Here is a 72,089-nt window from a genome sequence, read left to right on the forward strand (position 1 = left end):
CACCAAGTATGGCCTTTTCCAGCATGTAAAAATGGGATTCGGACTCTGCAATGCCCCCGCGACCTATTCCCGGGTAATGAACCTGGTTCTTAGGGGTCTCAATTGGGAGACCATGTTGGCCTTCCTTGATAACGTCATGGTTTTCGGTAGCTCCTTCACTAATCATCTGTCGAATCTTCGAGATGCTTTGGCCAGATTTGGCTTGCATGGTTTGAAGCTGAAGGCCAAAAGATGTGTCCTTTTCCAGCGTGAGATTGAGTTTCTGGGTCGCAGAGTGAGTAGCAATGAAATCGCCATGACCGATACTGATATTAAGGTTGTTTTAGATAGGCCAGTACCAAAGTGTTCGAAGGATGTGGAACGATTCACCGGTTTGGCAAACTATCACCGGGTTTTTATCAAAAATTATTCTGATATAGCGGCGCCATTGTACCGGGTAACGGGAAAGAGTCTCTTCCGGTGGGAAGATGAACAGAAAGAATGCTTTCGATGCCTTGAAAAAGGCATTGACATCTCCCCCAGTACTGGGGCTCCCAAACCAGAATGATGAGTTCATCCTGGATACTGACGCGTCGGACGTCGCCATAGGAGCTAAATTGATTCAGTTGCAGCATGGAGAGGAACGGGTGATAGCTTACGGTAGTTAGGCCCTGACCAAAGAGCATAGACGGTATTGTACTACCAGAAAGGAGCTGTTGGCGGTAGTACGTTTCACACGTCAATTCCGACATTATTTGTTAGGCAGGCCTTTTATAATCAGGACTGACCACTCAAGTTTGACTAGGTTGTTGCGTTTCAAGGAACCACAGGGACAACTGGCGAGGTGGATGGAAGAGCTGTCCCAGTTTAATATGGTGCTGCAACACAGAGCAAGCCGGAAGCATGCGAATGCGGATGCTCTCTCTCGTATTCCGGAAAGGGAGGGGTCTGCTGAGGGTTTATGTGTGATCCGGTCTGGCGATTTGCCTTGTGGTGGATGCAAGCACTGCCAGAGAACAGATCTGTGGGACGCGTTCATTGAAGACGTGGATGATGCAATTCCATTGGCCCTGCCTACAGTGCAAGAAGTTGTCAGTGACCTTGCAACGGTCACCGATGAAATCACTGAAGGGGACAACGGTGAGACTTGCGGCGTCGGTGATGGTGAATGCGTTTGTGATGCAGTTCCGTTGACCCTGCCAACAGTGCAAGAAGTTGTCTGTAACCTTGCAACGGTCACCGATGAAATCACTGAAGGGGACAACGGTGAGACTTGCGGCGTCGGTGGTGGTGAAGGCGCTTGTGATGCAGTTCCGTTGGCCCTGCCAACAGTACGCGAATTCGTCCGTGACATTGGTATGTGCACCGACGCGAGCACTGAAATAGGCAACGGTGAAACCGGCGGCGTCTTAGACGGTAAAGCAACAACAAAGGAAGACAACAGTGAGAGGCCGGATCCTGAGTTCCAAGGGGAATGTCCGTCTTTAGAAAACCTGTTTCTCAATGCATGTAGAGTCGACGTGTTAATGGCGGATGGCGATTTCCGGGTATGCGCGTGTGCTCCCGAACCTGAAGTTGGGGTGCAGATCGCACCAATTGTTTTAGAGCCCAGTAGCTGGGGCTTCACTTGTGCTGATTTGATCGAGGCACAAGGCCATGACCTAGATCTAAGTTTTGCTCTGCAGTGGCTCACCAAGGGGGTGGAGCCTGGAGATTCAAGCCCAGAGGCTAAGTACTATTGGCTGAATAAGGAGCAATTGGTGTTAATAGAGTCCATAATCTACCAAAATAACCCTGTTACAGACGAGAAGCAGTTGGTGATGCCATAGTCCATAAGGGAGGATCCCATCCGGTTGCATCACAACATTTCGTCATCGGGTCACCAGGGTATTAAAAGAACTAAGGGAAAAGTCAAGGAGAAGTTCACCTGGTATGGTATAAACGGAGACGTGGCCGGATATGTGTCTTCATGCGAGATCTGTAATCGAAACAAAAAATCAGCCCGTAAGGGGAAAGGTCCCTTGATTGAGTACCAGGCTGGAGCTCCAATGGAGAGGGATCAGATGGATTTCTTGGGCCCGTTGCCCAAAACCCGTCAGGGCAATGAGTACATACTCATGATGGTCGACCAATTTACGAAGTGGGTCGAGTGTATTCCCCTTCCCACACAAACCGCAGAGGAGACGGCTCGTGCCGCAGTGAATCATTTTTCTCCAAATCTGGTTTCCCTCTTCAGGTTTTTTCGGATCAGGGACGGAATTTTGACTCCAAGCTATTCACAGAGCTATGTAGCTTGCTTGAAATTCATAAGGCTCGTACAACTCCGTATCCTCCTTCGGCCAATGGCCAAGTAGAGCGTTACAAACGAACGCTGATGGATGCTGTCCGGTGCTACATAGGTAAACACCAAAATCATTGGGATCAAAATCTGCAACAGATAGCAGGGGCACTTCGAGCCTCTGTTAACCGCAGTACTGGTTTCACTGTAAACCGACTGATGTTAGGTCGGGAAGTGAATACTCCCGCCAGTCTAATGTTTCCCCGAAAGGGGGAGCGTTTGGAAGAAGATAACTATGCTCACCAGTTGGTGAATGATCTCAAGACAGCGCACGAGTGCGCCCGTAACAAATTGAAAGCTGCAACAAGGCTCGTACAACTCCGTACCCTCCTTCGGCCAATGGCCAAGTAGAGCGTTACAAACGAACGCTGATGGATGCTGTCCGGTGCTACATAGGTAAACACCAAAATCATTGGGATCAAAATCTGCAACAGATAGCAGGGGCACTTTGAGCCTCTGTTAACCGCAGTACTGGTTTCACTGTAAACCGACTGATGTTAGGTCCGGAAGTGAATACTCCCGCCAGTCTAATGTTTCCCCGAAAGGGGGAGCGTTTGGAAGAAGATAACTATGCTCACCAGTTGGTGAATGATCTCAAGACAGCGCACGAGTGCGCCCGTAACAAATTGAAAGCTGCAACAAGGCTCGTACAACTCCGTACCCTCCTTCGGCCAATGGCCAAGTAGAGCGTTACAAACGAACGCTGATGGATGCTGTCCGGTGCTACATAGGTAAACACCAAAATCATTGGGATCAAAATCTGCAACAGATAGCAGGGGCACTTCGAGCCTCTGTTAACCGCAGTACTGGTTTCACTGTAAACCGACTGATGTTAGGTCGGGAAGTGAATACTCCCGCCAGTCTAATGTTTCCCCGAAAGGGGGAGCGTTTGGAAGAAGATAACTATGCTCACCAGTTGGTGAATGATCTCAAGACAGCGCACGAGTGCGCCCGTAACAAATTGAAAGCTGCAACAAAGCGCATGAAGCGCAATTACGACTTGCGTTTGCTTGAGCGCAATTTTGAGGTCGGAGATGCGGTGTATGTCCATGACACCGCCACCCTCAAAGGTAAGTGCAAAAAGCTCTGCCCTCCTTGGAAAGGACCCGGGCTGGTGGTAAGAAAACTGTCCAACCTGCTTTTTCAAATCAAATTGAAAAATGCAGTTCTTATCTTAAACCATGACCGCCTTAAACCATGCCAGGACAAGACTTTGCCAGCATGGCTGACAACAGAGAGAGATAGACCTGAATCGGACCGCGGCGAAATAGCTGATGATCAGTTATACTGTTTGTGTAGAAAGCCTTGGCATTTCGGTTTATAATTTAATGCGATCATTGTGACGAGTGGTACCATGGGTCCTGTGTGAATATTACAGCCACTGACGCCTTGGACATTCAGAAATACCGCTGTGCCAAATGCTAGAATGCTAGCAACAACCTGTGAATCATATAATGTGTTTTTGTGTGTAAGCGTTAACACTAATGTAGAGACAGAGTTTTGCTAGCCAGTTTTTTTTAATAACCTAGAAATGATAACCACTGCCCGTCTTCACTACCTGCATTAAAATTATGTAGACGACAAATGTTAGAACTGCTCTACTACTGCAGTGTATATTTAATTAATAATGTTTAACAGCCTGTAACACGACATTAGCGATTTTAGTGTTTATCATTTAAATCTGTAAATGTTACTGGAATGAAATTAAATGTATATGCATTAAGCCCTGTTTTTCCAGAATCTAGCTAACATTATTTATTTTCTATGATCTAACATCTTGACTTGTGCTTTAATTCCACTCTTATCATTCTAGAATGGATTCCGATCAGATTACGATTGAGGAGCTTGTGTCCGATTCCTGCTTGAACCTTGATCTTGAGGACAGAGGACAGTCTCCTAGCTGGATGGATCAGATGGAGGAACGTAACCGGGTATGGTCCGATGTCGCCCAACGGATCACCGCTGAGCGTTCCGGTAGAGTGTTGCCGACGGCCTACATGCCTGTCGAGGTAAGAGTTCTAGTTCCCGATCAAAAGTCGGAAGAAACTTACCAATTGAAACCTGAAAAATCTATCAGTTTAGCTATTAGCACGTCCCCGGTCGCCGGCCATAGTAGGGCTAACCTTCAACCACCCGCTCGAAACTCCAGGGGTCGTGGTTGTGGTGGGCCCGGCTATGGTAGGCGTAGACCGGAGCGAGCTTTTTACCCACGTCGTTGGGCTCGATCGCAAGGGTGGAAAAATGGGAGTATAGGGGGAGGTGATAGGTCCGTACCCAATGTACAAAGACCGTATGCAACCGTCTCGCACTATAATCACCAGGAAATGCCCCATGGAAACATTGGAGGTCCCTTAATGCCTCATGATCAATGGAAACATCCAGGGGGTCAAACCAATCAACGCCAAATTGATATAATGGGAGGACCATTGAAAAGGTCTCTGGGTCACTGGGAACCTTCAAAAGGGGGCAAGTGGGGGTCCAGCTAAGAGGCCCAGGGGGGACTCTGTCTGTCCAGTCCGAGGCTGCGACGAACCTCTTAGTTCACGACACGTATTTAGGTCGAACATTCCGCAGGTTATGGACATGAGGGTCCCCTTGAGCTTATCACTCACACGTAGAAGGTTAGCTTTTCTTATGGCCCTTGGGGCAAGAGTGGTACGGGAAGGAACATCTCTAGGGGACTTATCTATATTTTCTCTACACATGGGTTATGTCCCTCAAGGGGGTGGTGAGCATTCATCCCAGGTAGAGGCTGTTCAGGCCATATCTAGGTTAACGGGGGAGGAGGTAGGTTCTTTCCGCAACCTATTACACTGGAGTGTGTTGGGCCGACTGTGGGCACTTCTCACAACCAGTGAACATGATTTCTTCGTAGATACTTACCCTCTAACCTCTGATGAACAAAAGTCTAGGTGGCCTGAGGCTACTGATAGCCATTGCCATTTGGATAGGTTGTGTGCACAAGTGGGGATGACTCTGGATGAAAACATCTGGAGCCATCTTAGGGACCGCTCTCCTATGATAGAAGTTGAGGTCAATCTGGGAGCACTGGTCACTAATTTCTGTGATCCCCATACCTATCCCAATGATGCTCTATTGCAAACTTTGTCTAAACTCAGGTGTTTTCCCACCATTGGACTACACCCCAAGGGGGCTGAAAAGTACAGAGACTCTGAAATAAAAGAGTTTATTAGGCTATTGGGTACACCGGAAGTAGGGGGATTTGGGGAGGTAGGACTCGACCACTCTGTACATTATTCAGAGTGGTTGGGGCAAGCAGTCCTCTTACAACGGGTTTTAGGTTACCTAGAAGAACGTCATGTTCTAGTGCTCCACTGTAGAGGGTCAACCCAAGATATGGATGGCAGGGAGGTAAACAAGCGCCTCCTATCCATATTGCATGGGGTGGTAAATCGGGATCGGCGGATTTATCTTCACTGTTTCCGGGGGGATATGGAGGTTTTTCGGGCGTTTACGGATGCATTTCCGAATACCTACGTGGGATACACCCACAAAACGGGGGATTTGACACCGGGGTCATTACTTGCTCTCCGTACTATTCCCACAGAGCGCTTGCTAATAGAAACGGATGCCCCATATTTTACTGGACCCAACATTGGTCCCATTTCATCCCCAACTGTGGTGGGACTAGCAGCCAGGAATGTGGGTATGGTTAGAGGGGAAAGTGTAAATGATGTATTGACTGCCACAGTGGCGAATTTCCAGAGGCTGTACCGCCTTAATTGGGTGGGTGCAGTGTCTTAGACTATGAGGGGTTGCAGTGTCTTAGACTATGAGTTCTGTCTTTTTATTGATTCACGTAAAAATATTACGTCATGTTTCTTGTTTAGATGGTGTTATTATTGTTTAAAAAGTTTAAATTTGGTAAGAGACCATGAACTCTGTCTTTTTATTGATTCACGTAAAGTTATTACGTATGTTTCTTGTCTTACATGATGTTATTATTGCTTAAATTAAGGTACTATGAATTTTGTTTATTATTATTATTATCGGGTTATGTAAAATTATTACAAGTGAGTTTTGTAAAATTATTATGTTATGTTTCTGGTTTTAGATGCACGCCACTTCGTGTCGCACCAAATTCTTGTCTTTTTGGGGTCTCTCCCAGTATTTTTTTATTTTTGATTCTTGTCTTTTTGGGGTCTCTCCCAGTAATTTTTTATTTTTGATTCTTGTCTTTTTTGGGGTCTCTCCCAGTAATTTTTTTATTCTTGTCTTGTTTTTGGGGTCTCTCCCAGTAATTTTTTATTTTTGATGCTTGTCTTGTTTTTGGGGTCTCTCCCAGTAATGTTTTATTTTTTATTAAACGGGCTAGGCTGTGCCCATTATTTCCATACTTTCATCTTCCTTTATTTCTAGTTTCCGATAGGAGCAATTATGTACTTCCGTTTTAACGGGTAAAGTGATCAATTTCAGCGTCCCAATTTTCTTTGGCCATATCCATATACCATAATATAACATATAACATGTAAATTAGCATCAGTTTTATCTGAGCAAATTATAGCATTGTTGAGAAAAACACATGGAAGTTAGCATTAAATGACATGTTTAACTTAATATATTATCATATCAAATAGACGTTCAAAATCATAAAAGAAGAATTAGAATAATCATAATAATTTATCAATCAGTTTTGTTGTTGAAGTTGTTGACATAGAATTCTCCCTCTAGTTTCAGAAAAATAGTCTCTTGAGCTGTCATATATCCTGTGGTATTGTATTTATAACTCAAGGGAGAGTAACATCTTCCATTTTCGCAAAATGCACTTTTTGCATATGTAATGCCATAACTCAAGGAAAACTAACATTTTCCTCTAAATCGGAAAAATGCATCGGTGTAGCAATTAGCATGTCCCGGTTGCTTTTGTTTATTGACGTACAAGCAACTAACCTTTTTCTATTATGCCTGTTGTAACCAGTATCTATTCCCGAACGAAAGGTGGTCGTTATTATTAGATTTTATTTTCAGTACTTGGATTATTTCTTGTGGTCGGTGGTTATAGTGCTTCACATCACACCGCTGGATGTTTGTGTTGTTTCTATTAAGTGCGCAGTCACTTGACAGTTGCCATAACTTTTTGTTGTTTCCATTTAAGTGTGAAGTCACTTGATAGATGCGTTTCTTGTTACTTTCCTTTTGTAGTATTTGTTTTTTTGGTTGGTGGTGACAGGGCTTCACACCGTACCACCTGGTGTGGCAGTTGTTAACCCCAAATGCAAAAGTCACTGGACATAATCTGTATACTCTTAGGTGTTTTGCATATTTCCTTTATTTACATTTTCTTTTATGTACACTATGCACTATTTGGCATTTAAAATGGTCCCTATGGAGACACTTCTCACAACCAGTGAACATGATTTCTTCATAGATACCTACCCTCTAACCTTATTTTATTTGGCCCAACGACTGGTGCTGGCCAATTAAATGATTCTGTTGAATGAACAACATTTAACTTTGTAACAAATTCGCATTTCATAAAACAGAAAAAGAAGAACAAAGGTGAATAATTAAAATTAATTATTAATTAATTAAAATTAATTTATATATAATTTAATAAACACAGATACGCCCCTGGTCACCGGCCATTCATATATGTCAAAAGTATTTGTTCCAAAGCCTTAAGCAAATGACATAACAAACACATAAAGAACAAAACATTAACAAAATTATAATTTTGAGGTTTTCAAATAATGTAATATCTCAAACTTACTGACAAACATTTCAACCAAAATTGGTTCGATGACATCGCTTGAATTGTATGGGTTGGAAACAATCTGTTTACATATAGCCATTGTATTTTTTAAAATATAATATAACCAATAAAAAAACTCCTGTCCTTTTCTTGTTCCCAGCAATTTCCCTAAGATGTACATTTGCCTTAGCCATTTTTTTATTTTTAAATTTAAATTTAATAGTGATTGAGTGCATTTTGCAGCATAATCACTTCATTGACATCTTGAGGGAAAGTTCCCAAACAACTATGTTGAATACACCCACCAAACAGGGGATTCGTCTCTATTTTAGAGGTCAACTGGGGAGTTGGAGGGCAAGTTATGTTCCCACCATTGGTGTATTAGCTCTATTTTTAGATGGTCGCTTTAGCGACCGTCTAAAGTGCTTAGTGAAAAATTCAGGTCGGTACGGCCTAGGTATGATTAGCCCAATTCCCGCTTACTACGCGCGAAGAAAGAGTTGTATAATTTATGCAAGAGGTTTGAGTTCTCCAATTATATTCATTCACAAATGGAAATATTATATTAATATCGTGTTAAATGCAATAGTTTCGAATGGTGTTTTATAGAAAAGAATAAAAAAAACAATGATCGTATTGTACTTGTCGCGGAGGAGATTGTTTATGAATAATTAAAATAGTCCACTTTCTGCTGCGTCTGCGTGACGTAGTATTTTCGCTCATCTGATTCATAAATCTGAGGCTGGCGATAAACAAATGGGAGTCCGGTGAGAATAACGCACTAGTATAAGGTTACGCTTGTTTATATTCACAGGTCTCAATTAATAATACGTTGACCACGAGTTCAACAATTATTACAGGGATACGATAGACACATACAAAACACGCCACATGATCCACACCACACCATCAGCACACGATACAGGGCACATTAAGGTCTCATTGGCCAACGTGCACTGAACTATTCAAACAAAAATATTTAAAAAAAATTAATTATTATTATTTGGCGAACACCCGGGCAACTGGGGTAAATTTGACCTACTTTGGCCCAAAATCAATCTTTTTCCCCTGAAAGGTCACAGGGGCAGGTCCAGCTAAAATGACTCCGTGAAGGGGCGTGGGACCTGTAAATAAACTCACAACAACAACAACAACGTTCTCAACAGATAGCGGCGATCTTTTGTATTTACGGGTGCTAGCAACGCAATAGTAGAAGGTTAGTATAGAAGGTTTAGCTTGTTTATATTCACAGTTCTTAAAACATAGACAGTTAGATATGAGTTCATCAATTACTACAGGCATACTATAGGCAACCTCGAAAATGCTTTATAATCGCTAAAACCGAAAACAACTAAATATATTATATTAAATATATTTATAACAATAAATGTCTTTTAAAAATGTAGTCGGCGTATACGCTGACTTTGAAATAAAGTTAGCAATTTACTTTTCTAAATAATTAAATACAATTAAACAAAGTTAAACTATTGTGTTGTGTTTTTCACTTGTAAGCTGCATATTCACCGCATGAAATGTGTGTTAGCATTGTCAAACCACACATTAGTGTGAGTAAATAAAAAATATACTACGGGAGAGCACTTCATATGTGTCCTCATATGCCTTGATATGAGTATCTTTCTTCACTATCGAAATATATCATATGTTTATATTTGATTTAAACGCAGTTTTCTTTCGACACATTTAAATCACACGTCAATAGCGCCGTCATGCGAAAATGGGTCTTATGCGTTTCGGCAAGCGTTTGTTAAACCCAACATGTGCTCTTGCGCAGTCAGGCCATTGGCGATGCTGTTCGCTTTAAAATCACTCAATATGTTATGTTTCCCCTTACCAGAAGGAGGGATGGCTGAGTGGGCTATTTATATGATGGGCGCATATGGAATAAGACCCATTTTTGCATGACGAGGGTCATTACAAATGTCATTGTGAATTGAAAATGCCACATTTAAGAACAATGCTTTTTGATACAAAATTGAATTCAAAATAGCAAAGTTGTTAATAATGGCAGCCTATCCACACATTGAGGAATGATTTCCAGACGTGCTGACCAAGTACGGCAAACATTGTGGTATGATAATTAAACGATTTTCTCTTATCGTGACACTATACAATTTCGCTAATGATTGTTTTCTCATCTTGGAGGCGAAAGTGAAATTCTGCGAGATGGATTGTAACGCGTAATTGTAACAGGGCCACAATTTGTGTCGTTTGAGCATACAGAGAGTAGTCCGGAATTCCTTACACTGAACAGTGCTACATCCTTTGAATTGAGCACATACACAGTGATGTAGCAAAAATTCAGAGGTTGTATCTCGAATCAGCTTATTAAATATTCGAAAATATTCATGCGGGTCTGTTGGCGTTATGTAAAAGTCACTAAGATGAAAACTGAACCAGCTTCGCCTTAAAGCGCATTAGTGCTCTATACTTATGTTTATGTAAGCGTTGTTGACACCGTGTGAACTGCTCGGGTAACAAGTAAAGCATAAACAGCAATGTTTATATACTTTTATTCCTCCATATACAAGATACGAAGATTATTGTATATTTTGAATTTGTATATGGTGTCAAAAATCAAAAATTTGTACACGGAACTTTCATTATGAATTTATATTTTTGGTGAGATAGTCATTTGATATTAGAAAAAATATTCCTTTAATATGATGGTGACTGCAAATTTTCTTTATATTAAGTTCTCATTACCATTTTCATCATACTTTCTATGCTTTCAGAACTTCCAAAAAGCATGCTGTTTTTATTTTGTCTTAGTTATTTCTATGAAATAATAAGGATGCTAAAAAGTGCACACAAAACTCGACCCATGCGCTATGACACACACTTTATAAAGTTGAATGGCGTGTGTTCATTTCAAACTTGCGATTGATTTTGAAAAATGAATTGCGTGTTAAATTATGCAATAGCGAACATCTTCAGTGCCTTCAGCGCTTTGATTAATGTTCCTCACAGGGTTGCAAAGATTGGACTCTTCTGCTCGTCGGCTGCACGTGCGCGGTGGCCCGGAGCGTCGTCCGTCGTTTTCGACACGTGCACAGTGGCATTTGTCTTTTTGACCCGTCAACCCCCTATTCTTTTTTTTAAGGAAAGACATCTTCTTACGCGACAGCCATTTCAAACAACTTTCAGGCAGTCCTATTGCAACGGGTTTTAGGGTACTTAGAAGAACGTCAAACTTTTTGACTCGTCCACCCACTTATCCTACATAATAAGCCTGCTATCTTGGTACCCATCAACCAAAATACGTAGTATAACACCCGGTTTTACCCGTATTTTCCCGGTTAGCTATTCGTGGGTTTTACTACAACAACAACAATCACTAGCCTTCCACACTCACAGGCCAACATATACAATACAATATACAATATAATACAATATACAATGGAATACAATATAACATATACAGACTCAGAATTATAGACACGGGCTAACACATATACTCTCAAATCCACCTATATTTTTAACTTCAAGTAAAAACATTACTCTCATCGCCATACCAGGATATTTAGGTATCCACTACGGTACAGAGGAAAATATGTAAACGATGTGTTGGCCGACATAATGCTGAATTTCCAGCGGTTTTTCGGTCATTTCTCTTAATGCCTGATGAATCACCTTTCTTTGGGCTAATTCGGCTCACATTAATTAATAATTGATAGGTGTTATTTGATAATGGGTCTTATGTCATCTATTTAACTTTTGAAGTTCTTTTAACTGTACCATTTCACAGTCATTATAGTAAACCACCTGTGTGCAGAGAAAGAGAGTCTAAACCTAAGTAACTAATGTACAGGACGATTTAAATAAACACTCTAATATAAGTCATATAACAGAAAATAAATCTTTCAAATTCACAGCATTAGTTGGATTATTGCATCACGGCTTGATTATACTGTTGTTCCATCGGCTCCGGGTGTTTTCCTGAAAAAGACTTTCCCGAGCAGTGGTTCCACGGTGTCTAGTGATTGTTTAACTTCCCAGCTCAATTTGTCTCAATTAGAGGAATCTTTCTCATATATTCTTTATTAAATTGTTTTGTTCATTAATTTAGTGGTTTCTAAGGTCCAGGGTAAATTGCAATCATGGCTGTACTGTTGCATTCCTTTATTTTCTATTGTACTATGCTGAACAGGTTTGATGGATTTGGTGGTGGCAGTTCACCAAATTCAAAAGCATAACTAGAGAAACACTTCAATGGTCGTACGGATAAAAACAATATAAATGTATATATTAGAATGTTCAATCACATTTAATTAGTATGTGCCCCCATCCACAGCGTACGGATGAAAAGCATCACTAAAAATCTTATTATTCAATCAATCAAACATTTCTATTATAACAGAATCACTAAGGAATGTGTCGAGTTTACTAAATCATTTTAAAAGAATAAATAATTAAATCCATTGTAAATGTACAATGAAGCTTGTTTCAAGTGTTGCACTGATAGCCAATTTCTTAATCATAATTAACGAATTTCATTACATTTAAAGTGTAAAGCTTCAGATTTTTATGCATTATTAACTGAAGGGAGGGAAATTGTTCCTTATAAGGAGTTACTGCATCGTTTGTAGGAGCGTTTTGGGGTCAGATCGGGATCGATACTATCATAGGAAGAAAAGTCGTCTTCAAAACCACCAAGTCCAAACTGAAAGTTGACCATGGTTCATTCACCTTGGTACTGGTAATGGCTTCGTCTAACCAACTATGTCCACATGTCCGGTTTGACAGCCCTGTGGTCCTCAATGTCCCTGAATATCTAGTTGCCGTGACTACGGTGCTCAAAACACTGCCCTTTTGGTCACCAATTTATTCCACTTTCAATAATTTATGATCCTTGCTCAACTTTGATGTCCTGTGTAAATTTCCACAGCCTTGTAATTTGATATTAGCTGATGGCTTTTGTTTTCCGTTTCCTTAGTGACGGGTCACTTGCTCATGTCTCCTCTCTCATATGTGGTATGAAATAGCTTGGCCTTCAACCTTTCTAGAGCGCCACAAATTAATCATTGTCCTACACAACTAATTGTTGATATTATATAAAATAATTGAATTGAACAATACTCCGCAAAAATAAAATAGAAATCAGCCTACAATCAAACTACACGGAAACAATTAAGATAATGTGGACTTTGCTAGAGGTTTTTGGATTCATACTTTATCCATTTATTGTAATAGTATTAAAAGCTGCCCCAGCCGGTGTGTTTGTTTAATCTTTGGTGTTTTGTTGAGCGCAGTGTGTCAGTTTAATTACCTCCCTTAATAGAGTTCAACATCTATAACGTTTAACAGATAAATGCATCAATCTCTTGCACGACGGTTACATTACATTCACCTCTGTGTTGGGCTCAGAACGGACTATTGTTATGAAAGCGTCTCATTCATGTCATGATCATACCTAGCGTTCATCATTGAGGTTACAGTATACTAAACAATCTCTTGCACGACGGTTACATTGCATTCACTGCATTAAAGAAAACCATCTCATACCATGATATCTTATATCAGTCTTAATTCATTATTATAAAATTGATCTGGTTTTTTGTTGTTAAGAAACCAACATACATACACACGTCGAAGCAATTCCTAACGCCACTCAATAAAAATTATGTTCAATTATTTACATATGTAAAGTGCGTGGAATGATTCCATCTGCGTAAATGGGCAATAAAATAGTCCCATAGAGTTGCATTAAAACTCGCAAGTATTTGCACAATTTATCGTACATTTAAAAGTCATATTTCTTAATTTAATGCATGCGATCTTAAATATCCAATCAAATATACATTGAATGCGTTTGTTCGGTTTTAGCTATTTTATAGACAAAATGGCGTGCTGAGCCTTTCGCAGAGTTGTATGTGAGAGCAAGGAACGACAACTCTGCGTGGAGATTGATAAATGCATCAGACGATTCAATAGTGTAAATAATGAATAATAGTACGAGTAAATAGATAACTAATAATAATAATAATATGAATATAATTACCTAAGGAAAAAAACCGAAAAGGTATGTGGTTGTTGGATTTATTTCCTAACCCAAGATTGTGGGCAGAGGATATGCAGTTGTTGGACTTCCTTCCTTACCTAAGATTGTTGGAAAATTGCAGTCACTTAATGCTAACAGCAGTATGGTTACTTGATTTTTGTGATCCTCTTTACTACTCTGAGGATGTTTTAATGCAAACTTTATCTGATCTCCGGTGATACCCCATTTTTGTTTAAAATAGAAATTCTTAATATGAACAGTGTTCTGTGAAAAGAGGGTTTAATACATGGGAGTAGCGCGTTGTCCCAGATTTGTTTGTGCAATCCGTACTTTGTTTCTTATAATGTTGTATATAGAGTGCTTTGCTCACTCAGGGATGGGTTCTTTTATTTCCCATGAATCTATGGGAAAATGCTTTCTTCAATTTCTTATTTTTATGTAACTGTGCCTGAGGACCACTGTTACATGTACAGCATAAATTAATATTTACATGGCTGCCATTGGCTGGATGAGTTTTTTCCCAGACCATTCTTCGGTTTTTTATTAACTGTTTAGCAATAGAGTATGCCATGTATTATAATACTCATTATGGGATGGATTTCTGGAAGTATACCCCATATTAAGACGAAACTATGCTTATGAAAAAAAGAAACAATAATAATGAATAATATACAATATACAATTCTACCATATAGAAACTTGAAAGCACCAGATGCAAATATTATAATATATGGATAATGTAATCCGAATACACATACTGTTACTACAGATAGATTAATAAAAATAAAATATATATATATAAGTTATAAAAGTTGTCCTTTAGAAAAAAACACGGTTTTAGTGCACTTGTATTTCTAATTGTCGGACGAAAGCCGACTAGCATTTTCTATGCATACTTGTAATTGGTGGAATTCCTTTTTATTTTTTATGCCACCGTGCTTGACGACCACGGTTGCAGCACTTTTCAAGTGCCCAGATTTTCTTGTAATTGTCGGACTTAAAGCCGACCCGTATTTTTATGATATGTTTAACTGTCGTGATGAAACTTTGGATAGCTTCAAAATATGGTTACCAACCGCTAGAATGCAGTGGTTCTTGATTACCCCGTAAGGTTAAGGCACCCCTGTGCCTACGGGAAGGGGTCTTTTGATCCGTTTGAGTCTGTCTCTTCTGCCTTGGGTGCGACCATATGGCTCCTAGGATGGGTGGCGGCCCAAAAAGAGAAAAGTGGAAGGAGTGTTGTGCCGGGCACCAGTCGCTTGCGATGAGGGAACTGGCCGCAGCAAGCATGATTGGTGGAAGTTAGCCGAGGCACGAGAAAAGAGTTCCCGAAGATCGTTGCGCGGGACGAGAATCTCGCTCTTTTCTTGCTGGACTTCTGACGAGAAAGGTTGTGTCCGACTGCGCTAAGAATTCTAAGAAGAACTTCACGTTTCAACGTAACGTTAGTGTTATAGTTTTAAGTGTTTTCCTGACTACCAGTACTAGTACCCCCGAGCAAAAGTTAACCTAGATAAACACTTTAGTATTTTGCAAAAAACGTTTAAGCTATCCGTTACTCACTAAAATACGCTATACACCAATCGACTGTACATGGATTCGTTGTTCTTCGGCATGCGTTAAATATTTTTATTGTAAAAGAAGCCAGAAAAGGCTTATCAGTTCCCTATTTGAGTGACCCGCACTGAACACCATCCTTTGACATGCCGTTTGAAAACACGGCGCGAAAATTAATAATTGTGTTTATACTCATCCTAAGCCCTAAAATTATAAGTTAGCATGTGAAAACAATATAACAATACATCTAGTGTAAGTTTACACATGTCTGTACTCACGATCTCGCTGTAAATCACATAAATAACATAGAAAATCGCGGCACTTAATGTAGCGACGCTTTGTTTACAAAAGAACGGTTACAATGCAGTAAACTGTTACTAGTACTTGCCTTACCATAACCCTATAGTAAAAAGTACCAGCCGAGTGGGTGACCTTGGTGTTTTGGCTATACTGAGGGAACGGATAAAGATATTGGCGAACGGTTTTCTGATCCGTGCTTGTGAGTGAACCGACCTTTGGGTGTGATGCCCTTGTAGCCGTTCGTCCGTCTGTCCGTTCGTCCGTACGGTTAGATGGTGGTATTGTGCCAAGGACCATAACTCCTGAACGGTTAGAGATAGCCGCAAACGGTTTTCGTTATTGTGCTCAGGATTGCAAATACCTTTGGTTTTAATGCCCGTTAAGTCGTTCGTCCGTCCGTACGGCTAGATGGTGGCATTGTTCCAAGGACCATAACTCCTGAACGGTAAGAGATAACCGCAAACGGTTTTCACCATTGTGCTCAGGAGTAAAAGACCTTTGGTTTCAATTCCTAGAGACTGACTTAATCCGGGACGACACTTTACGGACAATTATGACTTTGCATCTCCATAACTTTTGAACGGATAAAGATAGCTCAAAAATTCAAACGGATGAGGAAAGTAGCGAAAGTAGCGAAAGTAGCTCAGGCACCTAGTTTTCGGAGTTATAACTCATATTAACTGCTCTGTGGCAGGTGTATCATCGGGCGCCACCCGACTCATTGTAGCTAGGTTTGGCTTGTCTCGGGCTTTTCCGAACATTGTTACTTTTGATGTAGGGTATAAGTAAATCCGAGTGTCACTTGTGTTCGGAGGCACAGCACTTTAAAAATCCGAGTGTCATTTGTGTTAGGAGGTACAGCACTTTAAAAATCCGAGTGTCACTTGTGTTCGGAGGCACAGCACTTTAAAAATCCGAGTGTCACTTGTGTTCGGAGGCACAGCACTTTAAAAATCCGAGTGTCACATGTGTTCGGAGGCACATCACTAAAAAAAAATTCCGAGTGTCACCTGTGTTCGGAGGCACATTTATAAAAAAAATCCGAGTGTTACATGTGATCGGAGGCACATTAATCCGAGTGTCAGTTTTTTTTATAAACAATATTTCTCAATGGTAAGAAAACCAGAAAGTAGTCATGCACGAGTACAAATACAAATAAACATAATCAACTGCAAGAGCACATAGGTTCTTACAACCGACAAACATTACATAACATAGAAATAGTCATCTAAGAGTACAAATACAAATAAACACAATCAATTGCAAGAACACAAAGGTTCTGACAACCCAAAAAAATTGCCTAACATATAAGCAATAGTTTAATTTCAAGTTATTACATGAGTCATGTAAATAAATTAAGTAAGTTAAGAGGCCAAGGAGATGGAGGAGATGTTAAACTAAAAGACATCATCCAGCTGTCATTCAATCATTGGGCAAACAAGCCCTAAGAAATAGTCATGCAGTGGTTAAAATACCAATAAACACAATCCACTGCAAGAACACATAGGCTCTGACAACCAAAAAACATAACATAACTTAGAAATAGTCATGTAAAAGTACAAATACAAATAAACACAATCAACTGCTAGAACACATAGGTTCTGACAACCAAAATCATAACATAACATAGAAATAGTCACGTAAGAGTACAAATACAAATAAACACAATCAACTGCACGAACACATAGGTTCTGACAACCAAAAAACATTACATAACATAGAAATAGTCAGGTTATAGTTCAAATAAAAATAAACACAATCAACTGCAAGAACATATAATTTCTGACAACTAAAATACATTGCCTAACATATTAGCAAATGTTTAATTTCAAGTTATTAAATGAGGCTTGTGGTATATTTAACAATAACAGTCTTTATTGTACAATTAAATATTCATTTATCCCAATTTCTGGCACCCTCCTATCGTCAGAAAGTTATAGGAGGGTAGTCAAGGGGATAGCTTAAGAGGCATGTGGTATTTTTAACAATATCATTCTGTATTTTACAATTAAATATTCATTTAACCCCATGTCTGGGACCCTCCCATCGAAAGAAAGTTATAGGAGGGTAGCTAAGGGGATAAATTAAGTAAGTTAAGAGGCCAAGGAGATGGAGGAGATGTTAAACTTAAAGACAGCTGAATGATGTAATCATTGGTCAAAGAATCCCTAATATTTTTGTTATTAATATTTAAACCACAAGTTTATTTTTTGTAAGGTTGCGGAGTTTCTCTCGGACCTGCTTGTCCGAGGGACGCGGCCAGCAATTCCCCCGTTTGTCTCTAACCGTCTTCATGGTGATTGTTTTGCCGTTCGCGGCAGCCCATTTGATGTCGGCACGGAATACCTCCTCCTTCTCCTTGGTCTCTGCATCTGTGATGAAGGTTTTCTGTTCTAATGGCCAGTATACCCCGACGACGGCTCATCCAGCTCTGAAGTCGGCGGAATAATATCAGGGTCGTCCTCTGGGTCTTCCTCAAGGGACTCTATCACCTCTGATACTTTGGCGTCCAACTCTTTATGTGGAAATAGACAGTGTAATATGTCAAATATATATGAATGTATAATAGACAAAAACGTATATGAATTTATAAATATATATGGATATGTTTCAAGCTTACCGCCGCTTCCTCCATCTCCTGCCTCGGCTCGTCCCTTTCCAACAGCTCCCAATGCTTGTTTCGCTTCTCTTGCATGACAGATGCACCGACCTGTGACTGCGGAAATAGAACAAGACACGTGTAAAGAAATATATCAAATGTTTAAGTATCGAGATCGAAACGTATATGCATTGCTGAAAATGTATTTTTAAGTTTTATGGTTACCTTCTGCTCCATGGGAGCGGCGCGGATTGTAGGGGCTGCTTCAGAGAGGCCATCTTTGGAAACATCTCTGGTCACATCAGGGCTGCTAGGACTGTTGAAAGTGGCGGTGGTGGTGGCAGCGGTTCTGCTTGTGGGGGCTTCCGAGCGATCCTCGCTGTCATCTTCTGAGAGAGCGGGTCTGCTGGGTAGCCCGGAAAGTCTTTCCAAGCGAACCCAAGACGTTGACAGGCGTTGGCCCCTTGTCAAAGACACCTCGGGGCTGCTGGTGCTATTTGCTGTGGCGATGGCGGTGGGAGCGGCGCGGCTTGTTGGGGCTTTATGAGGTGGGGCGCTGTCATCGTCCGACACAGAGTGGCTGCTGGTGTTGTTGGTGGTGGCGGTGGCGCCCACGTCCTCTTCCTCGCTTTCGACAGCCACAAGTATGTGTCGAAGGTTTTGCCTCTGCAATTGAAAGAGTATAGAATGTAACCCTTCGTATATGCTCTACATTGACATTTGAATGTTTTTTGAACGTGAACGGATGTATGCAAGTTCATCTCACATCTACTTACTGATGGTCGGCGACGTTGTAGTATTGTAGTATTGGTCGGCCGTTGTCTTATGGTGACACAACATGTCCGCCACCTGCTCTGCCTTACCCGCATCCAACTTTCTGGCCTGAACTGTAAGCAGTTAACGGTTTAGGGTCAGGCCAAACTCAAAAGTTGGATGCCTCGCCGCTAGTCCCGACCTAAAGAATATCGACATTGATTATGGCAAGTGTGATTGTCACAAGCATCCATTGTTTATCCAATCCTAGAATAAGTTATAGCATTTTTAATTCCAGAAAGTGACAACTTACTTCGCCCAGGCCCTCTCTAGTCACTTGATTATGTGGCTCTGGTCGAGGTCGGGTGAGACTTGCCGCGGCCGAAAACCTGCAGATCTCTTCGCTCCCGCCCCTGCTACCTTTAACGCAACGTCACAGAAACTGCGCAGCAGTTCCATCACTTCCCGTTCAAGGTGGAAGTAGGCGTAGCGACCCCACTTGGCTGTCTTGTGAGCGTCGATGCTCACAGTGCAGTGGAGGCCGCCAAGGGACGGCTGCGCATGTTGGACGTGCTTGAACTGCAATGCAATGAAAACTCCACTTTTATATGCACATATTGTGATCAATGAATGAATGAATGGGTTAAACGTGTGAAACGGAAGTATACATACTCGGAGCTCAACGAACTCCCCGGCTCTGGAGCCGTTGGGTATTTCCATCAACATTATCAGCACTCCTCTGATGTCCTGGAAGTACTGTGCACGTTTGCGCCGGAAGCCCTCCATGCAGTCCTCCTGAACCGTCCGCCCCACCTTTCGTCTTCTTGGTGGCAGCTGCGCAACCCTGCAGCTTGCGAAAGGGCTGTAAAAGTACATATCAAAAAGTTTGTGTCAAAAAGCAATGCACAAACTCTACAAAAAAATGCATAGTTATTGTCCATTATTCATATGTGTTTACCTCGTCAGCGTTGCCGGATGACAATAGCCGCTTGTCCTGGGCCCACCTGATAAACTTGACGACGGAGTCAAGGTTGCTTCTTACGGTACCAGGCTGGTGGTCCTTTTGGAAATAACCGTCGGCTACTTCCAGATGGTCCTTCCATTGCACGACGTTGTCCAGGGAGCCACCCTCCTGGTACCCTGCCAGGGCAAAGAAACGGTTCAGTTTTATGCACTCTTTCTACACCTTGGCGCCTTTCATTTTGCCACCACATCTGGATGACAGGTGGCGACACCAGGCCAGAACTACGGAGACTGAAAGAGATATATAATGGAACAACACTTGTACCATACTTGGCGTTCTTAAGTTATATCAACGGTCACTAGTCGTTATACTTACAGCTTCGGCGGCCCTTCATAACACGGGCACTGAGCGGTAGACCGATGCAGTATTCCCTGGTGAGGAATACTGCATCGGCCTCCTCCTGCTCCTCCTGCTCTTCCTGCTCCTCCTTATCGTAGTAATCATCCGTGTCACTGGAGGCCTGGTTTAGTGTCTCGGTGGCGGTTGCGGATGCGCCCCTAGCCCCTGACATCGCCTGTGGAGGTATCCCCTTCCTTGTCACCTGGAGTGTGAACATTGAAGTATGTTCAAAAGCAACACATAGAGGTAGACACGTGCGTTGTAATATAGGTCGTATAACATATTTGCTAAGGCCAGCAGAGACACCTACCTTTACAAAGGTCTCGTATAGAGCCAGGAACTCCACGCTGCCTTTTGTGAGCCCATGCACTGACGATTCGAGATGCGGGCCCCGTTTGTTCACAGTGCACCCGCACGATTACCGCCAGTACGCTCGGCCGTTGATCGAGCTCTTTCCCTGGCGTCTGGCAGTCTTGGCCGCAGAGGTGGTGTGACACAACTCTGCGCCCGAAAGCCCATGCACCTTTCTCAGGTGGTTGTTGAGTCTCATGAGTGAGACCCTTATCCCCTTTTCCGAAAGGCACAAAGGGCAAACTCTAGGCTTTGAGCAGTTCTTTCTCTGGACGGACGTGCGGGCGGTCTTTCAGGCGGGAAGGCGGACGGACGGACGGACGAACGATCGGACGGACGGACGGACGGACGGACGGACGGACGGACGGACAGAAGACAGACAGACAGACAGACAGACAGACAGACAGACAGACAGACAGACAGACAGACAGACAGACAGACAGACAGACAGACAGACAGACAGACAGACAGACAGACAGACAGACAGACAGACAGACAGAAGACAGACAGACAGGCAGGCAGGCAGGCAGGCAGGCAGGCAGGCAGGCAGGCAGGAAGGCAGGCAGGCAGGCAGGCAGGCAGGCAGGCAGGCAGGCAGGTAGACAGACAGACAGACTGTTTAATTGACGTAAACTTTACATTTTTTGTAATTTTCAAATAGTTGTACATTTCATGAAGTCAACGTGAACAAAAAATACGTGCATCAAAGTATCATTTCGATCGCGTAAGGATTATCACACATATATGAATACATTTAAATACTAAATTATACATAAAATGATTTGTTTAAATAAATGACATAATCAAATATTATTTAAGTGTTTTCTAGACCAACATATACATTTTAACAATAAAATTAATTGTTGTTTCAATTGGAAATATTATTGCAAGGTGAGTCTAAAAGTTGTCCCAGTTCTTTAAAAACACTATGTCAAAAATGTGAACGATTTGGTAGTAAAAGCAAAAAAAAAGCAACCATTTTTCACATCTTGTAAGAAGCACAAGAAACCGTTTGGTTAAAACGAAAAGTTGTTTTGGCAGCCGTTTTTGCAAAAATAATGTATTTATGCTACAGATTTTGTGATCATTTTAATTACAAATAGTTTGACAGTTGGTTTAAAATTAAAATTTTCCAATGTCTTGTGTGTGTTTACTTCTAGATTTGTAACTATGAGAAAGATCAAGTGATGTTTTTTTACCTTAAACGAAGATTAATGTTGAATTTCTAGTACACTATTCTCATATTCATTTACTTCTTTACGACCGACGTTGATATATGATAACAATTCAACATATTGTATTTAATTATGCAAAAACTATTTCATAAACACTCAATCTATTGAAAAAGAATCAGTTGTTTTCAGTATCTAAAGCTGTTCTTTCAAGTTGTAACTTGTCATCCCCTATAACATTTAACGATGCTGAGATGCTTATCTCATGCTCTTATTTGTGGACACATTTTCGTTTGCTGATGCTCATTTTTAAATTACTGTCCTCATAATACCTTTATCAAAAATGTATCTTTATCGCAACGGGTAACACATGTCTATTTAAAAAAACATAAACACACACACACAACTACTTATACCGCACATAATTATGTAAATATCTGCCGAACCAACACCCTTTCTTTTCACAAAACAACGTTGACAACCCTTGCTTAACTTTAATACTACTCAGGTGAGCAAACCAGGGCCACCATTGCCCTCTTGTTTTCGATTGTTAATTGCGAATATTGAAGTGACTTTTTCATTTGTTTTAAAAACTAACTGCACGTGTTCTGCTAGAATAACTTTGACGTTTGTGCGTAATATGCCCTTTAACTACAATTTGGACCGCTTCATGGAACAGGGGTCTGATACCATATGCTGCCTGTTGAGCATATCACCATTTGGGTCATTCGTAAAGACCTTACAGATCAATCGTTTCCTAACACATTCAGCGGTGTGTTTTCGTTTGCCAATGACGAAAATCAAGTGTTGAGACTCTTCAATACTAAGCTAAGTTAAATTGTATGCTGAGATTTTCCGAAGATTGACAATACAATACACGTGCGTCTACGCGACGTTGCAATATTATTCAAATTGATTACTTATTTACAGATGAAATGTACCAGCATAACCCTTTTGTAACAAAACTGCGAACGCACTTTGGTTGCGCCTCTACAATTCGTTAAATTTAAATGACAAAATTATCATAGATTTGTATCATTTTGTGTTAGCTGGTCATTTGTGATCGATATTTGTCATCGATAGCGTACGGCTCGTAATTATGCCTCTGGCACCTATTTTACCGGGCTGCAGAGAGCCGTTTACCAGTCCATCCTTTTGTCCGCACGAGGTTAACTCAGAAATGATAAAGCGTTGATACCTGCATTATTGCTTTCTATTAAAACTTGTATGGAAACTAAACACATACGAATTGCCTGATCTCATTTTGCAATTGATATTTACCTCATTTCGGAAATGGATTCATTTAGGAAATGAATATCAATCTACCGTTCCATAAACATCGATACTACTTACCACAAAGATTTGATTCTTTTATTCATCACGCAAAACACTCACCTCAACTGAACTCTGACTTTTACATTGCCCTACATATGGGATTTTTCGAATGGCCGAATGAATCAATACTGACCAGACTTCCAAATAGAGCATTTGTGCTTATTGAACGCAATATTTTGTTTGCTTTTTTTCGTAATTAACACATCTATGCATATTAGCGCTATACATACGTTTTACATCAAAATACAAAGTGCATTTAATAAGAAACCGCGACTCGAAGTATGATTTAATAACTGGTAGTTTCTTTCATTTTCTTTAAATTTCGTTTGTGACATCTGTCTATTTCGGTTGTTTATTGTTTCTATTTAAAATGGAAGATTAAATCAAACAAATTCCGTTTGACTCAATTTAACTGGTTGTTAAATTGAATCCAACATCTGCCGTTAGGTTCCTCTAAACATATTTATTGGCTATTGATCTCTACATATAATTCACACTTGTGAACCTACACGCCCACGAAGTAGCCAGTGAAAGAGGTGGTTGACTCGCCGTTTATCAGGTTGCTGTCGCTGGCGGCAGGGTGTCGAACCCACACCTCGTCACCTGAAACGGGACACGGCTTAATGCAAATGCGTAACGAGTCACCCCAGATAAGCCTGTGCAGTTCGAACAGGCTTATCGGGGACGACACTTTCCGCGTTTACTCGAATTTTGTTTAGAATAGACTTAACATGAACAATTTAAAGCGGACGGTGTCGTCTGAAACGGGAAACATGCGGTTTGTACGCACCGGCCCTACTGATAAAATTGCATGCGTGGAAGTCCCGGATTACCCATTAGGCAGAGTAGGCAACTGCCTTTTGGCCCCGCGTATTGTAGGGGCCCAATGGGACCGTGCAGAAATAATTGTTTACTAACTTAGCCTAATATAATGCCTTGACAAAGCCGATTATTTTATATCAAGGTTTTGTTCTTATTAAAGGCCTTGTCTAAGCATTGTCAGGCCAGCCTTGGCATTGGTGGGCTGGGTAATGGCGCTCTTGCAAGCACTAGGCCGACTTGGGGCCTGGGGAGTTATCTTATCCGGGACTGATATTGTTTGGGCGTGTATTTCAAAATTAATGATGTTCTTCCGCGACTGAGGCTGCATTATGTGCGGACATGGAGTGTGTCTCATCACCCCTACCTAATGAACTCAATCGACTCACGAAAGTTGAGGCGATTTTGAATTATAGCTGCAAGTTTCGGTTTTTGAGATTTTATTTTAAAGTATTCAACTTTGATGTGGTCTTAGGAAGGGGGAGCCATAGTGATCGGCGGAAACCAAACCTGTCCGGTACGGTGACTACCAACCAAACAAACATGCTCTAGGTCATGGAAATTGATTCCGGGTCGCCGAGGTGAGAAGCGCGTGAACCTACCATTGCGCTTTCCGTTCAGATCTGATAAAACTACAGTGACGTCTACAGCCGTACGTGCGGCACAACCCGTACATGTTCGTCAGTCTATTTTATTTTATTTTTAATCTATATTATTAAACAATTGCAGAAGAAATAAAAACAACGATAACAAAATATTGTATATTTGCAATTTCAGAAGCCAAGCTGACCTCAAAAGAAATATTTAAATGGATCGTGCTCTGTGAAAAAGAGGTTAAATGCATGTGCGTAGAGTTTCCTCCCAGAGTAGCCTGTGCAGTCCTCACAGGCTATTCAGGGACGACCCTTTCCGCCTGAACTAGATGTTTTTCTAAGAAGAGACTTTTCTGAGAGAACTATCCCTTATCTGGGACGACACAACACACATGCATTAAACCCCTTTTTCACAGAGAACTGCCAACAAATATGCCTTGATTTTCAAGGATGTGTTTCATTATTTCAACCTGTCAGTGAGTATGTTACAAATACTGACGAAGTTAAACGCAACGTAAATGGTTTGTTAAGCATGGGGATGGGCATTCAATTCAAGCAAACAAAACACTAAAAACAACACCATTTCTGAACAGAACTTTATCACTATTTTTCAACTTGGTCCTTCGCAGTCCTTTGTCTCAATAGAATTGTTGAGATGGCGACCGCCTTTCTAATGGGAGGTCCGAGTTCGATCCCAACTCTAATATATGTAAATAAGCTTAACTTTAACACTTAACTCTTAGAAGTAACACGCCATCTAAAACATGTAATACCGCTTCATTTTTAACCGCACATTCGCATTTACCTTTAATCAAAGCGAGCGCCACGGCGTTCGTGCCCATTGTGTAGTAGCCGTTGTCGCCAGAAACGACCTTGGTCATCGCAACTCCATTCTTGACCAGCTCTAGTTCCGTCTGGTATCCCGGTCTGTTCAGCACAGCCGTCGTGAACTCGAACACGCCCGCGAACGGCGCTGTGAATACTCCGTGTCTAACGTCGTAAGCGTTACCGATGTTCAGTGTTACCTGGAGAACGCGGAATAAAAAACAATATATAGGTAATTATGAAACGAAAAAAACAACGTTTCGTCTGTCGTAAAATGACATGACAAGACCTTTTATTAAGAATGCGCTTCGTGTAGCAATTATTTTTAACGTTTTTTTTTAAACATTGTATTTAAAAAAAAAGAACGAAGTTACACTGAGCAAAAGTTATATCAATATTTTGAGCATTGACCTTAAAAAGGACTTTCTTTATTTTGAGCTAGTTCGCAACATATATTTACCAATGAATAGCCAATAAATAGCAAGTGTAAATGAAAATGTATTTTATATTGGCCGATGCAGGGCGGCGGGGGAAGGGTGGAGGGGGAGTGGGGGAGGTTCTAGCCTTTAAAGGGACCTTTTCACGTTTAGGTAAAAAAGGTTTCACATCCGCAAATGTTCGTTATAGTTATGATATTTGCGAGGAAACAGCAACACTGAGCATTGACCATGCTCTCAAATATCCATTATATGCATCTTTTGACGAGTTGAAAACTTGAAAATTATAAAGCGTTGCAACGCGAAACGATTGCATAATTTGGAGAGTTCTATTGTTTTCGTTATATTTTGTGACACTACGAGGATTGCTTATACAACGTATGAACAACATCATTAATTGCATGAGTACGGTTGGCCGAATGGTCTTAATCAGACTTCTACACCAGGGGTCAGTGGTTCGAGTCCAGTTGAGGGTTACTTTTTTGTCTTTCTTTAATTTTATTCTTGTTTTTTTTTTAACTGGAGCTTTTTAGATCAAATGTGTACATTTATCAATATAACGCATTTGATGACAAACTTCAATACATGCCAAAATCTGTAAAAATGCCCCTTTAATCTCTATACAGCGGACAGTTACTGTCTTACCTCTTACATCTAAGAATGGTCTTTGAATTTGAGCTACGAACACGGTGCACGCAGTCTTCATATGATGTACCGATGTCGGGACTATTTTTGAACGATTTTATGAATAATAAAGTTTTAGTATGACAAGCTATGGCGATCGGAGGCACTAATGCGAAAATGCACACACATTCGCTAAATATGATGTATTTAATCGTAGTTTGTTAGCTTCCCTTGTAGCTTGTTTATTATATTATGGTGCCGAAATATTTCAAAAAGTGGTCAACATTTAATAAATTCCTAAAATGTTTTTTAATTATCGTGTTGTTAAGTTTAATATTATAAGAACCATGATATTCGAGAAATTTTGTCAGTGCTCGTGTGTCAGGAACCAACACCAATCATCAACCATCTACCTCGTCAAATATAATCGGCTGTTCACTCCCCAGGGTGTTAATGTTGTGCCCGAGGGTAGCAGTGAACGCTATAGGTGTTGTGTAGATGGACGGACAGCCACAGGTCGCTTTAGTAGAAACAAATCATTGATCAGCAATATCATCAAACAGATATAGACATATTCGCAATCCGATCATTTCCTAATTAAGTTGTCGTATGTTTTAACTTTTATCCAAAATCACGTCTTTAAATATATTATCATTACACAAAGAAGTAAAATGACGTCTCTAATTCAAAAGTTATAACGCTCCACGGGCTAACAATCGCGAACTGACTACAACTTTTACGTTTACAGGTGTAGAATAAAACAATACATTCAAATATATATTAAGATAAAAAAAATGCAAGCTATAAAGAATGCCTACGCCTAAACTTGATTTTTGCTATGAAGAGACTTTCTTGAAACGAAAAATGTCTTAAAAGCGGAAAGTGTCGTCCCAGAATAGCCTGTGGGGGTTACGTATGCTAATCTGGGACGATACTTAACGCACATGCGAAAGACCCCCATTTCACAGACCAAGGCTCGATCATATAATATAATTTCATTCTTTAGAGGCCGAAAGCAGTAGAGCTTTATTTGTTATGTCAATGAATCACATTTACGATCTTTCTTACACCTATTCTGCTTGACAATATTCTGTAGATACATAGCTAGCTTGATAGTAAAATATATTTTATGGATGATTCTGTGTAAGCTGATAGGGAAATCTATCAAAACAACTAAGGGATATGTATTATGCATTATAATTATCAGCTTACAAAGAATCATCCATAAAATATATTTTACTATGAGTTTTCCTTTCACGCGTAACGTTTTGGCATTGATGTTATAATTTTCTGTCTGCAATATTCATTTCATTAAAATCGTTTTAGACATGCATTTGGTTTGAGATTGGTGCTGGGGTAAGTGTGACGTATGCATGTCCCTCAAACCATAATTCGTTGCATGAATAGTTCCAAGACGGTGATTCCAGTTTTAATCATGGTATGCATGTTGCCCAAGCGCTATCTTTTACAATTACTTATAAATTGCATAATGCATATTAAATGAATTCCATGAGCTTGTATACTTTTTTTCGCTGAATAAATGTTGTTGTTGTTGAAAACTGTTGGTGTTCTGTTATAAATGTGGATAAGAAAAATGATGTCTCTCCTGCAGAATGTCCGGAGTTTACTTGTGCTTTATTTATCGCATCCATGCTGCTCGTTACGTTTATTCGATTCATCGAATCAGACAACACATTTGCTTTACTCGAACCCACCTCATTTTAACTTTAGCCGTTGCATATTAGGTATGATGTCCGTCTAGCGACAGGTAGGTCACGGGTTGGATTCCCGATTCGATAGCGGTCTTCCCATTCGACACCAAGTACCGTTTTTACCCAGGAATCGGACTCGAGAGCATTTCATTTACTGGGAAAATTTAAATAGATTACAGTGTGTTCAGTAGTTTATCAAGTAATGAAGATGTGAAAATAAACTCAAATAGATTTTTTTTGTTCAAATTTATATTTCGTGTACTTGTTTTTGTTTTTGCTTATGATTGAATTCTATATGCTTCGCTAACAAATTATCATTGTTTACATGTTTAAGCATATAGAACACAATTTTTCCAGATTTCAATCGATATTTACGGAGTTCGAGTTTGATGTGGTATCATTATTGTGTTTATATAAAGTAATTTTTAAATGGAGGTGTTTTACATACACAATTACATGTGAATGTTCAGCTCCGTTCACTGTATAATTGTTTTCCCTATTTTGATCATTGTTGACAAGTTCCGAATCTGTGAATGAAATTTCCAGACAGAAGATTACAACATTTTAAACTAGTAGTTATTTATCATGGTATATTAGAAACAGTGTGAAGGATTTCGAAAAGTTTACCATTTTGCCTAGCTACTGTCAACGCGTCGATTTCTTTTTCTAATTTGTCAGCTTCCGTTTCAAGACGCAAGCGCAGGTTGCGCTCTTCCGCTATCAGTGAAAGCAGATTTTGGCTTATTTCCGGATCGAGGCCCTGGCCGTAAACCTTGAAAAGAAATGTGTCTGTCCATGGGATCTGGATGCTTTCGCTATATCACTACCGTTAATCACGGGCGCCACCTCCTTTTTGCGTTGCATTGATTAATGAGCCAATGCTACTTCCGAGGTGGCGCTAAGGACATAATGTTATTAAATGTCACATATAATTCTACATAGTGAGTTAGTTTTATGTGTTTTATGTTCAACATATTTTGCATTACTTTTAAAATTGGGAAATGTGCGATTCAGCGAAGATTTGTTCATCAACACATGTACAGAAACATATAATAACAAGTAACAACCCATTTGGAAACGTGATGACTTTTATAAGTTGTGGCATGGTAAAGATTTAACACTAAATCGATGTATTTTGCATGTGCGACGAGAAAATTTCCACCCAATGATATCACTTACAACATGAAACCATTGAAAAAGTTTTCCGATGCACATTAACATTGGCTTCTGGTCGATCTAAAAGATAATTTGGTGTTTTTCCAAAAGAGATGGAGCCAATGCCAAGGAGGTGGCGCTAATAAAAAGAGGTGGCGCCAATGCACTATTTTAATTCGGTTGTAATAAAATTAAATTAAAAAAGTGAAGTCTACATAATTATGAAGAGATTTTTAAACATACTCCAAAACTGGAAAGCAACTCAATTTGACGAGTAAACTTATGTTCGGTGAGTTTTTTTCCAGAAACAATAATAGCCACACATCAAAGAAATCGTTATAATTGAAAGAACGTAGAGTAACGATTTAAAATAGACTCAAATCCTGATATTACTGCAAATACAATGCATCAGACAGTTCATAAAGACACATGTTTTATATTAATGGTACTAAACCGCAATACTAATGTTGTTGATCTGTATCAATACAGATAGTTTTAGACAAAATATTAAATCGAAAATGTCACGAAATGAAGAAACCAATACCATTTGATAATTTACTTACTCCGGTGGCAATCACACACAGGAAAGTTGTTAGTAACATGATGTTCCAGAGAAAAATATACCCCGAAATGTATTTGCCAGCAGGACAGACGCAGTGTTTCCTGTACTAAGACGAGATAAGACCGTATTTTCCCTCAATGTAGGCACCATATCGGCCAATTTGATAAGTCAATCTTACAAGTTGACCTAATTCAAATGACGAGTGAATGTTTCTTAAGGCAGACAACTCGCGTAAAGATAAATATATATCGGCAACATTTAGGTATTATTTAACAACTACGGTGTTTACTAAATGATTCTTTCAGTTTTTCTATTTAATAAAAAAAGCTTATTGTAAGAAAAGGTTCAGGACCCCATCTCCTGATATAAGTTTCTGTTGAATTGGGCTTTAAATTGCAATGTTAAAAACACTAACTGCTTCCTGTGTGTGTGCATATGCAGCGAATACGGATGTAATTGCAACGTGAGACGGCAGCAGTCTGACAGTATGCCGTACTGGAAGCAATCCAGCTGCCAAAATTACTTAAATTTGAAAGAGTATCTAAATACTCTACAGGAAACGTATGAAAAAGTACATTTTTGCGAATATGATCAAAGCTCACGGGTGAATTCTAGCACCAAACAAAATGTCTTTGGTCGGTACGAACAAATAGGGTCAATTTCGTTAGTAAAAACAAACATTTTTATCTCCTAAATATTAATATTCGTTTCAAAAGACACTCTTTGAATAAGACATTAGCAGAAATACACGTACTTCATGTACGATTAAACAAAGTATAACTTATTGATCTGCTTCCATTTATGTTTACACATTTTGTTCAGATTTACACTGTAGATGGTGCCATTAATGGTCTATAAACAATTATGCAGCGCTGAACCCCATCTTTGGGGCCGTTGGTTTTGCTCTACAACAAGGACAAATCTTGCCGATCCTTTCAGATGAGTAATACGGGCATTTATCTACCAACATGTATTGTATTTGTAAATAAAACTAAAATGTAGTGGTCATAATACATACGCTGTAAAGAAGGAATAAAGTACATCGCAACACAATAACACCGTTTGGCCGTTTCATTTACGCGTCATCTAACATGAAGTGTGCATACTTTAATATTTTTGTTTCTTATCGCAATTTGTACTTATAAATAACTTGCACTTGGAGGATCTTCCATCTAAAACATAAATAAGAGTTTCGTCAAACACCGCAAATGACACTTAACCTAACCCTGCAATAATTCAATAGCCAACATCTATTGCGCCCCACGCAGTGCAAGTCGATTCCATAACTATTGTAAATTAATAAATCAAGACAATTGCAAAAGATTTTTTATTTTATGAAATTGTTTTATGTATCATCCTGTGCCGAATGTACTCGTGGTTTGGAGAGGCATATCATTTTATTGTATTGAATTCTTGAAATATAATACCAAATTATGCACCACATACGTTGATTAAATCACAACGAATTACATTGTAACATGTAGTAAAATGTTTCATATTGATATAATTCACGAAAAGCTTTGTGTAAAAGGTGCTCTCAAAACCCCCTTCCGGCGACCGTCAAACGACGAAAGTTAAATTGGTTTGTACACGACTCTCTGTTCAAGACTGTTTTTCAGGGCACGCTAGAGGGAGGTCGACGGTCAGGCCGTTAGAAGAATATAAACGTGATGTGTTTATTTTCAGGATCATCGACAGTATTCGCCCCTTACAATGCTGCGTTAAGAACTTACTCCAAGTGCGCTTAACAACATGTTTTGTAACCAGGCGGCGTTGGTTGTAAAGATATGATTTAAAAACACATGTGTTTCGCTCGAAGTTACATACGTTCAATATGTACAAGATGGCTTTACAAGCCAACGAACGAATCAATGATCAATAGCAAGCGCTCCGTGGAATAAACCGACTTTACTTGCATTTTTGTTAGTTTATCAGCCTATAAATCAATGATTAAACATTAAAAACCCAACAGTTTTCTTATTTTATCTCCCTAAACCATGAAGCGTAACGTGACAATGGATAATACTTAAACGTTTTAAGCGGATAAAATGATAATGGTTTGAGAGTAACTAATAAATTATTGCTAGGTTTAAGCTGTAATTATTAGACAAACGAATGTTAAACCTCTTCGAGCGAACGCATATTTGTTGATACAATCATTTCAGAACTAGAGATTTCTTTAACATCTAATATTTTCTTCTTTTTTTCTCTTGAAGTAACTGTTCAATCAAGTTCACTCTCAACGAGGATCTCATCAATATAGCTGTCAACTGAAATTCTAAGCTTAAATTATTGATTGCTTTCATTAATACAACATTCGATGATCCGTAGAATAGTTAAGCCTTCCCAGAATCAACACTTGATTGTGTAGTCATTGAATTATTGATAAAGTGATATTGATTCTTTTAACACAAAACCTTATTTCAATAACGACTGGTGTACTGTTTATGCACGAGTGGATAATACGATAACGGTCATGCATTAAAAGTTTGTTAATTAAAACACATCACGAAACGTGAACATGTATTGGGAAGGTGTTAAGCAAGTCCGAGAGCTGACTAGCAGACTGAAACGTATTGCACAATCCATTAATAGGTAAAATACAAAGATAATTTGTGTGGATATGGCCTGTGCAACCGTTTGTTTTCAAATAATATTATAGTATATAAGCAACTTAAATTTAATGTGCCCATCAAGTTTCAGAAGGACAGCATGCATACGTTTGTTTTATGCTACTCATTTTTCCACTCTAACGGAAATGAAATATGAATGAAATATACATACATTTATTGTGTTATCGTGCTTAACATCGGTTTTAATTAACCAAAACTAAAAATATTAATGTTTAACGAATGTCGCATCGGTCTTGAGTAGAAATGACGGCTCTTCAAACAATTATATACAATAAGCGAATTTTTTCTTCGAGACTTAAACAAAACACCTGTCACCAGTACAAGAGGACCTTCAATGGGTATTTTTTTAGGGTGACAATTTTTGTTGATTGAAATTAAAAACCTTTTCCACTGATTATTTTTACTACCAGACATAGAGGTATAAATATGTCATGAGTATTTAAATTCATGTTTTTGTGTATCTGTATTAAAATATGACGTGATCGGTTCCACAGTCTTCAGCACCGTTCAGATGGCGTGAAAATAAACAATAAAATGTCAATGTTGTAACAGCAGATATTATGGCGACAAATGAGGTCATCTATTTTATATGATTACGAAACCGACAAAATTACAAGGTATGCAAGTATAATTTTATTATTCTATTAAATAGTTATTAATGTCACATATTTTACTGTTCATTTTTTATTTTAAGCCTATGTATCATATAACGTAGTTCATAGTTTTAGTCAATTTAGAGTATCAAACCATCTTCCTAAGTGTGCAAGAGGTGTATTAATATGTACTTATCACTTCAACATGATAAAGTCTGTTTACACCCAACTGCATGAGTATCGTGTGACCTTTTGTACCGCGTGAACATTTTATCTGCTTGCAAGTTGATCGCCAAGTTCAAATTATATTGAGAAGAAACGTGTAGATTAAAGGGATCTTTTCACGGTTTGGTCAATTGACAAAATTGAAAAAAGTTGTTTCAGATTCGCAAATTTTCGTTTTAGTTATGATATTTTGTAGGAAACAGTATAACTGAACATTTACCATTGTCCAATATAGCCATTATATGTAGCTTTTGACGATTTGAATACCTAAAAATTATAAAGCGTTGCAACGCGAAACGATTGAATAGTTTGGAGAGTTCTGTTGTTGTCGTTTAATTATACGAAACTACGAAGATTGCTTATATAAGGTATAAATACTTTGTCTGTGTATACCCGGCGGAATAGCCGAGAGGGCCAATGCGTTTTTACTTCAGACTAACTTCAGGACTCCGGGGGTCACTGGTTCGAGCTCTGGTACCGGCTACTTTTTTTCCTTTTTTAAATTTTATTCTTGATTTTTTACTGGAGCTTTTAAGATCCAATGTTTACATTTATCAATATAAAGCAAACTTCAAAATATGCCAGAATCTGTGAAAAGGCCTCTTTAAATGAAATAGGTAACACAGAAACCAATATTTACTTTTTTTTGCCTGCTTTTTGAGGTGAGTGACCTATTGCAACTGCAACATAGGACGGTACCTGAATAACTATCTCAACGCAGATAAGACCATGGTAACATGGAAACAGAGACAAATCACAATTCTATGCTTGAAGGCTAAGCGTACTATTTATTGATACCAAACTTGTCAAATACGCGGCGTGGTTTGTTATCTTAGATGACTGTATGTCTTTATATGAATAGCGGTATCCGATTCTGAAAGATGTGGGTTATGGCATGATTTGTTAAAACATCAGGATATATATATATATATATATATATATATATATATATATATATATATATATATATATATATATATATATATATTATAATCTTCAGTCTTTAAATCACAATTCTGATAAACTTATTTCTAAATACAATTATGATAATGAAACATAATTTGCAAAAAAAATAAGATTGGTTAACGATATTATGTAAAGACATGAATCACGCATACATGCTTGTATTTAATTACTTGACAAATTTTACTTAAATTGAAATTGAAATTTAAAAAAATATTTAGAGAAAACTTGATTATTTTATTTAAATGCATGCATAATGTTAATTCACAATTTTAAGAAACCATGTATAAAAATAATGCAGCCATCACACGTATGAGGTTTTCTTAATACTGAATTGTTAAGCTATCTTCTACGTACATGTCACCGTTACTGTCACACCGTGCGATAGCATGTGTTTACTCGATTTTATGGGTCCTTTTGTTACACGTGATAACTATAAACGGGACATAGCGATTTCCTGAATGAGCATTTGAGGATGTGTATTGATTAAAAAAAAAAAGAATGGAATAATTCGCTCCTCTTTCTCAATTCACATTTATGACGAGCATCGGGCGACACTGCACTGGAAAATTACTGGAGGATTGATACGCTTTCACTATATCGCTATTCATGAACACTATCCAAGATTCATTTACGGATTGAACTATTGCGAATATAGTCACATAAGAATTAATAGTTTTATACGAATATGAAGCTATATTACAGAATTATTTGCACACTGTGTGGTATGCTGTTAGGGACATCGTTTATAATGTGGTTACTGCAGGATATATGGCAATCGACAGCCTCGGTAAAGATTGATCGTTACAACTCTTCTAATACGCAAGAAGTTTCATCAATCGTCGCATCAAAATACGGAAAAACAAATCTAAACCATCTTAGCACTGGAAATGAATTTTCTAATATTCAGAAACAAGAACACTGCAACGGAAGTTTCATTGGATTTAATCACAAATTTGCACTGTTAACAAATGTTGTTATACTTCCTGATAGGGGTGTTGGCCGCTCAGGTGGGGAAAACATATCTCAGGTACAAAATCAAAGGGAGGATGATGAGTATTATACGCTTCAAAAGGGATATTTTACATTAAGGTGCCTTACTAGATCAATAAATTATGAATTCAATAAAGTAAGTCATTTAAATAAATGGTTGAACGCTGTGGAACTCATACAATCTTCGTACATAAGTGAACGGCGTGTTGAGCTCTACACACTAGCAGTTCAAAGGTATGAATATGCAAACTTGTATCACACTATGACTGACTTTTATAATGTATTCTTTATGCTGGAAATGTTTAATATTAAAGTGGAAAATGTCCTAATACTGTTTTTGGATGGCCACCCTCAGGGTGCATTGGACACGACATGGGGCAAACTATTTAATGGATTTATACGAGCCAGTGGTATCAAACAACCTACCATGTTTACGAATATGGTGTGGCCTACCGTTGGGTACGACAGCCCATTAAATGAGCATGAATTAAAAGGCGTCCCAAAATTAGAGGAATTTAGAACGTTTTTCCTTCGACAACATGGCATTGCCATAAACGATAAACTAAGTTGTGATAATTTAACAATTGTATTTCTGTGGCGACGAGATTATGTAGCACATCCAAGAAACCCATCTGGAACCGTATCGAGAAAAATAAAGAATGAAAAAGAACTAGTGGCAGCCGCGAAACAACATTTAAGGGAACACTCGATATTGGATATTCAAATTGATCTTTTGGCTATGAGAGATCAGTTGAAGATGGTATCACACACAGATATCCTGATTGGAATGCATGGCGCAGGTCTTTCCCACACCCTATTTTTACCTCGACACGCAGGGCTTATAGAGTTATACCCTACCTACTGGTCAACAGCTAATGTGCATTTTAAGAGTATGGCTCGATGGCGCGGCCTGCACTACCGAAGTTGGCAAAACAGTGACATAACTAAAGAACTTAACGATAAGTACACAGTCGTTGATGTTAACAGTGTCATATCTTTATTAAGTAGCATGGTGCACGAGATATGTACATCTTAGTTGAACACAAGCTTAAGGGTTCTTCTTTTAGTTGTTAGGGATATAATATATAAATTTCTAACAAATAAAAGAAGAACCATTTAAATTGTGTTCAACCTAACTCGTATTCGAAAGTTTACAAAAGTTTATATTAAAGCGAAACTTATAGCTTATTGTGCATAACATTCATGGTCCAAGCACGTATAAAATAGACAACGTATTGTTAATTGCCTACTGCTATGGTTATTCTTTTTTCATTGTGATGTGACAAAGTTTACCGTCTTCCGATTTGTATCCTTACATGTATACACATTAACAACTCTTCAATAAGTTGTTGCCTGCGTTGATTTATAAAAATGAGATAAAACACGCATTCCACTTTAATGAATCTTATTTTGGATGGTTTATACACCGTTATCATGGTTTGGCATCAGTAAATTTGCTTAATAGCATTATTCGCAATTAGATTGTACTGACAGAAAATAATTGAGCCTCGCTCTTTTATAAGTTTTTTTTCGTGCATGTGTGTAAAGTGTCGTTCCAGATTAGCCTGTGCAGTCGGCATAGGTTCATAAGGGACGACACTTTTCGCCTCAACTTGATTTTTGCTACGAAGAGACTGTCAACGTTTTATTTTTAGAATCTTTAATCAATACAAATGTGAGCATTAACGAGGAATGATCAATAAATGATGGTACCAGTTATCCGAACAACTTCACTCCGATACTGACACGTTTAATAGTTAAGCTGTAGAATAAAAAAATGTGTCTGTGTAATATCGATAAATCTGCAAATTATTATCGGGATTTCTCAATATTACAGATCTTTTGCAAAATAAGTAATTGGCTGATCAGAGGAAAATTATTTGCGATCCAATAAACCGCTATTTTTTGTTTTTCTAGTTGCACTTCTTTAGAATACATATCATCCGGTAGTAAATTGCAATGTGATTTAAAAAAAATAAATTACGTCTTTCAAACCTAGATTTGAATTGTGATTCCTTTATTTAATACAAAATGATCACTAAGCCAACTGTGCAGCCTGGTGCAATAATTACATATGGTAAATTATTGTATTTGTGTGATGTATGATGTTCAAATTGATCTATTGGATATGAGATATCAATTGAAGATGGTATCACAACAGATATCCTGATTGGAATGCATGGCGCAGGTCTTTCACACACCCTATTTTTGCCACGACACGCAGGGCTAATAGAGTTATACCCCACCACCTACTGGTCAACAGCTTATGTGCATTTTAAGCGTATGGCGTGATGGTGCTGCCTGCATTTAATTGAAAACTCAGTTTCCTTCAAAATTTAAAATAGCACACGTAGCTCCTATATTTAAAAAGAAAAGCACCTTAGATAAAAAAGCAATTACAGACCTGTTAGCCTTTTACTTGTCATGTCCAAAGTCTTTGAGAGAGCCATATTCACTCAACTAATGAATCATTTTAATACCATTTTTAATCCTTTTTAAGTACTTTTAGACCGGAATATGGATATTATACATCTTTGCTAAAAATTATTGAAGATTGGAAATCATCTCTTAATAAAAAAACATTACGTTGCAGCTATTTTGATGGATCTCTCGAAGGCTTCCGACTGTTAACCGCATGATCTATTAGTTTTGAAATTGAGACACTATGGTCTTGATGAAAAGTCTTTATCTTTTATTGATAGTTTTCTAACACAAAGGCAGCAATGGGTCAGGGCTGGTGATACCCATAGTTCTCTCCAAGAGACATTGAATGGAGTTCTTCAGGGTTCTTTTCTAGGCCCTGTCCTTTTTAATATTTTTATAAATGATATAATTGAATTTGTAATAGAATCAAACCTTTATACCTATGCAGATGGCAATACACTCTCTTTTAGTAGTACATCACATGAACGTCTGGTCAATGTTCTTAAAAATGTTATGTCTCATTAAATAGCTCCATGAAGTAGAGCCAGTGGTCTAATGGTAGGACGCTGGCGTAGGGATCGAGAGGTCCCGGGTTCGAATCCCGCCCCGACCACTGGAATTTCCTTGAGCAAGAAATTTATCCCACATCTGCTCCTCTTCACCCTGGTGTATAAATGGATACCTGTGAGGGAAATAAGCCAATGTGCCGTGGCTTCATACTGCGCCAAGATGTTAACGGACGACTTATAACCCAGTGATCAGGGAAAACTGTAAAGCGCCTTTGAACGCACATCTCGTGTATGAAAAGGGCGCTATATAAATGTGGTATAAAAAAAGTAAAATATAAGCAAATCCTGATAAATTTCAGGCAATGTCCGTTGGGAAGAAAACTCATAACTTAGAACTTATTTTCCAATTTAATGATGTAAAAATAAAATGTGAAGATGAAGTTGTTCATCTTGGCGTTACCTTAAATTTTAATCGTAGTTTTAACTCTCACATAAGTAAAATCTGTAGAAAGGCATCAAGGGAATTAAATGTAATGAAGCAACTTGACCATAATTTAAATAGGCTTTGAAAAATCACAATGTATCAAGCTTTTATTTTATAACACTTTAGTTATCGCCCACGTACCTGGAACTTTATAAATGAAACAAATACAAAGAAAATGAGAAAAAAATCAAGAAAGAGCACTAAGATTCAATTACGATGATTTTACTTCAGATTATGATGCTCTACTCACAAGGTCTGGTCTTCCATCCCTTAAATAGGCGCTTTAGAATAATTTCCCAATAGTTGTTTATGCCCCAAGATCAAAAGATCGGGGGCATATTGTTTTTGGCCTGTCTGTCTGTCATTCATTCATTCAGTCATTGTGTGTGTCCCAAAACTTTAACCTTGGTTAAAGTTTTGCAATAACTTTATGTGTAACTCATGGAGCTGCACATTTTGAGTGGTTGAAAGGTCAAGGTCAAGGTCATCATTCAAGGTCAAAGGTCAAATATATGGCTTCAAATCGGCGCAATAGGGGGCATTGTGTTTCTGACAAATACATCTCTTGTTTTAAATTATAATAAGGATGGACCATCTTATTTACATGATTTTGTTGAAATTAAAGAACGTTTTTATAATTTTAGTTATTCTAATACAGTTAGGCTTCCTAAGCCAACCAGGTGTGGTATAAACTCTTTCAAATACACAGCTGTAAAACTCTGGAATAATTTACTTGGAAGAATTGGAATCCTTCAACTCCTTTAAATCCATGCTTGGCTTGGGTACTGGAATGGGTCAGTCTGCTCTTGTCCGTCTTGCATAAATAATTAAATATATGTAAAATATTAAAATGTATAGCCTGTGACACTAAAAAGGTTTAAATCAAATACGACCTTGTATTTGCTATTGTCTGCTCTTAGATATGTTTCCCTGCATGATCTCTACTATTTGCCTTTGTTTGTAAACTAAAGTGCTTATGCTCCTAGTTTTGCTTTTTTAAGTCTACCCTTATGTTTTTCTTTTCATGTGTTTACATATTTGCGTACATGCATGCAATGTAAATTAATCAGGTTCCCTATTTTATAAAGACTTAATGCTTATTTGAGTCGTATTATATATGTATATCTGTATATACTGTTTCCTACTTTTAATATCACTGTGTCTCGTGACCAAGCCAGTGCGCTCTTGTTAATACGGACACAAGTGTTAGCTTATTATTTTACTCTAAACTTCTTTTTGGACACTTTCAGCGTAACAAAAGCATGCCTGAATAATATGGTCTAAAAAGTCATAGAATTCTTAGTAGTAATGTTTTTACTTGTACTATTAAAATTATACAACATCGTTTAAGTTGTGATTTTTCTTAATGATAGAGCTTTTGAATTTTATGTTCTATGTTATTTTTTGCTAGCTGCTATCTGATGTTTTAGCTTGCTTTATATATGTTCTATATGCAATGGGAATGTCTTGTTTATGTTAAATGTGCTTTTTTATGAACCTTGGTTTTCCTATTTGTAATGCTTTTCATGTTAATGCTTGACCTTTCATGTTTGTTTGCTTTGTACAATATTTATTGATTCATTACTAAGCTCTGTAGTACTAAATTTGTCTGATATTTTAAGTGCATGTAAACGCTGGTCTTTTAAAGTAATATAAAGTTATCTCTAGTCTTTTAAAGCAATACTTTATTCATACTCATATTCTCTGCAGTTCTCAACTACAGGATTGTTATTATAACAATTATGTTTCATTGTATGTGTACTATATCATGCTGCTATCATGCAATGTAATGTGTAAGTCGGCGTTAAAAGCTCTTCAGAGCATGTGTTATCATGTTTGAAATACCCGACTTTATAAATCAATGTAACTTGACTTGACTTGAAGTTGGCAAAACAGTGACATAACGAAGAACTTAACTAAACTTTAGTACACAGTCGTTGATGTTAACAGTGCCATAGTTTCATTAAGTAGCAAGGTGCATGAGATATGTACATCTTAGTTGAACACAAGTTAAACGGTTCTTCTTTTATTTGTTAGAGATATAATATATAAATCTCTAACAAATAAAAGAAGAACCATTTAAATTGTGTTCAACCTAACTCGTATTTGAAAGTTTACAAAAGTTTATATTAAAGCGATACTTATAGCTTATTGTGCAAACCATTCATGGTTTAAGCACGTATAAAATAGACAACGTATTGTTTATTGCCTACAGCAATGGCTTTTTTTCATTGTGATGTGACAAAGTTCACTGTGTTCGTTTTGTTTCCTTACATGTATACACATTAACAGCTCTTCAATAAGTTGTGGCCTATGGTGATTTAATAAAAATGAGATAAAACACTCATTGCAATTTAATGAATCTGACTTTGGCTTGTTTATACACCGTTATCGTGTTCTGGCATCAGCAAATTTGCCTAAAAGCATGAATCGCAATTAGATTGTACTGACAGAAAATAATTTAATCTCGCTCTGTTTAAATGTTTTAGTGCATGTAGTAAACCCCCTTTTCACATAACACGGCCCATATCTATTTAAAGGCTTTGTTTTAAAAGTGATTGCATGGTAAGTTTTTAAAGGCGTTAACATTGAGATTAAAGCGAGTCTATGCGATTTGAATGTCAACGTTTTATGTGTACAATCTTTAATCAATAAAAACGTGAGCATGAACGATCAATAAATGACGGTAACAGGTATCAGACCAAGTTCACACCGATACTGAGACGTTTAACCGTAAAAGCTGAAAAATATGCAAATACCAATCGGGATTTCACAATATTACAGATCATTTGCAAAATCAGTTATTGGCTGATCAGAAGATAATTATTTGCGATTGAATAAACCGCTTTCTTTTATTCCTAATGATCAAATGCAAATCTGCCGTGAAATAACAGCAGTGAAAATACATTGTTATTTTCACCGGTAAAAATGACAAATTTTCGGAACTACTTTAGATTATATAAACTAATTAAACATATATTTTTATGATCACGAGTGAATTAAAATCGATATTCCATCGAATCCAACACATTTTCTTTTTATTTTATGCTTTTATTACCGTGTATTTACATTGTAAAAGAGTTTAACTGGAGAATTTCGCTGGAATAATGACGTTATTTTGTGTATTGAAATGTATTGAGGCACGCCACGGGAGAAAGGGTAATTTTTCAGCGAAAGGGAAACAGATGTCCATTTTCTTGAAAACGGGGCATAAATGAAACAGAAAAATTGTTCTTGTCAGCTTTAAATATCATTATTAGTTTAGTATATTATTTTAAATGGTTCCCTCAGATATTTGTTACGAGTTATTAAAAATAAATACTCGTATCCCAAATTTCATTCAACTAGTTTGTTGGAGCGTTTATTATATCATATTGTTTAAAGGGGCATTTTCACGTTTGGGTAAATTGACAACATTGAAAAAAGTTGTTTTCAATTCGCAAATTTTCGTTTTAGTTATGATATTTGTGAGGAAACTGTAATACTAAATATTTACCATGCTCTAAAATTGCCATTATATGCATATCTTGACGATTTAAAACCCGTAAATTATAAGGCGTTGCAACGCGAAACGAATTAATAAATTTGAGAGTTCTGTTGTTGTCGTTATATTTTGTGAAACTACGAGGGTTGCTTAAATAAGATTTAAAATACGCCACGCATTGTATTCGGAAGGATGGCCGAGTGGTCTCCAGGGATCAGTGGTTCGAGCCCTGCTGGGGGTTACCTTTTTATACGCCCGTTTTTAAAAACGGGACATATTATAGTTTCACCCTTTGCGGGCGGGCGGGCGGCGTCCACAGCAGTGTCCACTCTCTTATTCAAATAGTTTTCATCCGTTCTTCACCAAACTTGGTCAGAAGTTGTGTCTAGACAATATCTAGGTCAAGTTCGAATATAGGTCATGCCGGGAAAAAAACTAGGTCACGGGGTCACTTAGTGCATTTCAAGGATTAAGCATGTTGTCCGCTCTCTAATTGAAGTAGTTTTCACCCGATTTTCACCAAATTTGGTCAGAAGTTGTGTCTAGATGATATGTAGGTCAAGTTTAAATATGGGTCATGCCGGGTCAAAAACTAGTTCACGAGGTAACTTAGTGCATTTCAAGCATTAAGCATGGTGTCCGCTCTCTTATTGAAGTAGTGTTCATCTGAACTTCACCAAATTTAATCAGATGCTACATCTAAATGATATCTAGGTCAAGTTCAAATATGGGTCATGTCGGGTCAATAACTAGGTCTCGAGGTCACTTAGTGCATTTAAAGCATTGAGCATGGTGTCCAAACCCTTCGAACGGGCGTATCTTGTGACAGTTTGGCACTCTTGTTTATATTTTATTCTTGATTTTAATGGAGCTTTTTATATCTAATGTTTTCAATTATCAATATAAAGAATTTACTGACAAACTTCAAAACATGCCAAAATCCGTGAAAAGGCCCCTTTAAAGCTTATACCCCAATACACCGACTCCGTGCGAAGTACGCTCTGAAAAATGTGACTAAACGGGCTCGAACTGTGTGAGAACGGAGTGATCGTAGTAGCAATGTGTTACGAACTGTCTTCGAACTTTGTTGACGCCCTGGAACGGGGTTGAACGCGAGAGGTGTTTCAAAACTTTGAGCCTACTCAAAATTTTCTTCCGATAATCCCGTTCTACAATTAAACGTAGTAACAACGTACTGGAAACGGAATGGACGTACTAAGAACGGATAGGTCGTATTAAGGTCGAGTAAGGAACGTGCTAGAACGTAGTGCGATCGGACCGAAATTACCTTACTCCCCGTTCACACAGGGCTGCGACTTTACGACGATTATCCAAATCAAGCCACGATCTGAAAAAAAGGATCGAGGCCGATCGGACTCTAAATCGGACAATTTGGCAAATTATGGTCTTCATTTCGACCGTTCTACGATGCCCCTACGTCAATCGCTTACTGCGTTTACTGCCGCCACATTCAAGATCATACAACAACGCTACGCAGAGCTTTTACTGCGCTTTTACTACGATCATGAAGATCTCTCTACGATTCTTCCGCGCTGCCTGAATGATTACGGCACTTCTACTACGCTCTTTTTTACGACATTACAACGATTCTTGTTGGCCACGATCCCGCTACGCTTGTTTTGAGCATGTTCAAAATAAACGTGGCGAGAGCGTAGAGCTCTCCGATCATGAAGACTCTACCGCTATCATGCTGCGCTTATGAAGACTCCACTACGTTTCTCCTGCGATTTGTCACGATCGGCCACGTTTTCGGCCACACTTTGATCGTAGTAGAAGCGGCGTCTATGTGTGAACGGGGGTTTATGTCGGCTTCGTGCAATTTATGCTAGAAGCAGAGCAGCAATATACTGTTTTGTTGGGCCGAGAAAGAAGGCGGAGACGACACAGAACTTGTTGGGTGAGAAATTTGGCGGAATTATTTCTTGGAGGCATTACAAATGTACGTCTGGTCGGCTCAAAGCGTGAAACATAAATGAGAACTGGCAGGAACGTAGTCGGTTTTATAATCGCCGTTCAGAAAATGGCTGCAACTGCGTCCTAAACGTACTAAGAACGTAGTAGGACGGTGTGAGAACTGCCTTTGAACGAGTTACCACTGCACAACGAATAAAGAAGAACTGCGAACGAACGTTATCGAACTGGCTGAGGACGGTCTGACTGGAAACGGTATACCAACGGGGACAATGGGGAAATTGACCCGATTTGAACTGGATAAAGACGGACTGGCAACGGGATGAGGCGGGATAGGAACGAGCTGCACGTAGCGCGAACTGTGTATGAACGTCATTAAGTAATATTGCAGATTTTTTTCTGACCAAAACTACACGTTCAAGCAAGTTCACATCCCGTTCTGCATTTTCTTCAGAACGTGGTCGAACTGACTAAGAACGTGCTTGGTGTATGGGGCCCTTTACATATTTAAGCAGCGGATTGATTTTATATTAATTGTATTTTGAAAGTGTTCTTATACTCAAATTAAACCAAGAGCATTTGGTTGGTAAAGCCCTTGAAGTAATACCTTCATTGATGTTATGAAACGACTTTACAGAAAACCAAAAATGTTCTGTCAGTTGTTTTTATCTTTTGTGGGTTCTACATGTTATAAATGTAAATGTTCTGTATTACTGTTTCCTCACAAATATCATAACTAAAAAGAAAATTGGCGAATCTGAAACAACTTTTTTTAAATTTTATCAATTTACCAAAACGTGAAAAGGCCCCTTTAAATAAACTGTGATAAAAGCGAACATCACACTTTGATGAAATAGTTTGGGCTGTTCGGTGTCCGCTTTCCTGTTCTGGCTTTATCAAAATTTGCTTAAAGGGGCCTTTTCACAGATTTTGGCATGTTTTGAACTTTGTCATTAAATGCTTTATATTGATAAATGTAAACATTGAATTTTAAAAGCTCCAGTAAAAAATCAAAAATAAAATTAAAAAAAGAAAAAAAGGTAGCCCTCAGCAGGGCTCGAACCAGTGACCCACGGAATCCTGAGTAAAAACGCATTAGCCAACTGAGCTATCCTGCCAAGCATACATAAGATGCTTATTTTATACATTATATAAGCCATCTTCGTAGTTTTACAAATTTTAACGACAACAGAACTCTCCAAGTTATTAAATCGTTTCGCGTTGCAACGCTTTATAATTTTTAGGTTTTTAAATCGTCAAAAGATGCATATAATGGCTATATTAGGCCATGGCAAATGATCAGTAATACTGTTTCCTCACAAATATCATAACTAAACCGAAAATTTGCGAATCTGAAACAACTTTTTTCAATTTTGTCAATTTACCAAACCGTGAAAAGATCCCTTTAATAACGGCAATCGCAATACGATTGCACTTGAAACTGGTGTATATATTTCAAGTGTTTGTATAATACATAAAGTTAAACAAAACTTAAACATTGAGATTAAAGTGAGTGTAAACGATTTTGGTTGAAGCGTTTCATTTTCGCAATTTTTAATCAATAAATACATGCGCACGAGGAGTGACAAATAAACAATGGCTTCATTTATCCACTTCGTTGAACTACACTAAGGGTAAATATCAGTTCACATTTTGCACATTATACTAAAAACCTGTTTTGTTCATTGCCACCAGTTTGACTTTTTACAGAATTCGCCCCTTATAATACTTTATTCGAAAATCTGACCCATGTGCCCTTAGCAACCTTCTTAGCAACACGAAGGCTTAAGTTGGCAAGATATGTTTAACACATGTTATGTTCGAAAGTACAGGTGTTTAATATGCTAAACGTTTGCCTTAGAATACAACAAATACAAAGTTAAGTCAAAAGCACGTATTTTGTGTGAAAAACGGACCTAACTCAAATTCATTTGTATTTGTCATCATATAAATCCATGATTAAACAGTATTCTTATTTGATATTCCTAAATCCTGAGGCTTAACGTAACGAAACCTATGGAACATGATCACGAATCTTCTCTTCAGCGAATAAGATGATATTGTTTTGGGGTTTAGTTGAGTCGCGTTCTGAGAAAACTGGGCTTAATGCATGGCCGAATAGTGTCGCCTCAGATTAGCCTGTGCAGTCCGCACAGGGACGACACTTTCCGCTTTTATGGTATTTAGTTTCAATGAAGTCCCTCCATACCAAAAATCAAGTTTAGGCGGACAATGTCGTCCCTGATTAGCCTGTCTGGACAAAGTTTTCTCAGAACAAGGCTCAATTGTATCTATGTTGAAGCTGTAGTGATCAGACAACACAGGCAAATACTCTTCGAGCGTTCACATATTCACCGTCACCATAATGAGAGAAAAAGAAATCTCACTTTAATGAGCTGTGAAATCAAGATCATTCTCGCCGAGATATTTATCAATATAGCTGTCAATTGAAAGCCTTACAACGTAAAATAATTGTCCAGATTGCTTTTATCGATTAAAAACTTTCCAAAGCTCCGTTGAATAATTCAACCACACAATAATCAACTCTTGATTTTGTTGCGATTGAATTATTGATTAGTTGATATTGATGTGTTTTAAACACAAACCTGTATTTAAAGAACTTACAGGGTATCCTTTGTATTTACGTATGAGTAGATAATGCGAGGTTTGCCAAATACAAATCATCACAAAATGCGAACATATGCTGACACTATTTAAGCAATTGAGAGGCTGAGGCACCGGGGCTTTTGAATAATAAATTGTCAACTTACATTTCATAAGTCCATCAAGTTTGAGAAAGGAAGAATAAAACGTTTGTTTTATGCAGCTTATTTTCCCAAACAAACGAACATGAAAGATTAATGGTGTATAAATAAATATAATGTGTTTTGTTTGCTACGTCGTTTTTATAACTTTATGTTGAACATAAAATGCTAAATAAATGTCGCAACGACGTTGAGTATATGGAACGTTTCTTCAAACAACTGAATTCAATTAGAGTTTCCCCTTTATCCCATTGAATAGGGACATGTTTCGGTTGAAACATTAAAAGCAACCCTCACCAAAAGGACCGTTTTATCACTTAAGGCGGGGTTAATTTTTTTATTTAAATTTGAACATTATTTACTGAATATTTGAAGACACAGACATTCAGGCCTGAAGATGCCATAAGTATTGACACTCTTCTTTCATTGTACACAGGGTGCAGTATCAACGGGGTTTCCATTGGGGTTAACACACGGGCTAGACAGAATATAAACACATCGTTACAATCTTTATTCTTATATTATCTCAAGTTATTGAAATACTTCGCATAAATCTTTAGTGCATAAAAGACTGGTTTTCTTGAAGTTTGTGTCGATATTATGAGGTAGAAGAATAAATCCTTGAATACGTCTTAAATAGGTGACACAATTTCACGTCGTGTGAAGCACAACCGTGCAGTATTAATCGAATTTATGAACAAGAACACAGGTTTATTAAATAAAGTAATTTCGATGTAATTCACATTTGCCATAAGAAGCATAGCAATTTGTCTTTTATTTGCTAGTTAAAATTCTCTAGACAATAAATTCGGAACTCGCGAGCTGTGTTTTTTCCGATTTCTGAGCGCGCGCGGGAGGTACAAACATTTTCATTAATACAGTAATGACAAGTAACGTCGATATCCGATTTGCTTCCCATTTAATTGTGGATAATAAGTATTTAAACGAAAGAAGTGTATCTTTTAGGTAATGTCAAAATTGAAGTCTTTTGTTGTTATTACTATTGCTATTATTATTATTAATAATTACACAGAACAAATCTAACACTGATATACATGTATGTCAGACGTTTAATACAGGATTCAAGTCTAAATACACCGTTCAGATGTACAGCCGCCTAAACGAATGGGTCCAGTAGCTAACATACTTAAAAGACATGAAAAACAGACTTTGTCAGCAGTATGGTAATGAAGGAATCTATACAAACGGCTTAACATATGCAATATTTCTTCTGTAAAACATTTTTTTAATGGAAGTTTGTCAACGAAACTACCAAGACAGTGACTCCATCGTATATACTATTCAAATATATTTAAAAGTATACAGACAAGTACCAAACAACAAAAGCCTTACTATCCTCAGTCCATTCGCAGTACTAGTACTAGTACTAATATATCGTTCCATATCAGTTGGATATTTATATGTCTATTGATATAGCTCTATTGTGATGCTTTTCTAAATTCGATTTTCTCGCTACTTGTCTGTGTTTTGCTGTAATATTTTGTCGATCGAATGCTCGGTTCTAAAACGCCATATCATTGGTCAACAGAATCAGAACAACCAACCGGATGACGCGTTATAAAATTAAAATGGTGTACATGTGTTGTTGAAACACCGAGTGACATATAGCGAGAAAGTCAAATTTAATTGAATATTAAAGTTATTAGCCGAGCAGGAGATCGGTTAGTTGTGTAGTCACGTTGCTTTTACTGTCTTTTAACGAATCCAGTTGCATTTTGTTGGCAACTGCATGGGAACATGTGTGTTTTCGGTGAAAAAGGTCACGTCCAGTGTTCCACAATCTTTCAGCAATAGACATATAGTACGTTTCATACCTTGTGTATATATACTGCCTATACGAGGGTTATTTTTTCAAACTGTGTATTTTTGTCAATATTCGTTGTTGAAAAGTCAAACCATACTAGGTGTACATTTAACAATCTGGAACTCCCGGGGTAAGCTCGAAGGGGGGGAGGTAGGGTCCCGGTGGGGGGCAAATTTATATATTATACCTATACGAGGGTTATTTTTCAAAACTGTGTATTGTTGTCAATATTCGTTGTTGAAAAGTCAAACCATACACAATAGGTGTACATTTAACAATCTGGAACCCCTGGGGTAATCTCGGAGGGGGGGGGGGGAGGTAGGGTCCCGGGGGGGGGGGGGGGGGGGCAAATTTATGATACTGTTGCTACTTTACGATTAGAAGGCACATCACTAACGAGCTTTACCATACAGTACGTTTATTTGCTATATCTATAAAGCATGTCGAAAAAACAAAAAACATGAATAAAACTGTATGCCCAGGCCTTCGCACAATATATGCAATGCCATAGTTACGTGACCGAAGCTGTTTACATGTACGTGCAGCATTATATATCGTGTTTCATAGTATTCTTACAAATTAAACACGACCGAGATAAGTTCATCTAGAAAAATTATTAAATCACCCGATGTGGTATTATTATTAACTATAACGAACGTTTGAGCGGAAAAAGTGGTGTTAACTATTCAGCGATAAGAGAAATTATTGATTCACTCTCTTTTAAAATATGCTACTCAGCTTTTGTTTGTACCTACCGCGCGTGCTCAAATATCGGAAAAACCCAGACTGGAGAGTTCAGAATACAAACTAATGTTTAAAATGTTATTTGAAAAAAAAACTCCACTTGCCGTTGTGTTTATATCTATAAACGTTTAATTGGGATCCCACAAAGTCACATGATCCTGCAACCTGGTTCAGATGTATTAAAGGGGCCTTTTCACGTTTTGGTAAATTGACAAAATTACAAAAAGTTGTTTCAGATTCGCAAATTTTCGTTTTTTATTCATGATATTTGTGAGGAAATAGTAATACTGAACATTTCATATGCTCTAAAATATCCATTATATGCATCTTTTGACGATTTGAAAACCTGAAAATTATAAAGCGTTGCAACGCGAAACGATTGAATACTTTGGAAAGTTCTTCTGTTGTTGTTATATTTTGTGAAACTACGAAGATTGCTTATATAGGTAAAAAATACATGTGCTCATAACATGAGCACGGATGGTCGTGTGGTCTAGGCGGGAGACTTATTATTACAGGACTCCAGGAGTCAGTGGTTCGAGCCCAGTTGAGGTGTACTTTTTTCTTTTCTTTTTTTATTGTATTCTTGTTTTTTATTTTACTGGAGATTATAAGTGAAATGTTTAAATTTATCAATATAAAGCATTTAATTACAAATTTCAATACATGCCAACAGCTGTGAAAAGGCCCCTTTAAAGAATGACATACTCGGTGCCTCAGACTTCAGCACTGGTCAGATGTAGTGAAAATACCATGGATTTAACTGCAGATTTTTCATTGAAATTTTGAGTTTTCGTTGAAATAGATGTCCTCATGTTTCCACCAAATTAAAACATCATATAATAATTTATGGTAATACTCTCAAGTCAATTGTAAGAATGAACGCTGCATGTATACACAAGACTCACTTTTGGTATTCTGTTTGTCATTAATCGACATTGAAGTAACTTGCCGAAAACGGTTATGATTACTGAACCAACAAAATAACTAAATAACTAGGAATAAATGTATTCTTTTTATAATTGTATATATAGAATATTATGTGAGTTTTGAATAAAGATCAAGTTTATCATGCGAGGCTTAGAACCATGGTAGCGCGAGTCTTGCCGAGCGCTACCATGGTTCGAGACTAGCACCATCAACTTGATCTTTATCCAAAATTCACATCATATTCTATTTATCCTATTATGTGTTCCCCTTTTCCATTTATAATTATAAAATATCGCATTTTTTACGATTTTATCTTTCGTAGTTGACAAAAAACATATTCTGCAATTTTTGGAAACACCCAAATCTGATCTAAAAATAACGATAGTATAAAGCTAAAGTTTATACGATCGTAGTAATACTATCGATTTTCATCTGGTAATAGGATGAAAAAAAAAAAGCTATTAATGTCACTTTTAATATCATTAATAAAATCAGATTTCTAGACAAATCACAATTCTATGCTTATGTGCTTAATGCAATATGTATTGATGCCAAACTTGTCAAATACGCGTCGTGGTTTGTTATGTTAGATAAGTGTATTTCTTTAGTTTATTTTTAGCTCGATTGCATCGAAAGCCTATGGCTTATATAAACGCTCTTGAGTCCGTTTCCTGGGCCTAGAACCAGTACTTGGTGTCTATGGAGGAGATCTAAAGAACGCTCCTTCAATGTGGATGGAACCCGTGACCTCCGGGTCGCTAGGAGGACACCATATCCATTACACCACGGCGACCTGTTGTATATATATATATATATATATATATATATATATATATATATATATATATATATATATATATATATATATATATATTTATGTTATACCTATATATAATGTATTTCTTTTTTCAAATAGCGGTATCCGATTCTGAATGATGTGGTTAATGGCATGATTTGTGTCTGTTAAAACATCAGAATATCTATTAATATTCAGTCTTTAAATCAAAATTCTGTTAAACGTACATTCAAATAAAATTCTGATAATTAAGGACGTACATGCATGCTGCAGTTTTAATGAAAATTTGTTATATCTAGAATTTGATAATTTTTGGTATTTAGCTAGAACCTTCTATTGTGGATAGAAAAAGTACAATACAAATCTTGGGTCACCGATGTTGTTAATTTTGTATTCGCACTCGAACAAAAAGCCTATTTCAGCATAAAAATGGACTGTTCTGTTCCTAAAAAATGAGTAAATTAAAGAGAAAACTGTTAAAAACAACTTCCATTTCACTCAAAATACATCATACTGATTCAATGTGACTGCAAATTCATTTTAAAAACAACATCAATCTAATGATTAATGTATTTATTAGTTTTTAACAATAACAAAAACAACATAATTTTACATACGATTATTAATAAAATATACACTAGTCATTATTATTTTTACATGCCTTCCCATATCAAGATTTTGTCCAAATTAACCAAATGTTTTATAAGTTATAACTTAATAAAATATAAAAAGAAAAACATAGGTCACCGTGGTCGTTTGTTCACAACTGCAGTGTCACTGCATGAAGTAAAATACAATGAAAAAAACCAGGTCAAAACACAACCTAGTACATGCATTGCTATATGTCAATGGAAAAGTAGATTTGAATGGTAATGAAATCACACATTATTTGTTAAAAGAACAGAACAAGGTTAGTAGAGCATCCAACTTAAAACAACATGTATACCGTACATTTAAAGGGGGCAATTCGGCGATATCATTTGCAATTCTTGACATGACTTGACCATTATATTGCCGTATACCAATTCAAACGTAGATTGAAATGAAAATAAAAACACAAATTATGTGTAGCAAAATCAATAAAATTAGGATTATATACCCCCCAAAAAAACACCAGAAAATGTATAGAATACAGTTAAAGAGTAATTCTTGGCATGACCTAATCAATAAATTCTCGTATTCAAATACAAATTCAAATACAAATATTGATTTAAAATTAAATGAAAACACAAATAATTAGTAATATATATTGAAATCATAAGAGTTAGGTTAATAACATTTCCAATTTAAAACAAACACTCATTCGCCTCCTCCTGAACTTCCTTTTGTATAATATGTTTTTTAAATTACAATATTCTAAAGTCCTTGGCTGTATATAATGTAATGATACTGATATTAGTATATTTTTTTAATCTGTATTGACTCACATTTTCTTAAGCAATGAATACATTTGAAGGACGTGCGCGGAAGTTTACATTATATGTATTACACATAGAATCTGTTTGATATTTTGTTAGTTTGTTAGAACCATTTTTGCTGATATAAAATGACATAAAAATCGTGGTGGGTGACTGGTGTGACTGGTGTTGTAATTTTGTATACAAGTATAACTAAATGGTGTTTCCAACTCCTTAAAGTGATATTAGGGCATTTTTCACTGTTGAATTGAGCTAAAAAGAATTAACAGGGCAAAAGAATTAGTTAAAATGTGGTAACTGACCAATTATCTATAACTCTTATTGCTACCAGTTTATATACAAAACATATATTATTTTCAATATTTTACATGACTCACACAGTCCTCTAAGCCGAAATGATCCGTGAAACAAAATTGAGTCTTTGTGTCGTATGAACGAATCTGCATGAAAACTACGTGCAGACTCACATCGTACATCGAATTATTTCTGTCGTCAGTTGTCAAAACGAAAGTACGGTTGATATTCAAATGGATTATTTTTCTCTTTCCGGGATATTGTTTTAGTAGGTTGATGCTGCATTGACAAATATAAGTGTATATGAACTGAAAACACCAAAAATAAACAACGGTTGCGATAGACACCTATATACTGATAAATGCCCATAATATCACTTTAATACGGGCCTTATCAAGTTCCCGTATGCTACACGTGGTTGCATGTCGCGTCTTTAGAAGTTCAACGTGTCACAAAAATAGAAAGAAACATTTAACAATATCAATGTTTCTTTTCATAAATTGCTAACAAAAAATAAACATTTTTTTTTCTAATCAAATTGGTCTGAGAAAAAAAAGTATGTGAACAAAAATCAATAATATTCGCATAAATGCACGAGACGCAAAATGCAACCCCGTCCGCACGTGGTCCAGACGTCGTGGATAATTGATTTTAATTCATCAGGTATTCTATGTAGTAAATGATCTCAAACAACACTTCATGGAAGTTGATATTTTAAGCCGTTGTCTGAGAAATTAAAATAATAAAAGTGTTCCGATTTATTTCTTAGGCATAATATTAAATGTATATAAATGTTTTGATTATAATTCATGTGTAATCAAATATATTTTATGACATGTTTGAAACATAAGATGATTCAATACGAATTTACTAAAGACTAAGGAAAGCTATCCGTTTTAAACAAGTATTACTTGCAACACAAAGATTTACAATGGTAAGAGTATATCGACTTTTTTTCCGTAACTAGACTCATGCTCGCCGTTACAATCACGCGAGAAAAAGGTCTGTGTGGTTTTAGTGATGATGGTTTATTCGTATTGTGTAGTTTAGGTGCTACACATTGAACATGAATTAATATTGCTTCATAATACTTTATTTCTCTTATTTGATATATATCCCGTTTGAAACGACTATCCGCAAAAGCATATACCATTTTGCAATCGGTGTTACAGTAAAAACAAATTTGCGCGAAACTAAACTGCCGCGTACGTCTTTAAGCATGCTTTGTAAAAAATAAAATTGGTGAACGACATGATGTAAAGACACGAATCACGCGTATTCAATTTCTTAACAAATTTAACTTAAATTAAGCAAGAGATGTGTTTGTCAGAAACACAATGGCCCCTAATGCGACGAATTTTTTACCTTTAACCTTGAAAAATGACCTTGACATTGACCTTTCATCATTCAAAATGTGCTGCTCCATTAGATACACATGCATGCCAAATATCAAGTTGCTATCTTTAATATTGCAAAAGTTATGACCAAGGTTAAAGTTTTTGTTAAAGTTTTGGGACACACACACACACACACACATAAAATGACAGACAGGACACAAACAATATAACCCCGATCATTCGATCCGGGGGCATAAACATGTTCAGAGAGAACTTGGGTATTATATTTAAATGCATGTAAACTGATAGTTTATAATTTAAATAAACCTACTCCAACATCATACAGACATAACACGCATGATGTTGTCTTAATACCGAGTAGTTTAGCGGGTTACTACGTTCAGGTCACGGTTAAAGACTCTCACATCTTGCGATAACATGTACTCGCTTTTATGGGACCGTTTGTTAAATGTGATAACTGTAATCTATATAAACAGGACATAAATGTATTCATAGCGTTTTCCTCATTGAACATTTGAGGATAGGTTTACATGTTTTTTTATAAACAATGGAATAATTCGCTCCTCTTTCTCAATTCACATTTATGACGAGCATCGGGCGACACTGCACTGGATAATTACTGGATGATTGATACGCTTTCAATCTATCGTTATTTTTGTACAATATCCAGGAATCATATACTGATTGAAATATTGTGAAAATAGTCAAATAAGAATTGATAGTAACATAAAATTATGAAGCTATATTACAGAATAATTTGCTCAGTATGTGGTGTGCTGTTAGTGACATCGTTTATAACGTGGTTACACCAGCAGGATGTATGGCAATCAACAGCCTCGGTAAAGATTAATCGTTACAACTCGTCTACTACTCAGGGAGGAGTTTTACAATTCGTTGCATCAAAATACGGAAAAACAAAACTAAACCATTTGAGCATTGGAGATGAATTTTCTACTATTCAGCAACAAGAACACTGCAACGGAAGTTTCATTGGATTTGAACACAAATTTGCTCGGTTAACAAATGTTGTGATACTTCCTGATAAAGGTGTTGGCCGCTCAGGTGGGGAAAACATATCTCAGGTACTAAATCAAAGGGAGGATGATGAGTATTATACGCTTCAAAAGGGATATTTTACATTAAGGTGCCTTACTAGATCAATAAATTATAAATTCAATAATGTAAGTCATTTAAATAAATGGTTGAACGCTGTGGATCTCATACAATCTTCGTACAAAAGTGAACGGCGTGTTGAGCTCTACACACTAGCAGTTCAAAGGTATGAATATGCAAACTTGTATCACACTATGACTGACTTTTATAATGTATTCTTTATGCTGGAAATGTTTAATATTAAAGTGGACAATGTCCTAATACTGTTTTTGGATGGCCACCCTCAGGGTGCATTGGACACGACATGGGGCAAACTATTTAATGGATTTATACGAGCCAGTGATATCAAACAACCTACCATGTTTACGTATATGCTTTGGCCTACCGTTGGGTATGACAGCCCATTGAATAAGCATGAAATAAAAGGCGTTCCAAAATTAGAGGAATTTAGAACGTTTTTCCTTCGACAACATGGAATTGCCATAAACGATATACTTAGTTGTGATAATTTAAGAATTGTATTGCTGTGGCGACGAGATTATGTAGCACATCCAAGAAACCCATCTGGAACCGTATCGAGAAAAATAAAGAATGAAGAAGAACTAGTGGCAGTCGCGAAAAAACATTATAGTGAACACTCGATATTGGATGTTCAAATTGATCTATTGGATATGAGAGATCAATTGAAGATGGTTTCACAAACAGATATCCTGATTGGAATGCATGGTGCAGGTCTTTCCCACACCCTATTTTTACCCCGACACGCCGGGCTAATAGAGTTATACCCCACCTACTGGTCAACAGCTAATGTGCATTTTAAGAGTATGGCTCGATGGCGCGGCCTGCACTACCGAAGTTGGCAAAACAGTGACATAACGAAAGAACTTAACGATAAGTACACAGTCGTTGATGTTAACAGTGTCATGGCTTTATTAAGTAGCATGGTGCATGAGATATGTACATCTTAGTTGAACACAAGTTAAATGGTTCCTTTGTATTGGTAAGAGATGTAATAAATGAATACTCGTATTCGAAAGTTTGAATAAAAAGTTTATATTAAATCGACATAGCTTATTGTGCAAAACAATCATGGTTTGAACACATATAAAATAGAATACGGATTGTTATTTGCCTATTGATATTGTAATTGTTTTCTTATCATCTTCATGTGACATAGCACACCGTGTTCGATTTTTTTCCTTTCATGTATACACAGAAACAACTCTTCAAAAAGTTGTGGCCTAAGTGGATTTAATAAAAATGCGAATAACAAAAACACATCGCACTTTAATGACAATTATTTTGGCGTGTTCATGCTCTGTCATGAAGTTTTGGCATCAGCACATTTGCTTAATAGCATTAATCGCAATTAGATTGCACTGGCAGAAAATATGAGCCGTGCTCTGAGAAAAGGGGGTTTATTGCATGTGCGCAAAGCGTCGTCCCTGATTCTGCACAGGCTAATCAGGGACGACACGTTTTGCCTAAACTTGATTTTTGCTAAGAAGAGGCTTTCGTGGAACGAAAAATATCATGAAAGCGGAATATGGAAAGTTACATTCGAATTAATGACTACATAAGAACAGATCAGAACAGAACATATATTTTATTTGATTTGTACATAGTACATCATCATATACATATATTATTATATGACAATTTATAAAATCACGTATATCAGTATAATATATAAACACGAATCAATGTACATTTCAATATAACATAACACAGCATGTAAGGAGGATGATCAGTTTTCGTTAACATTTGTAATTTCGTTTCTAATTTCCAAGCTTTCTTTAATATATTTTGCAAGTTTAATCAATACAGATTTGTTTTCAGTTTTCAATAGCTCAATAAATTTGAACATTGATGGTCGTACATAATAATGTTTCTTAATATATTTCTTACGTATATTGCTAAAACAAGGACAAATAAGAGTGAAATGGTACTCGTCTTCAATATCGACGGAATTACAACATTGACAGTATCGCTCATTTCTTGGTATTTTTATTCTACCGAATCTACCAGTTTGAACTCTTAAAGAATGTGCAGATAATCTTATTCTAGTGACAAAGAACCTTAAACTACTTGGCAATACATCTAGATATAGTTCATATGACAGAGAATCTTTGCAATTTTGAAACAAATCTAATACACTACTATTTTCAACAGAGCTATGCCAGTCTTGTTTATAAGTATCAATCAATCTTTGTTTAAATATATGTGGAAATGTTTTACAATCAAGATTATCACCATTTATAAAGCAATCAGCAAAGCCATATGTTTCTAACAATTGTTTAACATTTGATACCCAATTATTATAACCTTTTGAACAATCAGATATACTTTGTCGATAAATCGTTTTCATAATAATATTATCAGTATTTAACAATTTACACCAATACTTTATTATCCTAATATATCGAGTAATATATAACGGGTACCTTCCTAAGTCACCATATACACCAGCGTTACAAGTACTCATTCTGATCTTTAAAACACTTTTACAAAATTTGAGGTGTATACGCTCTATTTCGTTAGATTAAGTTGCGCCCCATACCTCAGCAGAATAATTCAATATTGAACCTATAAAGGAATCAAAGAGCTGGCATTGTAATTTGGGTTTAATATCATATTTTCTACAATTATACATAAGTAATTTTAATGCTTTTAATGGTTTACCAATTAAATGCTCTTGATTCATAGCGAAATTGCCAGTGTAATTAAAAATTGTACCGAGATAGTTGAAGTTATTTACAGTTTCTAACAAGTTCCCATGGTAACTCCACTTTTCTTTTGGAAGTACTCTGCCTCTACCTTTCTAAAAACCATAACCTTGGTTTTTTAGTGTTTAGCTCAAGACCCCAACAGTTACAATAATCATATAAACTATCTAAGCTATTTTGTAAGTCTTCTGGTGTTTTACCCAAAATTGCCGTATCATCAGTAAATAACAATAATATTAACAACATATCCTCAAAATATAAACATGAATCTAAATTACTTTGTAAATGTAGTTCTAGGTCTTCCACGAATAAAGAAAAAAGCAGAGGCGAAATTACCTCCCCTTGACGTAGTCCAACAGCGTAGCTGAAAAAGTCTGAATACGTATTACAACTGCGAACGCAAGACTTAACCTTTTCATACATATCCTTTACAATACGTAATAATTTACCTTGAATACCACATTTGTATAATTTAAGCCAAAGGCAATTTCTGTTAATACTATCGAAACACGATTTTAAATCAATAAAACCAACATACAGACGCTTGTTAATATTTATATAGTGTTGTTTTACTGAGTGGAGAATAAATATCGCATCAACAGTTGATTTCCTTTTCTAAAACCGAATTGGGGATTCAGATAATACATTATTATTTTCACAAAACGTTTCAATTCTTTTATTTAAAATAGTTGTGAAAAGTTTAGAAAAACAACTTACTAGTGTTATTCCCCTGTAGTTCTGTGCATTTTTTGTATCGCCTTTCTTATGCACAGGAACGATAACTCCTTCAATTCATTTGTCGGGAAAGAAACCAGACTCTAATATGGCATTAAATAAATCACACAGGTGAGCACACAAGATGACTATACTTTCAGTAAAATAATCATCTTAAAGGAAGTATGGCCATACAGCTTTGCCTTTTTTGAGAGATTTAACAGCACATAAAACTTCATCAGCAGTAATAGGAATATTTAACTCATCAAAGGGGCAATCATCATTATCAAAATTATTTTCTTGGCAACACACATTTGCTTCTGCATTATTACATACAAATACATCGTAACATAATGATGAGAAGTATTTACAAAAGTCATCTACAGAAACATCATTTCCAACAGATTTCTTATTCTTTTTAAAATAACTCCAAAATTGTTTCGGTTTACATAACCTAAGTTTTTCCATTTCAGAGCATTTCTTTTTTAAGTAAGAATTCTTCTTTTTTGTACTAATAATTTGTATTCTGTTTTACATTTACAAAAATCATCTCTACTAACTTTCGTTTTACATGTATATTAAGCATACAGGGAATCTAAATATATTATTCATAAATTTTTACATTCATTGTCGAACCAGTCTGCATCTTTCACATGAGATGTGTCGGAGAATGACGTATTGTCATTTTGTGATATACTGTTTTAGAAAATAACGGATCCGCTATTCCCCGGATTATAAAGGTAAAACTATTCAGTGCATCATTTATAGACGACCGACTAGTGCTATCAATATTCCCTGTAATCCTATTAAAATCTGGCAATTTGGCGATCAGACTGGTTCGAAATGTATTGACATAATCACTGTTCCAATTATATCTAACATGGGAGCTTTCATTCACTACAGGTGTAATATTATAACAAAGAAGAGAGAAACTAATCGGGGTATGATCGCTTCATTCATTTACAGAATGTATTTAAAAAAAATCACGTATACTTAAGAAGTTCGTGTCTTTTATGAGTAGGTAATCAATGACAGACGCTCCGTGCTGGGCGACATCAGTAAACGATCCAATATTAAAATCATTAAGTAATCTACCGTTAGCTACTCGCAAATTGTTTGACCTACAAAGATCAAGCAGTTTTGTTCCAAAAGTGTTAATTTTTTTTATCCATTGAAGCCCTTTCCATATTATAATCGGGAACAATATCAAATTCATCAAAACAATGGTTTACAATATCAAATACAACAAAATCTTGTTTATCACCTATTCTACTGTTAAAGTCGCCTATCAGATAGACAGAACCTTTACTTTCATAGTATGTAATGTCATATTCCAGGCATTCAAACAAGTCTATACTAACTGTATTGTATGCTGGGGAATCATCGTCCCACAGATAAACACCGCATATATAGATATCATTGTCTAAATTGAAAAACACTTTGTCTAATTTAATCCATATTAGAGTATCATGTCTATTTTTAATAATTGAAATACCATTGGAAAGTGCGTCTCTATAATACAGAGAAACTCCCCCACTGGCTCGTCTTGATCTCCGATGCTGGAATTTTCTATATAAATTATGCACGGTATAGCCGGAAAGTTTAATATTACTGTCACTATAAGCCCATGTTTCGTAAAGAAAAATAATGTCGTGGTTTGATAAAATATTTACAAAGTCAGTATTGTCTCGTTTATTTCGAGTTAAACCATTAACGTTCCATGCTAGTATCTTCAGGTCATCCCCGGTGAATTCCTAGTCTCGCACAGGTTTGCCGTTGATATAGAGAGTGTCGTACGATATCCAGGACGTCTTGCCATCGCGCCGGGCCTCTTTCATTTTCGGCAAGAGCTGCCTCCGTTTGTCGACAATTTCCCTAGGAAATTGCACGTTCACAAAGTATGGTGTGCCATTCAGAGTTTTCCACTGTTTACGAACGAGTTCCTTTTCCTTATACAAAGTAAATTTCGCGACAATGTTACGATTTTTCCCGTCAACTTTGGAACCCATACGGTGCACTCGCTCAAAAGACATTTGGCTAACTATTTCTTGTGTAATTTTCATTTTGTCGACCATGAAATCTCGTAGCTTATTTTCAGTGGTGTCTGGATTTTCAGTCGGGGCCTCAGGAATATTTGTAAATACGAGATTATTACGCATAAACTGCGACTGTAGGTAGGTCAGGTCATTTTTAAGTTCATCCCTCTGTTTTTCAAGGGAAGCTTTTTTACTGATAAAGAATATGAAGCTTTATTATATAATTATTTGCACAGTGTGTGGTATGCTGTACAATAATGATCTTACTGTTTAATAACATGTCTGTTTTTAAGTTTTGCAATTAATCGCTTAATACGACTTACACTGCCGATACACCAAGGCCTCATCAACCTCCCTTTAATTGTGTCGCGTTCTGAGAAAACTGGGCATAATACATGTGCGTAAAGTGTCGTCCCATATTAGCCTGTGCAGTCCGCACAGGCTAATCAGGGACGACACTTTCCGCCTTTATGGTATTTTTCGTTTAAAGGAAGTCCCTTCTTACCGATAATCTTGTTAAGGCGGAAAGTGTCGTCCCTGACTAGCCTGTGCAGACTGCACAGGCTAATCTGGGACGACACTTTACGCACATAAATTATGCCCAGTTTTCTCAGAACGCGACTCAATTTATTACACTTGTAGTATTATAAGACTTAATAATAGTTTTGCAAGTCTGGTCCCATTATTATTGCCATTGTTACAGAGGCTTGTTTTGTAAACACTGTTGTTCTCTACACATGAGCATCGATTGCGACAGTTGTTAGCTATTGAAATAACACCAAACGTCATAATGGTTCAACAATCTCATTTTACAACAATCAAATCCTAACGTTCGCACCATTAGTTGTCGTTATCAGGCTATGGAGGATTTCATTTAGATTGCATTTTCTCACAATAAGGAAAAAAGCAAACGCTTCCGTTGTTTGACGAATGGTTGCAAAGAAACAGAGACAGAAGTGCTGTGGTAAAGATGTGACATTTGCATCTTTTCGGAATAGCTGTCAAACATAGGTTTTACCTTTATTAACCTTTCTCAACTGCCAATAACTTGTTTAAGCAATTTATCAGTATAAGGCCCGAATAAATAAATGCTAGTTCTGCATAGCCCAAATAGAAAATTATATTTACATCAGAAACAACGTTTATCTCATTGACATTAGAAAAGGCTAAACATATCAAATTATACGGCTTGTTCGACACTTAAAGCATCGGGAGATCAATAGGTGAAAGGTAAACATATTGTATGACAGATGCAAACAACAATTTGTAATCCGTGTTTGATTATTCAATGAACGGAAATTTATTCATTAACAATTTGTGCAGATTTCTAACTTATCTTAGAAAGACGTGGAAATGAACTGTAAACATCACATCGGTTGAAAAGTTTTATACATATACAATTAAATTTTCTTTGTGATTTTCAAGTACCGTTTTTATGTGTGTCTTTTAAGATGATTGTGATTTAAGCATTTAATTATATTAGTCGTGTTCTGAGATCACTGGGAATAATGCATGTACGTAAAGTGTCGTCCTAGACTAGCCTGTGCAATCCGCATAGGCTAATCAGGGACGACACTTTCCGCTTTTATGACATTTTTCGTTTAAATGAAGTCTCATAGCAAAAATCCAATTTAGACGGACAGTGTCATCCGTGATTAGCCTGTGCAGTCCGCATAATCTGGGACGACACTTTACGCCCATCCATTGTGCCCATTTCTCAGAACGCGACTCTTAATATCTACATAATAATTCGTGGCCAAACCGTGTCTGTCACATGTTTGTGCGGTATTATACGCTATATTTAACGTAGTTCCCAATAGTGTTCTCCCATTATTGAATAGATGAGTACTTTTATTTTTCTATTTAAGATTGTCTCTTCTTAGCATAAATCAAGTTTAGGCGCAAAGTGTCGTCCCTGATAAGCCTTTGCGGACTGCACTGTCTAATCTGTGACGACACTTTACGGACATAAATTAAGCCCCCTTTTCACAAAGCGCTCACATGATTGAAGTTAATCGTTCATAAAAGTGCAAACAATACTTTATGATACCACAAATTTACCTGCTTTTGTCCCCATATCGTGGTCCATATTGATGTGTTTGTTTATGATTGCTAAAATGAAATGTTCACATTATACTCGTGTGTATTCGCTTTAAAGCAAGCAGTTAGTGGTTTGAATTTTGTAAATGAATCTGAAAGAATGGCAATGGAAACATTAAACTACAAAATATATGTATGTATACATCTTTTCATGCTTGATGACACTTAAATCGTGCCTGATGACGAATGTCTTTTTACATTCGGCTTAATGGTATCATTTATGCGTACAGATGTAACTTTCTTGTTCGTAAAGTGCATAATAAGTGTGTATGTTGGTTTAACGCGATGGAAAGATGTGAGTTTCATCCAAGCACAACGCAACATACAATCACGCATGATACAATGATATCAGTTGTCAGTCGTTTCGAAATGCTACGGACGACTACGGAAATGTAAGGCGTAACACGGAAATGTTATGTTATGGCGGAGGTTGCCCCCCTTTAGACAACATTAGTAAGACCTTATTTTGAAAAGTATAGTAGATTTTTCTACTTAAGTAGGGAAACATTTCAGCACTATCGTCTGGATATGTATTTTATAACTTATTATGTTCTGAGTATTATTTAACTTTTAGGTATGACTTATAATTATTTGTTTCCATCTACATGTATCTACATATGTATTTTAACATTATTTTCCGTTCGAAGGCGGACAGTTTTGTTTTGGTGTTATCAATCCGTCCGCCGTCCGTCCATCTGTACGTGTTTGCCGGGAGCTGTGTCTCGATGAATTGCATGGGATAGAATGAAATTTAAAAATATATTGTATTATTCTCTTCTGCGAGTCGCACGTGATGCGACTGTGAGATCGCACGTGAGCCTGACCGCTACCACCACGCTCTTTCCGTCGAAGGAAGCTGTTTCTCGATGGATTACATGGAATATAATGAAACTTAAAAATGAATATGTATTGTCGCCGATGAAGCGACTGTGTGTTCTAACGTGACTCCGACCGACTTACCCACCCGTTTGGAAGCTGCGCTCTTTGACAGGTGGTCGATTCTCCGCAACCGTTGCGCGAGCTCCCTTGTACGTTCGACTGGTCGCCGCCCATCTTCGATCAACAGACCGTGCCGAGCTGGAAGAACGCGTCAGGGCTCTCCATATCAAAGGCACGTCATCTGTGGCCGACTGAGTGTTTCGGGACCAATTAGTTCTAGTCCCGTTCGCACAACCGAGGGCAAGCCTGCGGTTTATTCCCGCTGGTATATATGACCGGGACTTCTGCGAGCCGCTTCAGCGCCGGCCATCTTCCGTTTGCCAAGTGGTACCTCAGGCTGATCGCCCCCGCTGGGAGTGCCCTGGTCTGGCTCGCGCTGTACACGCGCGCGATATCCCTGCTCTCGCACACTGGTCCGCAACGATCAGCTACTGACCGGACGACTAGGCACGACGCGGGAAAACAACTAACATTTGTTTCTCCCATATATAAAGGAATGCTTTCGTCTCCATCGGTACCGTCCCAAACGGGGATCTTTGGAAGCCACCGCTGAGGCGATGCCATCCGGCCGCGGTCCGAGGCCGAAACAAACGGTCCCATGGAACCCGAGCGAGACAGCCCGGCGATCAGGCCTGGCGAGCTAGGTAGCCCGACTAGGCTCGCAAGACCACTTCACCAAAAGAGAGTGTAGGCTACAGCGGCCGTTTACCGCGCTCCCCGATAATCAGCCCCGCGTTCAGGCCTCGCTAGCTCGGTGCCCGGCCCGCGCGACGAGTACCTCGAGACCATCCCTACAGGACCTATTTATATTACTTTTTTTTTCAAAAATGATTGAAAATTGTGTTCTATGATATTTTAATATTAGAAGACTATTTTTTTCTCAACGAGAGGTACAAACGTTTTAATAGATACGAGTACTTGTAATTTACAGGTTTCACTTTTTACCACAAGATTATATAGACATAAAATGATAAATATGTGTATACATGTTTATGCATTGTAATTATAGCCTGTACAGACTACAGAAATCTGAATGGAGGTCGGAGAACTTAGTGTCCTGAATACAATACATGTATATTTTCTGGAGTACCAACAGCAACTTACCAATATTATAAACATTCACGGCAGTCAATTTCATGTGTACCCAGTAGGCCTACTGGTCTTTATGGCAAAAATAATCGTTATTTAGTTTAATGAAGATAGTAAAACGAACGGAACTAATTTAGATTATTCAGTCTAGTAGTCAAAATGGTTCGGATGTTTTCTTTTTTCCCAAAAAGTAATTTATTCAACGTACGGAAAATAAGCGTGCGCCACCTGCTGTCATAATTTAGTAACTTGCATTCGGCTTGGTAAAATTTTGCCTTCTGCATGTTGCTTACTGTCTTTGTTACTGACGCTAAGTGCAAAACCGATTATGACTGGTTTCATCATGAATGGGGCAGTTTAATCACGTTTATTAGATTTATAAAGTATACATTTGTACCAGTGAAATTATGTATTATTCAATCATGAATCAGAAATAATGAACAAACAAACACTGGACAGTCACCAAGCATGTTGTAACAATCAACAAGTTTACACAAACAGACAAAAAGCATATTGGAACTTCCCTTAAGCCCAAGTCTCACTATTGCCGGTAGGGCCCCGGTCCATCCGGTCGACCGGCCAGAACCGGGATGATTCGTAGATTTTTTTTAACGCGGTAACACTATTTCCCGGTGCCGCCCCGGTTGAAACCTGTCAAGTATTAAACATTTTAATACTTTCCCGGTGGAGCCCCGGTTGTCCCCGGTCGTCCCCGGGTCATCCCGGTGGAGCCCCGGTCCATCCCGGTAGAGCCCCGGTTCATCCCGGTAGATGCCGGATCACGCACCGGGACTCCGCCGGCATCATAGTGAGACTGGGCCTCTAAGCTTATTAGAATAAACATCAGTTTTAATGTATATATTCACAATGAATGACGTAATTTCTGCTTAAATATCATTCCATAAAAATATGTTAAACGATTGTTTGCCGGTATTTAATCAAACTTATCTTTGTGTTTTATTATAGATAATTTAACAATACAAATGTTTCACAAGCAAAAGAGACTTGTTATTTCCAGCATTAGCTTCATAATTTATAGCGATTGACCAATTGTCATACGATTTGCACGGGCGTACACAACGATAACAGCAAGGGACCACTAAGCAAAAAAATAAACCGGAGTGTACAAGAGTGTTCTTACTTATAGCAAGTGACCCGCTGGCCGGAGTGTACAAGAGTGTTGTTACTTATAGCAAGTGACCCGCTGGCCGGAGTGTACAAGAGTGTTCTTACTTATAGCAAGTGACCCGCTGGCAAACTATTTGTAGAAGTTTCCGCTATGTAACATATGTATAGCATGTGATCAAATGGCAAACAATTTACTCATTAAATATTTTCGTGTTAATACAAAACAGTATTACAGTACCTCACAATTGAAATTTTATACTAACCAGATCAACAGAACCGTAATTTTCTGAGGCACAATAAAATAAAACCAAAACAAATATGAACAAGATAATTCATTTGAAGACGTTAGAGGCATAGCATCATAAAGTTGTTACATTCAAATCATTGTCTAACTATGCAGACAGGTGCTGAAATAAGTTTATAAAAGGCCGAATGGCAAAGCTTGGTTGTTTATTTCCAGCTGTTGCGAATATCCATAATACAGTCACATTGTTTCAACTAAGTACAATTGTTTCAAATATACAAAATTTTTACAACCAAATACAATTAAATCTTAAAAGCACTTTAATAAAAAAATCTCCGTTTCAGATGACCTACATATGTCCGCAAGATTAAACAAGCTTTAAGGTATGACGTAAAACAATCCCTTTGCATGGTTTGAAGTTTGCGTGCAGGCAACACTACAATTTCACCAGATGTGGTGGGTTATGTATAAATAAAGCGCGCGCTTCTTTGGTGGATTTTGCTTTTTTAACTGAATGATATTAATGTTATCTGAGCAAGGATTAATGCTATTAATGCTAATTTTCAATCATGATATTAAGTTGAATCATATTTAAACATACTCGTTGGTGGTTTAAACCGGTCTGCAGGTTAGCAGAACCTTACCTACTCCAGAATGAATAAAAAACAAAAAGCGTGTCCAAAACTACCCAAGCCAATGTGCATCAATACAGATAGAAAACGAAAACACAGATACCAAAACGCTATAAACGAATCTAATATTTAACACATTAGTGTTGTAAATACCAGATATCCATTGAAATTAATATCCAAACACTGTCAACAACAACAACAACAACATAACCTTTATTAAGCTCAAATCCCAAATATAGTGACACATGAGTATACAGTGACAATGCATCTTTTACAAAGAGTTATTAACAATTGTGACATGGTGTTAATCTTTACATAGAAAATAGAAAAGAGAAAGGAAAGTGGAGATGAAATAAGACATGAGACATACATTTGAATTGAGAAATAAACATTTTTTCTTTTGGCCTGAATAACCTGTTTGTTTACATGGATTACTGTCAAACGTCCCTTTTAAAAAGTGTAGAAAAGAATATCAAAACACAGTTAACGAAACTAAACAGAAGCTTTGTTTCCAAGACGTCCCATGTTTGAGAATTCTGCAGCCATTTGGACTGAAAATGATAACACAATTTATGTTGTAGCAAGTTTGTATACGATTCGTTCCTCACAGGATTGTATAAACAATTTGAAAACAACGATTTTCAAAAATTAATATCGCAAAAGCGCAATGCAAAAAGGTTGACAAGAAAATCAAAAATAATTCCAATGAGTATTAAAAATCCATTAATATATTTCTTTAGCATATGATCGGAAGCGACAGGTCAGGTTGTGCAGTAACTATCAGTTATTTAAGTGAAGAGACGATTACCTGTGAAAATAAATGGACCGCCGTGAAATTCCTTTTCGTCGATGAAGCCATCGTCTGAAGCATACAAAGAAAAAAGTAAAATAAAAAGTAACAGAAATCCAAATGACGATGATTTCTTACATGAATGGTCGGTGTGTTATTATCCAATTTGTCATGACTTATAAATCGATACAGTTAGATGGTGCTGACGAAGAATAGGTTATACTATTTTCGGTAATTTTGTCACAAGAAAGGGAAACCATTCATAATTGTCATGAGAGAATGCGCGTTCGCATCGATTGCACACATATTATGAGTATTGTTGACTTTTTAGAACGTATTCAAACATACTAAAATGTATAAGGGTCCGTCGTGAAGTAATTTTGATCGATAAATTCTTACTGTAAAATATATAAACAATATTTGAATATATTCACATATTTGTTTCCGTGTTTCACTATTTAGAACAAAATAAACACAACTTATTAAATATTTCAACGTGTTAATACAGGTATCACACCGTTAAAGTCGGCGAAGTCAAATATCTTCTGGGCGTCTTCCACAGGCACGTTTTCCTCGGCTGCAAACTCGTGCACGGAGATTCGTTTATCATGGTCCGCGTCATACCGGGCGAACTCAAATTCTGTGGAGACAACTTCGAAGTATTGGTTGCCCACGTAGGGGTTGTTGGACTGCAACTGAAAATGATGAGATTTATATGAATACTTTTGTACCTTAGACAATTACGTTTTTTCCACAGTTAATTACACTTTGTATGGCCAATTAGGCTTACAGTTGTAAACCTTTGGGTGAAGCCATTTACGTTAAAATGTAGGAATTTAAATTATGTCCGTTTGTATTTTAATGATGCGTCAAATTTTAAGGCCCGGTCACACCGAGGTAACGGACGAGAAACGGACATAAAATCATTTTATCCGTTCGTGTCCGTTCTTATCCGTTTAATGTCCGTTTCATATCCGGTGAATCCGCTCCTTGTTCGGCGATGTCCGGTGACATCCGTTCCATCCGTTGGGAAGTTTTGAGCATGTTCAAAACTTTCCACCGGATAAAACGGACAGAAATCTCCGTTTGATGTTCGGTCTTCATACGTTAGTTTACGGTTTGTGCGGAACTCGTGCGTTACACCTCCTATACGTATCCGGTTCATGTCCGTTTATGTCCGATTGTCCTGGTCCTAACGAATTTTCAACAGATAATAACGGACAGCTAACGTATAAAAAAGTGGGATAAGTATGGCGGAACAAAACTGTTGACATACATTTAACCGTAATTAACCTGTGGGTCGAAGTATCATTTGATTTTGGTACGCCTTGTGAGAAGGACATGTGCAATGGAATGTCGTGCTCGCATTCAATTAGAGTGTCAAGCCACCCGCGTGTAGGCCCAGATTGGCCTTTTGGATGCTAATCTGGCATCTCAAAAGAGAGCAAGGAGACGGAGGCAGCGCACATGGTGGATCAAGGCTTGGCTGGGTCCCGAGCGGAGGCGTTAGTTCGGTCTGTATGACCAACTTATGGTCGAACTACGACGAGAGGACCAATGCTCATCCATCAACATCATGAGAATGCCACACGAGATGTTCGATGAGATTCTCGCTTGAGTGGTCCCAATGATAACGAAACAGCACAACTACAGACTTCCAATTTAACCAGGGTTGAAGCTTACAATTGCGCTGCGGCATCTTGTGTCTGGTTCAAAGTACCGTGATATGCGATTCGGCTAGAGGGTACCCCACAACACTATTTCTCTTCTCGTGCCAGGAGTAGTACCGCTTAATTTACTTTAGTGCTAAAATTAATTTTAAAAGGCTTCTGTTAGCCATTTTAATATATGAATATATTTAAAGGTCTAATTCTATCATCATTTTCTATGAATTGAATTGTGTTAAGTTATCGGTATAGGATAAAAGACAAATAGATGAGTGCGCGCACTACAACACTAACCTCCTTAATTGTATAATACCATTAGTACTGTCTTGTGCGCATATCTTGAAACGCACACAGTTATATGCACCGTTTATCAAGTAGTATATTTTTTACCTTATCATCCACTCGCTAAAAGTCATGGATTAACTACTGTGTCATACACTTATAATCCACGCTAGCTCATCATACTGTTATCTTTTATACGTCATATTTGTAGAGCAGTCATAGATGAGTATGCTGACGAGGCGATGCCGTTGCCAACAACAGCTGCCGATTGGACGCGAATAGCGGACGGCTTCAGGGACAGCCGGAATTTCCTTCATACGCTTGGTGCTATTGATGGCAAACATATTGCCTGCAAATGTCCACCAAGATCCGGGTCTACGTATTTCAACTACAAGAAGTACTTTTCCGTTGCCCTGCTAGCTCTGGATTATTCCGGCTACAAGTTCGCCTGGGCTGACATTGGAGGCCGTGATGCTTCATCCGTTGCACAGTTGTGGAACGAGTCATCCCTGAAGGCAGCAGCTGATAACGGTGACCTTGACCTTCCAGAACCTGAAGCTTTGCCACATGATACTGAGGATGTTCCCCTTCTTTTTCATCGGAAAGAAAATATAAAAGTGTTCGACCGACCAAGATTTATTTATTTATTTTATTTTTGGCGTAAGTGTACATAAACATTCATAATACAGAAACAAACAAGCATATGCATTAAAAACAAAGCAAATCAAAATTATGATACTTTAAAATATAAATAAAGAATGACATAAAATGACCGTTTTTGTACGTTGATGTTCGGTACTCTTCCGTTTCTCTCACGTTGGGAGAACGTTTTGTCCGGTACTAATGCGCTACACTGTCGTTTTATCCGGTAGAAGTATGTTACTCGCACGGTAATATCCGTAAGCCGACCGTTAGTTATCCGGTACATATCCGTTAAACGTACATTTATTGCCATTACATCACCGGTACTTGTGCGGTCATTTTGTTTTTTCTACGCTTCACACACCGATTGCGAGCGTCTTGAGCGGCAGAGCAGGTAAATTTCATCACCGGATAACCAAAATCTGCATATTTGTCCGTTTTCTCTCCGTTACATATTCGTTACTCGGTCGGTGACCGAGCCTTAATTAATTAATAAGGAGATTGATAGTTATATAAGCATAGGCTTGATGTTAAAAAGAATAACGTTTTATGGCAATATTTCAGCAACTGGGCGCCAGTGTCTTGTTAATTAAAATACTTTTATTAGTATCGCAAGAAAGAGGGCACACTACTCGTAAATTCCTTAATCTGAAATTGTGTACCGCGTTCTTATTTCATGCAATTTGATGTTACTTTATTTATTATATGAAACATTTTACACATTTTCAGTGTAAGCGGTAAGAGAAGCAAACTTGTTAATCAAGAATCATCATACTGTTATGATTTAATATCGAATAACAATTTTAATCATATACAAATTATAGCCCCACGTTATCTAGCCTCAGGCAAATAACGTTGACTCATTAAGCCAATTATCAGCATGTATAGTTAATAAATGATGTTCTTTTTTTTAATGTAGTTATTCTTCAATTAAAGTATTTATAGAAATTTTACATTTATTCAACATGTAAAAATTTATGTAAAAAAAAACTTAATCATATAAAGTTATTTTCAAACAAATTCGTTGTTTTTTATTTATAATTGTAAGAAACATGTGGGATGCACGTAACTGATTGTGTTGATGTTTTTTCTTTTGGTGACTACAGTTTCAGATGCATTAAATGTTATAAATTGTTTAAAACAAGGCATAAACTCAATCACTTGATAACGTGAATTATTGAACAAAGAACTAATATTTTGATACTAAATAAAGCAGGAGGCACAATCTGAAAGATTAAAATGTCGACATACGCCTGCGGACCTGTGATTTTACGGTTGTGATATATGCGATTTACACTACTTGGCAAGCGTTCCGCTACATAGGCCTAGTTTATAAATACTTAGCGTCCTCGCGTGTTCTTCCACTCCGTCTGTTGTTTTGTGTTTAAATCTATAACAAATCTTTTTACGC

General features: G+C 37.5%; 5 protein-coding genes across 6 annotated transcripts in view; 2 read left to right on the forward strand and 3 right to left on the reverse strand.

The window, feature by feature from the left end:
- The first annotated feature begins 5,020 nt into the window (after positions 1-5,020).
- Positions 5,021-6,082, forward strand: LOC127859780 (3'-5' ssDNA/RNA exonuclease TatD-like). The gene has a single exon (XM_052397316.1). It carries the CDS (start codon positions 5,021-5,023, stop codon positions 6,080-6,082), a length of 1,062 nt encoding a protein of 353 aa, XP_052253276.1.
- A 9,096-nt stretch (positions 6,083-15,178) lies between these two features.
- Positions 15,179-19,454, reverse strand: LOC127859853 (uncharacterized). Its single transcript, XM_052397440.1, has 5 exons — positions 19,282-19,454; positions 18,731-19,171; positions 18,527-18,622; positions 18,145-18,294; positions 15,179-15,427 (listed from the first exon to the last, which is right to left on the reverse strand). The coding sequence occupies exons 1-5, from the start codon at positions 19,372-19,374 to the stop codon at positions 15,179-15,181; spliced, it is 1,029 nt and encodes a 342-aa protein (XP_052253400.1). The 5' UTR covers positions 19,375-19,454.
- A 4,468-nt stretch (positions 19,455-23,922) lies between these two features.
- Positions 23,923-30,375, reverse strand: LOC127857503 (complement C1q-like protein 4). Its single transcript, XM_052393901.1, has 5 exons — positions 30,208-30,375; positions 29,117-29,261; positions 27,191-27,297; positions 25,697-25,916; positions 23,923-24,082 (listed from the first exon to the last, which is right to left on the reverse strand). Exons 1-5 carry the CDS (start codon positions 30,244-30,246, stop codon positions 23,985-23,987), a joined length of 609 nt encoding a protein of 202 aa, XP_052249861.1. The 5' UTR covers positions 30,247-30,375; the 3' UTR covers positions 23,923-23,984.
- Positions 30,376-34,985: 4,610 nt separating this feature from the next.
- Positions 34,986-56,816, forward strand: LOC127857488 (uncharacterized). 2 transcript variants are annotated; one of them, XM_052393885.1, is made up of 2 exons: positions 34,986-36,471; positions 56,480-56,816. In XM_052393885.1, exons 1-2 carry the CDS (start codon positions 35,309-35,311, stop codon positions 56,655-56,657), a joined length of 1,341 nt encoding a protein of 446 aa, XP_052249845.1. In that variant the 5' UTR covers positions 34,986-35,308; the 3' UTR covers positions 56,658-56,816. The 2 variants fall into 2 exon arrangements, with proteins under 2 accessions (XP_052249845.1, XP_052249852.1); XM_052393892.1 differs by having other exon boundaries at positions 34,986-35,847; positions 55,856-56,816.
- Positions 56,817-67,497: 10,681 nt separating this feature from the next.
- Positions 67,498-72,089, reverse strand: part of LOC127859914 (EF-hand calcium-binding domain-containing protein 1-like) — a 5,423-nt gene continuing 831 nt past the window's right edge. Inside the window, exons 3-5 of the mRNA XM_052397561.1 lie at positions 68,605-68,782; positions 68,106-68,159; positions 67,498-67,848 (exon numbers count right to left, since the gene is read on the reverse strand). Coding sequence (XP_052253521.1) covers positions 67,790-67,848; positions 68,106-68,159; positions 68,605-68,782 — 291 coding nt within the window. The 3' untranslated portion in view covers positions 67,498-67,789. The remainder of the gene's footprint in view (positions 67,849-68,105; positions 68,160-68,604; positions 68,783-72,089) is intronic.

This window comes from Dreissena polymorpha, chromosome 1, assembly GCF_020536995.1.
Source record: "Dreissena polymorpha isolate Duluth1 chromosome 1, UMN_Dpol_1.0, whole genome shotgun sequence".
In the NCBI taxonomy this organism is placed as follows: Eukaryota; Metazoa; Mollusca; class Bivalvia; order Myida; family Dreissenidae; genus Dreissena; species Dreissena polymorpha.

Coding starts and splice junctions, on each gene's coding strand:
- LOC127859780 (XM_052397316.1), top strand. CDS start 5,021: ATGGGTTATGTCCCTCAAGGGGGTGGTGAGCATTCATCCCAGGTAGAG.
- LOC127859853 (XM_052397440.1), bottom strand. CDS start 19,374: ATGCGGGTAAGGCAGAGCAGGTGGCGGACATGTTGTGTCACCATAAGA. Junction 18,623..18,730: donor CCGCTCCCATGGAGCAGAAG/GTAACCATAAAA, acceptor CTATTTCCGCAG/TCACAGGTCGGTGCATCTGT. Junction 18,295..18,526: donor AGGAGATGGAGGAAGCGGCG/GTAAGCTTGAAA, acceptor CCATTAGAACAG/AAAACCTTCATCACAGATGC.
- LOC127857503 (XM_052393901.1), bottom strand. CDS start 30,246: ATGTTACTAACAACTTTCCTGTGTGTGATTGCCACCGGA. Junction 29,262..30,207: donor TGTGTGTGATTGCCACCGGA/GTAAGTAAATTA, acceptor TTTCTTTTCAAG/GTTTACGGCCAGGGCCTCGA. Junction 25,917..27,190: donor AGCCGATTATATTTGACGAG/GTAGATGGTTGA, acceptor CGCGTTCTCCAG/GTAACACTGAACATCGGTAA.
- LOC127857488 (XM_052393885.1), top strand. CDS start 35,309: ATGAAGCTATATTACAGAATTATTTGCACACTGTGTGGTATGCTGTTA. Junction 36,472..56,479: donor CTTATAGAGTTATACCCTAC/CTACTGGTCAAC, acceptor GTTATACCCCAC/CTACTGGTCAACAGCTAATG.